Below are 72,089 nucleotides of genomic sequence, written 5' to 3' on the forward strand. Positions count from 1 at the left end.
GGAGGCAGCTCTGCCCCGTGAACTAATACAAGTGAATGGAGTGAACTTTACAAAGCTCCTTCTACAAAGTGCTATAAGCTAATGCCTCTCATTTACACACTCACACACGTACGAATATATTCAGGAAACAGACAGGAACCAGAAACAACGTCTGTACCGTCCTCTGGTGATTATAAACGTTAACTACTCCTGACATGTTCAGTAAACAGGTGGGCACCAAACCACCGGATGTGCTTTTATAATGTTTTTATGTGTTTACAGCTGCCAACGTGTGTAACGCTGCTACTGTGATGATACATGACGGTTAAATATTGAATCTGTGTCTATAATAACCAGATCCTGACATGTAAATGTGATGTCTGTCTACCATACTGTCAACTTAAATATGGACTACTGACTGCATAATATATTAATCAGAATCAGAAATACTTCATTAATCCCCGACGGGAAATTGCTTGCGTTACAGCTGCTCCCATTCAAAGTCAAGAATATGCAGAAAAATAGTAATAATACCAATAATAATGATGATGATGATGATAATAATAATAATAATAATAATAATAATAATAATAATAATAATAATACAAACTATATATATAGTGCTGCTACACACACACACCGCAGCAGGTACCAGACACACGTCACACACCCCTTCCTCCACACGCTGTCTGTGTGGTTGATACGGACTGTTGGGGCGGGTGTTAATCGAAACCAACCAATCGTCTTGTCCTCCTCACATGCTACTGGACTGAGCGGCCTCTGATTGGCCTGGCCTGCCTCTCTGACTTAGAAAAAAAAGTTAGATAGCCGCGACGCCGGCTGACCGGCAGCCTGTTAAAAAAAAAAGAGAGAGAGAGAGAGAGAGAGAGAGAGAGAGAGAGACACAGGCCAATCATAGGCTGGCGCTTCGGGAATACTCCCGGTTCTCCCTATGGCCAGTCCAGGCCTGGAAGAAATACAGGAACTAATCTAATCTCTGATATTTGTTGTCTTTGACCCTTCAACAGAAGAGGCTGATGAAGGTAAAGAGATCAAGAGTGAAAGCAGCAGCAACACGAGTGAGAGGTCCATGGAGGAGAGTGCAGCAGTGAAGGACACAAGTCAAACATCTCAGACAGTTTCAACAGCTACCAAAGAAAGTAAGAATCATTTCATTTCATACTATTGTTGTCTTGCATTTTTTAAATCTTTCTGTTATTAAAGCAACACGATTGAACTTTTTTACCTTATAATAACAGCTTCAAAATCATGTTGATGGTACAATGTCTTGTAATAAGGTGAATGGTGTCTCTGTCTCAGCCACTCTGTCCCCATCACTTGTTTCTGCACTATGTAACTTCAGTGAGAGGATCACAGTGTTACATACATGTTTACTGCAACATACAAGTTTTCAACACACAACATTGTTATGATGTAATGAGTTTTGTTCGTAGTTGTCACCTACTTTACATCTGACAGATTGTTACAGACCTGGGATTTGTGTCAACGACAGTGGTGTTGCACTCAGAAACTGTGGGGGTGCCAAATTGCACAAAATGCCAATTTCTACATAATGTTGCTTTAATATTAAAGCACCTCATCTCTATTTGGTATAGAGGAGATGCATCTTGTTGAACAGTGAACTTTTTGAACACACACATAATTTTTGCAAATAAACCCTCTTCAGCTGGAATAGTTCACTGACAACTTCAATCCTGTGATCTGCTTGTTGTTACATTACCCTGCAGGAGAGGAGCTGGAGGAGGAGGAGAGTGAACCTAAAACCAACGTAAAGGTGAGATCTTTTCAACCTCAGTACTCACAGCAGTATTTATGTTTAATGCCAACGATTTTTTCTAAAGTTAGAGCTTCAACTGAAGATTGGAGCTGTTTACGTTTTTAGCTTAGACTTGAACAGTTTGGATCTCCTGGTTACACATGGATGAGTTGAAAACACTTTCCCAGAAGAACTTACTTTCTTCTCACTAAATTACAAATCTGATTGCATTTAGTTTGTGCAAATTGCTTTCCTCTATTTTATTTCTGGTGGTACTACTGTGTGTTATAATAATAATTTTGTTTCTTAGTGTGACCCAGTGGATAAACCTGCTGATGTTGAACACTGCGAGAAGAATGACAACAACACACCAGTAGCAGGAGAGTCTGAAATCAAGTCTGTACCATCTGCAACCAAAGAGAATGGTAAGATTTTGTTGACTTATTTAATAGTACAATAACATGAAAGTGTCACAATCAAAACTGATTTAAATGATAAAAGTCCAGATGTTACAGGATAAAATGAAAAAATGGTCCAAAAGCACGTTGCTCTGACCCTTTGATGATGAAGTTAATTATTCTGCTGCAGGTACTTCAGATATGAATCTGTGTGGAAACAAGGATAAGGTAAGAGACTCTTAACTTTATTAACAAGATCTTTAGGACTATTTACTTCATATCCCACATATTACCTACAGTTCCATTTACTTATTTACAGCAGTCAGAGAAGATTTCTGAAGAGACCAACATGAAGAAACAATATCAAGCACAAACTGAAACACTGCTCGGCAGACTTCACCTTCAAGACAAACATCAACAGAAGTTTTCACCAGCAGATTTTCTTCAGATAGGTCCACCTGTGAAACAGGATCATGTCACATGTGAGAAAGATCTAGCTCACACTTTTCTTCACAGGCTGATGATGTTAGACTACAGAGCCAGATATATTCCTGTAAGACAAGACAGTTCTGAGGTCAGCCATTCAAATCCTGTTCCAGAGGTTGACAGTTCTGAGACAGACGATAGTGATTTAGAGGCTTTTTTCAGCACCACTGTAGACTCTGATCAATCAAAACAGTCTGATGTGCATCCAATGGACGTACAGATGGCAGTATTTCACTGCTCAGACAGCTTTTTTAAACAGTACATGATTACAAAGCTGTCACAATGTCAGTACGCTGTACCTTTGCTTGTTCCTGACCCAGTCACAATGGACATTGAATGTCCTCTGTGGACTTTCAGACAAATAAGAAAAACATGGAAGATAACTCAAACCAAAGATAATTCAAACACTGTCACCATGAAGAGTATGCCCATCTGCAATGCTGAGACACCCATGGTGTCATTTTTCCGTCTGGGTTCACTGTCTCAATCTAAATCTCAGCTGATGAACACTTTGATCAACGACCGTCACAACACCTTCTTCCACAGAAACTGTCGAGGTAGCACAAAGTCTCGCCATTTGATGGATGGAGTGGCAGAGATTGCCTGGTACTGCCCAGCTGGAAAACCTAGTGATGCCTTCACTGACTGCATTGCCTTCTGTAATATTCATGGTGATGCTCTGTTAAATGAAAAACAGCGTGACATACTGACTGAAAAATCTTCAGTCAATGTTGTTCTTGTACCAACTCTGGAAAAAGGTGACAAAAGTTCTGCAGTTATCTCAGGTCTTTTCAAGTCTCAGAAGCCTCTCATTTGTCTCATTGTTGATGGAAATTTGGATACTGTTGAGACGAAAAAGGGAAAATACAGAATGGGTCTGAAGGACAGAAGCCAGTCAGATGTTTCTGAAGAACTGAAAGGAATCATTAGAAACATTTTGTCTGGACCACATGCATCCTTCCAGCTTGAAACCATGGCTGAGGTCTCTGGAATCAGAGTGGATGAAAATGACCATCTCTGCCAAAAAGGGAAATCTGCTGCTGAGGGAATAGTGAAGTTGCTTCAGGGGATGGATGGTCTAGAGATTAAAGATACATTTCTCAAATGTCAAGGCCAACTGTGGAGCAAGTGGTGCGGAACAAACAAAGAACTGTATCGCCTCACAGGACACATTGAGAAGGAGAAATCTGAAAAGGAACAACAACTGAAGCGAATACGAGAAGATCAATGCAAAGCTTCCTGTAGTGAGCTGATGAAGTTGTTCATTGAAAGCCTCTCATCTTTGAAATCAACAGACAGAGAGTATTTCCTGAAATGGACTCAGATCTTAATGGATGCCCTCTGCACAGATGATCTCTCTTCAATTCTCCAAAGCTATGATGACAAATGGTCTGAGGTCTTGTCTTTGAAGAAGAAGCATGACAAATCTGATCAGCTAAAAATGAAGCGAAATGAGCTTGAAGAAATATCAACCAAACTACAGTCAGCATCTTTTGGCTTGGAGCACATATTTAGAGAAATGGGACAGATCTATGAAGCCCATAAATCTCTGAAGAAACAACCAACAAGTGGACAGACTGACTGGTCTAAATACCCTGAGCTGGCTGCAGAGCTGATGATATCAGGACACCCAATGGAGCTGATGGATGGTGATGCAGGTCACGTGCCTTTAACATGGATCTCTAGTCTTTTAGATGAAGTCATCAAGAAACTGGGCAACAAGAGAGTTTTTGTTTTGTCAGTTTTAGGCGTACAGAGCAGTGGAAAATCAACTATGCTGAATGCCATGTTTGGGCTACAGTTTGCAGTGAGTGCTGGCAGGTGCACCAAGGGTGCCTTCATGCAGCTGGTCAGAGTGTCAGAGGAGATCAAGAAAGACTTTCAGTTTGACTACGTTCTGGTGGTGGACACTGAAGGACTGCGTGCTCTTGAGTTGGCAGGTAACACCACTCTTCACCACGACAATGAACTGGCAACATTTGTTGTTGGTCTGGGAAACATGACATTGATCAACATCTTTGGAGAGAATCCAGCTGACATGCAAGATGTTCTGCAGATTGTTGTTCAGGCTGTCATGAGGATGAAGAAAATTAAACTTTCTCCAAGTTGTGTGTTTGTTCATCAGAATGTCACAGATATTTCAGCTAAAGAGATGAACATGGATGGAAAGAGACGCCTGCAAGACAAACTGGACCAGATGGCCCAACTTGCTGCAAAGGAGGAGGGTTGTGATGCTGAGTGCTTCAGTGACATCATTGCATTTGATGTTCAAAAAGATGTGAAGTACTTTGCCCAACTGTGGGAGGGAAGTCCACCGATGGCTCCTCCAAATCCAGGTTACAGTGAGAGCATCCAAGAGCTGAAGACCTTCATCCTCTCTAAAGCTTCACAGTCTGAAGGGATTACTCTCAAACAATTCAAAAGCAAAATTCATGACCTGTGGAATGCCCTGCTGAACGAAAACTTTGTGTTCAGTTTCAAAAACACACATGAAATCGCAGTGTACAGAAATCTTGAGGTCCAATATGGGAACTGGACCTGGACCCTGAGAGGCAAAATGTTGACCATTGAAAACCAGCTTTACAACAGAATAGAAAATAGAAACCTGGACAAGATTGAGCACAGTCATCTTTCTAAAGAAATGAGCAAAACTTATGAAGAAATCCAAAATGCAATGACAACATACTTTGATAATGACAGAGACAAAGAAATGTTGGTTCAGTGGCGAGGCACATTTGAAAGCAAAATCAAGGAGTTTCATGATGAACAAGTGAGAGGAGTCCAAAGAAAACTGGATGAAGTTATCCAGCAGAAGAAGGCCTGTAAAAAGCTTGATGATAAGAAGACAGAGTTTGAGGACAAACTGCTACAAAAGAGTAAAGAGCTCGCTCATCAGTTAAAAGACAAGGTAAATGATGAAGAGGAACTTAGAAAGCAGTTCAACTCAGTTTGGAGAGGCTGGGTGAGTGAGTTAACTGCTGGAACAACATCTATCAAGGACATCAACTATGAAGCAGATCAGTCAGAAATCCTTCATGAGCTTGGTTTTGAATGGGCTCTCATAGATGAATCCAGAAGCAGTGGCAACTACAAAAAAATATCTGGGGTTGGAGATTACAGTCATTATGTAGCTAGCCGTAAATTGTGGGACAAAGTCACATCTTTCCTTAAAGGGTCTGATGAACAGCAACAGATCAGATCCCTCATTGACGATTTTGAACAACAGTCCCTTGATGCAATCAAAAGCAAACCTGTAGCAACAAAAGGCTACAGTCCAGCTTACCTGGCAGAAGTGGCCAACAAAGTAAAAGAAAAGGTGACAGAATTTGAATCAAAGAGGAAATATACTCTGAAGAAGGAGTTTACAGTTGATCTTGTGCTGTATGTATTTCACAGAGCACAGAGTTGGCTGACAGAGTCGCACAAGAAATTCAAAATGAACAACGATGCACTTGTTTATTTAGAAAGCAAGAAAGAGCAATATTACAACATTTTCAAAAGCGTCTGCAAAGGAAGCTCATCTGCTGTTGTGCTTGGAGAACTGATCTGTGAAAAACTGAAGAGTTCCACTGTTGAGGCCGTCTGTAACAAGACTGCTAGTGGCATCGCTGATGAGATGAGGTGCAACGTCCCAGCATTCAATGGGAACAGGTTGAACTTAGAGAAACATGCGTTGAAGTCACTGGCAGAGGAAGAGAAATTTGATGGTTTTATCACCTACATCCAACATCCAAGGAAGCAAGTTGAGGCTTATATAAAAGAGGAAGTAGAGAAATACATCTCCTCAAAACAAAGAGATAAAGCACAGAATATACTCAAGAAAAATGTTGAAGACATCAAAACATCTGTGAGTCAGGCTTTATTTGAGGCAACGGTGAAAATCGAAACAGAGAAAGGGGACATCGACAAGTGGGTGAAGGAATTTTCCAGTTTGCTGCACAGTAAACTAATATTCACCATTTCCGCTCAAAACTTCAGAGACATAAATGAATTTGACTTTCTTAAAGAAGAAATCGAGAAAGGCCTTGAATGCATCATGGAGGAGATGAGCAGCCTCTCACTGGATAAGATGAAGGAATTCAAGGACCAGCCTGATCAAATCCTCATTGATCAGCTGTGTGACTGCTGCTGGGTGAAGTGTCCATTCTGTGCAGCTGTTTGTACCAACACACTGGCCGATCACAGTCCTGGTGACCACAGCGTGCCTTTTCATCGATCTGCTGCAGTCAATGGATTTCACTACAAAGACAGAGTGGAACTGAGTGTTGATTTCTGCACAACAAAAGTTGCAAGTGATCGAAAATTTTACCCTTGTCAAGATTCAGAAAAACTGATTCCCTATAAAGAGTACCGAACTGCTGGGCCAAGGTTTGCTGACTGGAGAATTACCCCTGATGAGTCAAAGGTGAAATTTTGGACATGGTTTGTGTGTCGCTTTCAGAAGGAACTGGAGAAACACTATAAATTAAAATTCGAGGGCCTTGGTGAAATTCCCAAAGAGTGGAAAAAACACACTAAAGAAGATGCCATTAAAAGTCTGGATGAAATGTTCAAGTAGTGAGTGAGCCAATAAAACTACAAGCCTGCTGAAAATCTCTCGTTATTCATGAATCACAGAATAACAAAATTGATTTTATCACTGACAGGTGAATTTGTCTGTGAGTGAGAAATGGATTCAGACAACAAAAGTCTGTTTGCTTGATTGAGGTGAAGGCAACAAGGAAAATAATGCAAAAGAACAATAGTTATAATTCACATGAACAAAGTCAGTTACATGTACGTATGTAGGATTCATGGCAACATTTTCTATGTAATCATGACTTAAAAGGAAATTAAGACAAGAATTCTTACATTGTGTCACTGTTTGATTGAAACTGAATCCTATTACATCATTGTTTTACAGGATGCACAATATTACGTACTTCTACTATATCAGCATGTAATCAAAGAGTATTTCAAGTTTTTTATTTCATATTCCTACTTTTTAATGTTTTTTGCAGATAAATATCTAAATCTTTATTTTGATGTAGTTTTTGTTTAATCATTTGTTGTTTTTTTACAATATGTTTGAAATGTTTCTGTTAAATTTGTTTCAAGGAGCGAAGAAATGTGCCAGAAGTTGAAACACGATGTTTGAGTTTTATGATTATACTTCTAATTATTTCAGTTTGAATGATGGAACGAGGCCACATTTTTTATTTCTCTTTTCATTTTATTTTATCATGTTAAACTCTCTTGAAAGACTTGACAACATGAACATGTTATCACCTTTATTTATTGCTTTTTAAGTTTTATATTTACATTTTAGTTCTGAAGTTTTATTAACATGGACAGAGTTGTCAGATATATATTGTCAGATAAAATATGTAATTCTTATACAATGAGGAATGGTTTAATGCGTTCAGTTTCTAAAAATCACACCTGAAAATCATGTCAAACAAATATTGCCTTTAGTATTTTTATGCTGTAACGATGAACTTCTTTGTATGTTCACGTTAAAGAACATACCATCTTCATGATAGTGGATGCTTTATGTTTTTTAAGTATATGAAGTGTAATCTCATTTTACCTAATCTTAATATGTCCACATTAACATGAGTTTTTTATTTTTGTCTGGTCAGATTTCTGCTCCATCAAAAGCAAACTACTCTAATATCCTGAATTAATGTAGACAGTGTTGTCTTTGTGAGAAGAATCATTGTTAGATGCTTTTATCATTCAATAAACTGACCTTTCAGTGATAATGTATGAAAAAAAAACTGAGTTTAACTTGTATGTTATTAGTGTGGTTATAGGTGATGGAAATAAATACTTTCTGTTCACTAAAAGACCGGGTTTCTTTCTGATTAATGGTTTTGAACTGACAAATGCGTATGTGGTATTAAACTTCGCTATGCCATGGCCACCCCACACTAGCTTTGTGTCCCATCTGGGCCACCCCAGTAAAAATGTCCTGGATACGACACTGCCGGGGCCACCCTGAAAACTCATTCAGGGGCCACCCTGAAAACTCATTCAGGGGTGGCCCCTGTGGCCACCCCAGATCTGATAGGTAGCTGGTCAAGTTCGTCAACACAAGAAACAAGAGAAATGCTGTCAATCAATGATGACAGCTGATCAGCTGATTTAGGGCCAGTTTTACATTTTTAACTAACACAGTAATGGTCGTACTGAGGCTGTGAGAGCTGATTTCTGCTCAGCGGACGTTTGGCCATGCAGGTCTGATAGGTGAGCCATGAGAGATGAGCGCTGCATCTGCTGCTGCTGCTGGTCCGGTCGGTAATGAAACAGGAGGACGGTCACAGTGACAACGTCAACTGCTGGATAAAAACGCTGAAATCTGTCGACTGAGAAGTATGGTAATTTAATGTTTAGTTATGTCGTAGTTCCCTCTGAATGTGTAGGAAAACTTTATTTAGCACTAAGTAGCAGCTAAAAGCTAAGCTAGCAGCTTAGCTACTGCACTGCACTAGCTAGCTAAGCTAGCAGCCTAGCTACTAAACTGCACTAGTCTTTTAGCTGCTAGCTAGCTAAGCTAGTCTACAGCTAGCTAGTTCATCTTTTAGCTGCTAGCTAAAAGACGAACTAGCTGCTTAGCTATCCTAGCTTAGCAGCCTGCAAACCAAGTTAGCATTTAATGTTAGCGTTTTTGGGTTTTTTTATTGTTATTTGGATGCCGCCATGAAATATGAAGCGCTGTTTTCTGGACTGAAGACTCAGGGTGTTTTTTGCAGATGTGTGTGTTCATTAGAGCTAATGTTATATTTTTGACCAACCAGTGTGTGAAATATAGTGTGACAGTCTAGATTTAAGTAGCTATAACACAAGAACAAGCTGTGATTTATTTATTTGCTCTGTGATTTAAGGGCTGTTTAAAGACTTTTCTCTTGGAGATAAAGGACTTTTTGTTTGTATCAATTAGCTCATCGTCACATTTCACATGTTTTAGAGGTTAAATAGGCAGAGGCAGAGCAAATTGCATTCAAATGCCACAAATGCTTGAGATGCAATATGTGTTAATTGTGTTATTAAAAGTGATCGAAGATGTCGGTAGTTATGTAAAAATAAACCTTTGTAGATACTATAAATAGACATAATGAGGCACATTGTTGACACCTCCTTTCTTTTTGACATGTTAATGGAGTCGAAGCTGTTATTTAAGGGCCTCCAGAGCCCCATCCTGTATTTTACACACCGATTCTAACCCAATTTGACAATGATCCTGCTTGACGTTTGTAGTTATATCTATTACTTCAAAGTGAATTGACTGACTGACTGATTGATTGATTGATTGATTGAATAACATTTCTTTGCTTTACTAATTTAGGCTCCATCTTGTGGTCAAATAAAAACACACCTGGCAAAGAACAAATCAAAAAAATCAAATTCCAGTATCTCCAACAAATTATATCTAAGCTAAATAATAACATAAACTAAGCATGTAAAGAACAACAAATATTTCTGTTTTTTCCTTACAAGCTTAGTTTGTCTTTTGCTGACAGATAAACTTTTCAATAAGGCCTATCTTTAAGTATTAAGCTTTGATTTGAAGTTTTTGGTTTGTTCTGTTGCCTGGATTGCTGTGTTTTTATGTAACCACAAGATGGCGCCTCAATTAGTAAAGCAAAAACAGGTAACAGTACAGGTGACACAGATGATGAGCTGATGACTGATTAATGTTATTCTATAGGATGAGTTACGAGCGTTGAATTTTGCTACCCTAATCTAACTTGTGAAGAGATGAGGACTTTAATCCACTCCAAGGAAATGGCTTTTAGAAAATTTGTACCCTATCCTGAACATAATTACTGATTAAAAATAGATATGTTAAAATAACCAGAGACTCCTGAGGCCTGTGATAGGTGGAAATGGAATTTAAAAAATTACTTTTTTTAAAAAGATTTTTTTACCAGCATAGACACCTTTATTTGACAGTTACCAGACAGGAAATTATGGGAGAGAGAGGGGATGTGACACGCAGCAAAGGACGTCCAGCCAGGATTCGAACCGCGGTCGGCTGCTTACGTGGTATTAAACTTCGCTATGCCATGGCCACCCCACACTAGCTTTGTGTCCCATCTGGGCCACCCCAGTAAAAATGTCCTGGATACGCCACTGGATCTACATCTCTTAATTAATAGTGTTTCTCACTAGGGCTGCCCCCAAATAGTCGACCAAGCACTGGTCAACCAAAAAATCATTAGCCGACCAAAATTTCATTGGTCCATTGGTCGCAGGAAAGAAAACAAAAACATTTGGAGCCGTGTCTTGTCAAAATTAAGTCAAAATCTATGTGACTGGTGGCTGGCCTGTGTATAAAAGGCTGGAGGGCTTTTAATTTGAAGGGCCAGATACAGGAAGTCGTGACACTCACTCACTGTCAGTGTTTTTTTTGTTAACACGGCAGGTTCCTTCGACATCGCGGTTAGACAGTTAACAATTAATAGCCAACCATGTCGGGAAAGACGTCTAAAATATGGGATCATTTTGAAAAGAGGAAGGATGACCCCAAGAAGGTGACATGCAAACTTTCGCCTATCACTCCTCCACGATGAACATGATGTACCACCTTAAACATGTAAGTAGCCTAGCTACCTGCTCATGGCGGCCCGAACGTTTGAAAGCAGAGATAAATAAATGTTATTATTGTTATACGCGCTAGTGTTAGACTATTCGTGTGTACTGGGGAAGCTAAATTATCTATGAAGGTAGATTTGTGTCTTTATTATTCAATCAAAAAAAAGGTTGCTTCAATCAAAAAATATATTTTCAATCAAAAAAACCCATTTCAATCAAAGAAAAAAAGTGTTTGAATGCAAAAATATAGTTGAGACTCAAAAAAATGCATTTGAACACTATTTTTCTTTGCTTGAAAATGTTTTCTTTGATAGAAGTGAAGGTTTTTTGTTTGAAGCAACTTTTTTGATTGAAGTATTGTTGTTTTGTGTTTGGGCCATATTATGGGTAGGACATTTGTGTCTTTATAATTCAATCAAAAAAGAAGTTGCTTCAAACAAACAAAAAATATTTTCAATCAAAAAATCACTTCAATCAAAAAATAAACCTTTTCAATCATAGAAAAAATGTTTTTGAATGCAAAAAAATATTTGAGACTCAAAAAATTGCACTTGAACACTTTTTTTTTGATTGAAAATGTTTTCTTTGATTGAAGTAATCTTTTTTGTGTTTGGACCATGTTATGGGTAGGACATTTGTGTCTTAATTATTCAATCCCAAAAAAGTTGCTTCAATCAAAAAAAATATATTTTCAATCAAAGAAAAAACTGTTTAAATGCAAAAAAAAAAAAAAATCATTTTAAGTGGTTTTTTTTAATTGAACTTTTTTTTCGATTTGAAGTGAAAAAAGTTTTGAAATTGTTTTTTTTGTTTGAATCATTTTGACACAAACGTACCGCAGTGGGCGGGTGCTTCCCCATTGGTCAGACATGTTTGAGTGACAAGTGTCTACACCAACGACGTCTTTCTGACAAGCAAGTCATGGTCGCCAGCAGCCAGGAAGCAGTGGTGGAGTTGTTGTATATATGTCTATGGCATGGATCTATAATAGATCCATGGTCTATGGTGGTTAGTAGATAAAACCATAGACAGAGATACAGAGACGCCTCATTGAGCGGGTTGTTCCGCTGCTGCGATACATCGACGTCGCCGACATATTGGAGGAGGCAGCTCTGCCCCGTGAACTAATACAAGTGAATGGAGTGAACTTTAGAAAGCTCCTTTTACAAAGTGCTATAAGTTAATGTCTCTCATTTACACATTCACACACGTACGAATATATTCAGGAAACAGACAGGAACCAGAAACAACATCTGTAACGTCCTCTGATGATTATAAACTTTAACTACTCCTGACATGTTCAGTAAACAGGTGGGCACCAAACCACCGGATGTATTTTTATAATGTTTTTATGTGTTTACAGCTGGCAACGTATGTAACTCTGCTACTGTGATGATACATGACGGTAACACAAGCAATTTCCCGTCAGGGCTTAATGAAGTATTTCTGATTCTGATTAATATATTATGCAGTCAGTTGTCTATATTTAAGTTGACAGTATGGTAGACAGACATCACATTTACATGTCAGGATCTGGTTATTATAGACACAGATTCAATATTTAACCGTCATGTATCATCACAGTAGCAGCGTTACATACGTTGGCAGCAGTAAATGACAGTAAAGGTTTTGACTATTTGAGACATAAAGCTGCAGCCATAGCCTACAGGCTGATGTCTGTACAGCCAAAACTCTTTGTATATAATTGTAATGACTGTAATCATTACCAGGCAGCAGAGCCACAGCTCACTTTTTTAGTATTTCATAAAATGTCTTATTGTTGTTAGTATTAATATTCATTGATCTTAAGATTCTATAGAAAATATCGTATTTGTTTATACCTCGTTCTCTTTTATATAAGTCTAGTTATTCTTATTCCGTCAGATGAAGCATGCTGAAATCTCTCTAAAAATAATATAGTGTAATAATAAGGGGAACAAGTTATCAGTTTTGAGCTTTATTGTCTGAACAAAGTGCATCATCATCAGTTCTGCTTTCACATTCAAATGGATTGAACAACATTTTTTAATCTTTCCATTAAAATGACTCACTCTTGGTTAAGACATAACTTCCTTGAGTCTCTTGAGTCTTGAGGTGTGTAAGTGCGTAAGGGCTGGTTGTCCAACAGAATGTGGTAAGAAGCAGCGGTGAATTATGGTACAATAATAATGCTGGTTTGTGACTGTCTGGTAGAAAGTGAAGTTCTTCTTCTTCATCTGTTTGACTGTCCAGCCAAACCAGAAGCACTCAAATTAAAACATTGGACATTTATAACATTGAAAACTTCAAGAATTCTGCTTCAGATAAACATGTTTAACACAAACACACACATTCTTCCCCTCTGCATAAAAATAAATGCAGAACTAACTATTTTAAACACAACAGTCCCAAAAAAAAACCCAACATTTTGGAAAACATGACAGTTGATATAATGATAAAGGTGGGACAACACTTCTTGTTTGTGATTGGACAGAACTCAAGTCCCTGGTGACAGTTCAATGTCATTTCCTGTTTCTGTTGCATACTACTCTCAGCCTCAGTTCTAATTCTTTCAAGCGTACTGTCAGAGTTTCATGGGACATTTAAAAGGCATCATTATTCAAGTGGGGTTGTATGAGGTACTTATCCAGTCGGTGTATTACCTACAGTAGATGGCGGTCAGCATGCACCCAGCTGTGTTGGAGAAACAGCAGTGGTACGGGTGTAGAAGCTAAGCAATGTACTGCTGTGGACAGGGGCTGCAGCAAAACATATTTAATACACCTAAAAAAGGCCCAACCAAAGACGTGTACACTATATTTAGAATATTTTCAGCATCTTGCCTTTAGTAGCCGTTTCTGACAGGAAACTGAAGCCTTTCTAAGCCACCAGACTCCTTTGACCAAACAGTAATTTACCTCGCAGAAGAAAGGAGTTGCTGGTCTGTTGCTCATCAGTTTGCCTGACTGGTTTTGTTTTTCTTTCAATTTTCCACTTAAAGATAAAATGAAAATATCGGTTTTCATTTTCTTCATTCTAAATGCACTGATGATACACAGGCATCATACCCACATCTCTGATGTTTCTCTGAACCATCAATATACTGTATACAGTATCTTAATTAACTAAATTATTCTGACCAGTTCTTCTGCTCCTCCTTTTGCTGGAGCAGTTTGTTCTCTAACTCGATCTACGTTGTCATACCATGTGTCACTTATGTCTCCAATCTTTTCTTTTTTCTGTGACATTTATCCGTCGTGCGCAAAACCATTATAGCCATCTTCTCTGACTGTGTGTGTATTTTTGAGTCCCAGATCACGATGAATGAAGGCAGCAGTAAAGTCTCAGACAGTCACTATTAGTTTAATAGATTCCACTCACAGATTACACAGGCAATCTCAGTAAGCTTTTTATATGCAGTTTGCTTTCTCAGACTGCTACTCTGTCATAAGTAGACTGATATTGTGTGTGAAGTCAGTGTTACTGTTTGTGGGAAACAGTTTTTCAAAGCCAGGATTAGGCTTCAACCCTTCAAACGCAACAAAACCAGATCAGTTGAATTTTAACATCATATATTCTTGTGCACAATATGACATTTTTTAAATAAAGATACATTCCCAATGCACTGAAGATCTACATCTCTTAATTGATAATGTTTCTCACAATACCTGACTAATTTTCAATGTCTTATCTTTTATCAAACTGATAAACAAATCATACATGTGTAAGAGCAGTTGTGTCTCTCAGCAGATCTTGAAGGAAGTCGGTTGAAGTCCCCGGCAATTTTGACGTAGCTGATGACATCCATGCTATCACGGTTGGGAAACTGGACTTCCTGTCCGTCAGGAAGCTCCACTTCAAACATGTCTCCAGCCAGCTTCAACACAATCTAAAATAGAGAAGATACTTTCTGAAAATGTTTTTATTTTTAGTAGAAAATATCTGACACAGATATCTTAAAACCTCTCCAAACAAAACCCAAACTCCCTTCATGGCTGAATAGTAAAAATTGGTAAGATAATAAATATGTATATAATATATGACTTACAAATCCAGTAGCATCAAGGCTAGGTCGCCATCAGTTCACGACGAATAAACGTGTGATGTATGCCGTAAAGCAGGTCGCACTAGATGCCTTTATGTCAGATAGGTTCCTACCTGCTCTGGGAAGTTACACAGTGCGGTTTCTTACACAGTGCGCGACCCCCCCTCAGGCTGCAGAGACGTCACCATTCATCCTATTAACTGTTTTTCTACCACTTAACTGAGTTTGGAAACATTATTTTAAGGTCAAAAAACTACCTAGTGTTGCTTTAACCAGAAATCACATCAGACTTTTGTCAACCAGACTTTTACTTGTTGAATCTGATTGGGAAGATCAGTGTCAATAACAGTGGGAAATGTCAAGGTTTGAGAGAAGGTCAGGACCCAAATGCAGAAACACACGGTCGGCCGGCAGGATTCAGAAACAAAAGCGAGCTTTTAATGAAAAGCTGAATAAAAAAAACGACAAAGAAACCAAAACCAAGAAGTGTCAATGTCGAATAATGCAAAGTTACAACACAAAATCTTAAACAAAGTACACGTAATTTCACCACAATAACTGTTTATAAACCAATAAATTTACATCTGATCTGGAATTGGGGGAAATGAGCAGCATCAGCAAACAAGATCAAATTTTTGTGTGAGATTTTGCTCAGGTAAATATTGCTAATGTTATTTATTTGTCCCTGTCGCACAATGTTGCTTGTACTTATACCTTTACTGTCTACACATACACTCTGTTTAACATTTGTCTTTTACAGGTTCACTTGTGACAAGTGACCAACAGACCACAGTGAAGTAACATTATAAAGTACTTGATGTGAGGAGCTACATACTTTAAGGAACCTTGTTAGCCTGCGCATTTAGCACAGCATGTAATGTAAACACACTACATTATTTATCAGTAAGTAATAAAACAACAGTGCTTGCCACTTGAGGATCATGATGGCCAACCAGTTGTTTTTTTTTGCTATTTGGAAACCTGAGCCTCTGATACCTGCTTTCTCTCTAAGCTTTTAAGCTCCTACTTTACTTTTTGACTCTTTCATCTGATCTCGCTGTTGATGCACGTCTCTAGATTGTTAACTCAACAGGGGCAAGTAAGACCATTGGTCAAACAAATTTCCCAGCATGCCTTCCTTCGTAACTTTTGGGAAGAAAACAACCTAATCAAATAAACAATGGATGGTGTAAGCCTATACATCATTTTTCGGACATTCCCATAGCCAAAGGCAAAACACAAATAGATAAAAAATAGGTTGTAACTCAAGACCAACAGTCAGGGGCGGTTCGTCATATGGGCAATATGGGCAGCCGACCAGGGCGGCAGTTGTGGAGGGGCAGCATGAGCGCCCGCAAAAAAAAAAAAGAGCGGACAGTCGCCCACAGTAACCGCCTCTGTAGCAGCTGCCTCTGGGCTTATCTCAGTGGATCGCCCCCGGTGCCGACCAGTACCGGCTGCCCTAAATTTGTTTGTATTCATTTCATCCAGTTTTTGTATTGCTCATTTACACGTCAAGTCAATTATGTCATGTTGCTGTGTGGGGAGCGGGCAACATGACCTAATTGACTTGACGTGTAATCAGCAATGATCTGTGTCATAGCAGGTACCTACCTTTTAAGTTAATGTCGTTGTGTTTTTCTTTTTGTCGTTGTGTTTTTGTTAAGTCGTGTTTTTGTTAATGTAGTTGTGTTTTTCTTTTTGTCGTCATGTTTTTCTTTTTGTCATAGTGTTTTTCTATTTGTTGTTGTGATTCCCCATTTGTTGTCGTTTGCCCTTCAGGGCCACCGTAGATTCATCTTATAGTGCACAACTAATGCAACTAGTAGGCTAAAGCGGGATTTATGGTTTTGCGTCAGGTCGACGGCGTACCTACGCCGTAGCTACGCCGTCGACGCAGACCCTTACGCCGAACATCTGCATCACTTGACGCGCGCCTCCCAAAAATCCTAACTACGCGTCGAAACGGCGCAGACAGCAGGGACATGCGACGCGGACCTCGAGGGCTGTGATTGGTCCGCGTTACATCATTTCCGGGTCGCAGCGTTCAAAGGACGTACAGACCACCTCCTCACACGTCTTCTCCTTCGTTTGGTATTTAACATTTGCACTAGAAGCATTTGTTCTTCAATATCGATCAGCTCCAGCTCCAAAAGTATCCTCTCTCGCTCAGTCGCCATTGTTCAATGTACTGTTTACCAGAGACCAGGCGTGTTCACTCCCCGCTTCTGGCGTAACCGGAAAGTAAACACTCCAGGTACGAATTCATGCGGTTTCGTTACTCAGCGCCCCCTAGCGTTGTGGCGGTGAATTACCACGCGATGCATAGACACCGCCGCACTACTATAAATGAAAAATCACGGCGATCATGTTCGCCGACGCCTAGGCGCACAATCGACGCAGAACCATAAATCCCGCTTAAAGTCAATCACATCACGAATTGCTTCCACATAAAGCACATTTTTAGTCATAGACAGACAGACAGACAAATAGAGAGAAATTAGGTTATCAGAGCAGCGGGTACATTCAAATACAATCAAAATACAAGGTCAAATATAGAAACAATAAAGTATTATATACAATATATAAAAAAACAATGAAATACTATACAATAAAATGCTTAAGTAGCTTTAAAATAAAATAGGGGGCTGAAGGTGAGGTTCGCCCAGGGCGTCTTGCAAGCTAGGACTGCCACTGCCAACAGTTACAGTGAAATACAACCAGGGAAAGTGGTACATGTAGCTGCTAGCTATACATTCACCATAAAGGCTGATACATTGGGAACTTTTAACCCGGTGAATTGATGATAACAGGCTGGTAAATGGGTAGACCAGTGTAAAAGAATGCGTCTGACCAGCCCAACAATGCGTCAGCACACTGGGATTTGTCCCGCCTGGCTGGCAGTAGATAGCATTTAGATTGATCATCTATTATTCCGTCATCATTGTGGATACGTTGTATTGAAAGGACGATCCAGACATGAGGAAAGATTTTAAGAACCTGGGAAATAATTAAACTTTTCCTATCTTCTCACTATTAGCACATTATTGCACCTAATGTGAACTTTATCTCCCTTTTACCAGCGAGCTTGATTAAAAATAACAGACCAGTGCCAAGCATTCAACTGACCAATCACTCAGCTGTCGAGCCCCAAGAGGATCATGGCAAGAATTTTTGCATTGCCCGAGCACAGACAAGGTGCTTTACCGGCGGGTCAGGGGGAGCGAAAAAGTCAGAGAACAGAGAATCCTGGAGCACATCGGACAACACCTGGGGGTTAGCAGTAAACAAAACAACTGTTGTTACAAACTGAGCCTTATTTATTACATTAAATAAATCAGAGCATTCACAATAATCCCTCAAAACCAGCAGGGAAAGATGTGCATAGTAACAGCTGATTGTCGTTACCGTTTGCACACTCTCTCCCTCCTTTTCCCTTTTCCTACTTAACTGTCCCTTCACCTCCCTGTCGACTCGTCTCCCCTCTGATTGTGTACTGCTACAATGGGGGGAAATGGAATTAGGGTGTAAAGCTATAAAAACAACTACAAAAGCAGTAGGCTAAGAAACTGGCGACATGTTCTGTCCGTCTGATCGATCGCCTCCAATCTATTTCAGTACTCTGGACAGTGTCATAGACTTGCACCTGTTATGTCTTGATTTTTGGTGTTATGTTTTGGTTTGTTTTAACATCTCTCTCTCTCTGTCATACAGAGTGTGCACCAAGGGGCGGGGCGATCTCCTGGAGCACAGAGCACCTGGCACACCTGCAGCTCGTTCTGCCCTAATTGGTTGGCTTCTTAAGCCACCCTCCCTTTGTCTCCTGTGCCGGATGATTCATTTGCTTCGCAGCGTCAAGCCTGTGCACCGTGTGACTCCAGCTGATCGCCTCGCCTCGTGTTATCCCTCCAGTGTTCTTTTGTATCCGTGAGTTTTTGTGCCTCGACACCATTTTCTGTTGTACTTTTGTTCTTGAGCCTTTTTCCCATTTCTATGGAGATTTTTAGTTGCCCTTTTTAGTTGCTACTTTTCCTAGAGAGCTTTGTGTTGTTACTTTGTTTTGAGTATTTTTCTGAGGAACTGTTCTCCCACCTTTTGTTAAATAAACTCTTCTTGTTGAACTCTGCAACTGGGTCCTGACTTCCGTGACTAGCCATAACAGAATCATCCGGCCAGGCATGGACCCAGCAGAGATGGACAACTACAAACGTGCACTCCAGAACGAGTCCTCTCTGGGGCGGGTGATGGAACACCTGCAGCAGCTCGGTGCCAGCGTCTCACAACTGGGCGGTCAGTTGGCAGCCCTGCAGGACCAGCTCGTCTCCTCTCCTGGAGCCGCCGCTCACCCCCCAGCCGACGATCCTCCTCCCAGCCCTGCCCCGCAAGCACGCGAGCCGTACATCCCCATACCAGTCAGGTATTCAGGAGATTTAGGTACTTGTTCGCAATTTCTACACCAGTGTCAGCTAGTATTTAGCCAACAACCCCACACCTATGCTACGCCTCAAGCTAAGATAGCCTTCATAATGAGTTTGCTCACTGGACAGGCGGCAGCCTGGTCCTTAGCGGTATCTTCACAACAACACGAGTTGGTTAATGATTTTCACCGATTCACTGACGAAATGAGACGAGTATTTGACCACCCGGTAAAGGGCAGACAGGCCACAAGCCAGTTACTCGATCTCAAACAGGGTAGCTCTTCGGTGTCAGAGTACGCCGTGAATTTTCGCATTTTAGCGGCAGAGAGTGGGTGGAATGACTCGGCTCTTCAAGCCATATTTTTTAAGGGGTTGGCAGGGGAGTTAAAGGATGAGTTGGCGGTTCGGGAGGAATGTAACTCGTTCAACTCCCTCGTTGATTTAGCTATCCGCCTCGACAACAGGATAAGGGAAAGAGCTAGGGAACGACAGAGGACGAGGAGCAGGCGGCTCACCTCTGGCACTCAACCCAGCTCTCCAGACTCCATTCCGGGATCGCCCGACACCACCCACTACGCTCGAGAGCTACGACCGCCACCTGTTGACGAGCCTATGCAATTGGGTCGGGCCCGCCTCACCCCAGCCGAGAGACAACGCAGGATGCACGACAAGCTGTGCCTCTACTGTGGACAAGGTGGCCACTTCGTTTCCTGCTGCCCAGAGTTGCCAAAAGACCGGGCTCACCAGTACTAGAGAGGACTCTGGTGAGCCACATTTCTTCCTCTCACACATCAAGAATTCAGGTTTCAGGTATGATTCACGGACCTGAACACTCGGTTCCAGTCCAGGTGCTGGTGGACTCCGGTGCAGATGACAACTTCATTGACAGGAATTTTGTGAAGAGTAACAACATTCCTATTTATGAACTGTCCTCTCCCAAGAAGGTACACGCCGTAGACGGCAAGCTCATAGAACTGGTAACTCATAAAACTGAACCATTGAAATTAGTACTCTCCAGTAACCATCATGAACATCTAGAACTGTATGTAATCTCCTCACCTCTGAACTCTGTCATTCTGGGAATCCCTTGGTTAAAGCTTCACAATCCCCACGTCGATTGGTCCACCGCCACCATTCGCAACTGGAGTCTCCACTGCCACGCCCACTGCCTCCGTTCCGCTCTGCCCGCCAGGCCCGCAGATCCAGCTCCAGCAGTCGAGGTAATCGTGTTAACTAATGTACCCCCTGACTACCATGACCTCAGCCAAGTTTTTAGCAAAACTTCTGCCACCTCACTGCCCCCACATAGACCCTACGACTGTGCTATTGACTTGTTGCCAGGGGCCCCTCTTCCCACTAAGAGGCTGTTCAATTTGTCCAAACCCGAGCGAGAGGCCATGGAAAAATACATCACAGAGTCCGTGGCAGCCGGCCTCATTCGCCCCTCCTCCTCTCCGGTGGGAGCGGGTTTTTTCTTCGTAGAGAAAAAAGATAAAACCCTGCGGCCTTGCATTGACTACACCGGGTTGAATGACATAACTGTTAAAAACAAGTACCCACTCCCCCCCTTCTCCAAACTAGACCTCAGGAACGCCTACCACCTCATCAGGATTAAGGAGGGGGATGAGTGGAAGACAGCATTCAACACCCACTTAGGTCACTTCGAGTACCTGGTTATGCCTTTTGGACTCACTAATGCGCCCGCTGTTTTCCAAAGCCTGGTGAACGATGTGTTAAGAGATCTGCTTAACAAAACTGTGTTTGTCTACCTTGACGATATTTTGATTTTCTCTAGCTCCATGGAAGAACACGTGACTTGAGATGTGTTAAAAAGGCTAATGGAAAACAAGTTGTATGTTAAAGCTGAAAAATGTGAATTTCATGTGTCTACTGTGAGTTTCCTGGGTTATGTGGTTGAGAAGGGGCAGTTGCGGGCGGATCCCTCCAAGGTGGAAGCCGTAAAAGAATGGCCCACTCCCACCACCCGCAAGCAGCTGCAGCGCTTCCTGGGGTTTGCCAACTTTTATCGTAGGTTCATAAAGAACTACAGCCGCCTGGCGGCCCCTCTTACTCGCCTCACTTCTTCAAAACTCAGTTTTACCTGGTCTCCTGTAGAACAATCTGCCTTTGTGAAATTAAAAGACATGTTTGTTAACGCCCCTGTTCTTGTGCACCCAGATCCTGAACGGCAGTTCGTGGTCGAGGTTGACGCCTCGGATTCCGGGGTCGGGGCCGTCCTCTCCCAGAGCCAACTCACAGACAATAAGCTCCACCCCTGCGCCTTCTTCTCACGTCGACTCACCCCCGCTGAAAGCAATTACGATGTGGGGAACCGAGAGCTCTTGGCGGTGGTCCTGGCTTTGCAGGAGTGGAGACACTGGCTGGAGGGGGCAGCTCAGCCATTCATCGTTTGGACAGATCACAAGAACCTCGCCTACCTCCGCACAGCTCGCCGCCTGAACACCCGCCAGGCCCGCTGGGCCCTGTTCCTGGGCCGTTTCCAGTTCACCATCACCTACCGCCCCGGGTCTCGGAACATCAAGCCGGACGCACTCTCCCGTCAGTTCACCCTGGAGGGAGGGGAGCCCATTAAGGAGACCATCCTGGATCCCGAGTGTGTGCTGGGGGCGGTTCGCTGGCAGGTTGAACAGGAGGTTCAGGAAGCTCTGCAGGGCCAGACGGTTCCAGACGGTTGCCCGCCGGGTCGGTTGTTCGTGCCACCGTCTGCCAGGTCATCAGTGCTCACCTGGGGGCATACGTCAAGGATAGCCTGCCACCCAGGGGTCCACCGCACGCTGGCTCTAGTCCAGCAGCATTTCTGGTGGCCGTCCATGGCTTCGGACATTCGGGTCTTCATCGCTGCATGCACAGAGTGCGCCCGCAACAAATCTTCCCACCGACCCCCGGCAGGGCTCCTACAACCTCTGCCCATTCCTCCACGTCCCTGGTCACACATAGCAGTGGATTTTGTTACCGGACTGCCCCCCTCCGAAGGTAACGACACCATACTCACGGTGGTTGACCGTTTCTCCAAGGCGGTTCATTTTGTCCCCCTCCCTAAACTCCCCACCGCCTTGGAGACTGCTAATCTACTAGTGACACATGTCTTCAGGTTGCACGGGATTCCACAGGACATTGTGTCGGACCGCGGACCTCAGTTCACCTCGCGAGTATGGAAGGCTTTCTGCCGGGCCCTGGGAACCACCTCCAGCCTCACCTCCGGCTACCATCCCCAGTCTAACGGGCAAACTGAACGGGCCAACCAGAGCCTGGAGTCCTCTCTACTCTGCGTCGCCTCCCGCCTCCCATCCTCCTGGGCTACACACCTGCCCTGGGTGGAATATGCCCACAACTCCCTCATCAGCTCAGCCCCCCTTATTCCCTAACCAAGAGTCCGACGCAGCAGTCCCCTCTGTCCATGCTCAGTTCCGCCGGGTCAGACGCGTGTGGCGGGAGACCCGTGCAGCATTAGGGAGAACGGCTGAGCGCAACCGACGTCTGGCGGACCGACTTCGGGTTCCCTCACCCGACTACCAAATCAAATCAAATCAAATCAACTTTATTTATATGGCACTTTTCATACAGTTTTGTAGCACAAAGTGCCTCACAGAGGGTAAAAACAAACAAACAGAACAAGACAAAACATCATGAAAACCCCAAGCCTCCCACCCCCATAAACATACACACAGATACACAGTTACATACACACTCACGTACATACATAGACATACTGACAGACATACACACCCACACACACAAACATACACACACCCACACACATACACTAGTTATTGCTAAGGAGACATGGCTCGGCACAGAGATCAGAGGTGAGGAACAGCTACCTTTGGGGGCCGTGCACACCGAGAGGAATCAAGGTCCACGACTGCAGGGGCGCCACCAAAAGGACCGTCCCAGCCCAGGTGGACAGGAGGCTCCACACCGAGGTGTAAAGCTCTCCCGCCACTCCGGCCAGGGCCGTCCTCGGGACAGCACCCCCAACGGTGGACCAGAAGCAACTCCCGGTGTGGTAGGCCCCCAGGAGGAAACACTGGAGAATCGAGGGGCTAAAACAGTAAAATAAGATAAAAGGTATAGAAGCTAAAACTGAGGGAATAGAACAATATAATGTATAAAATAGACCATAAATAACGACTAAAACATTGAAATAAAACATTGAGATAAAACAAGTAAGTAATAAAACAGGATAGGCTTAACTAAGAATTAATATAAAATAGAATAATAATAATAAAAAATAAATAAATAAATAATAAAAAATGTCGGTAATTAGAAAGAGTTAAATGAGCTCAATTAAATGCCTGATTAAAAAGATGGGTCTTGAGCCTCTTTTTAAAAACATCAACATTCTCTGCGGCCCTGAGGTTCTCCGGGAGGCTGTTCCACAATCGGGGGCCATAATAACTGAATGCCGCCTCCCCGTGTGTTCTAGTTCTAACTTGTGGTATCGTTAAAAGGCCAGCACCGGAGGACCTCAGGGTCCACGAGGGTTGATAGGGTAAAAGTAATGCAGATAGATAAGAAGACCCAAGACCGTTAAGACACTTAAAAACAAGTAAAAGAACCTTAAAATTAATCCTGAAGCGCACAGGGAGCCAATGCAGCGATTTTAAAACAGGCGTAATATGCTCCCGCCCTCTGGTCCTCGTCAGCACTCGTGCAGCTGAGTTTTGTAATAATTGTAAGTTATGCAAACTCTTTTTGGGAAGACCAGAGAGCAGGGCATTACAATAATCTAAACGAGAAGAGATAAAAGCATGCATCAGCACCTCCGTGCTGGCCTGGGAGAGAAACGGGCGGACTCTGGCTATATTTTTAAGATGGTAAAAACCTATCTTTGTTATGTTTTTGATGTGTGGAATAAAAGTGAGCTCAGAGTCAAAAATCACGCCCAGATTTTTTACTGATTTTGAGGGTTTAAAATCCTGTAGCTTTGGTAAAAGTTTCTCTCTCTGGCCTTCAGGACCAATAACTAAAACCTCTGTTTTGTCCTGGTTGAGCTGTAGGAAGTTTGCTGCCATCCATGACCTAATGTCTAAAATACAGTTAAAAAGGGCATCAATTGGCCCTGTGTCATCAGGAGACGCGGCAATGTACAGTTGTGTATCATCAGCATAACTATGGAAGTTGATGCCTTGCCTCCTGATGACGTCCCCAATGGGCAGCATGTAAAGATTAAAAAGAGTTGGACCTAAAATTGACCCTTGGGGAACCCCACACTTTATCTTATGGGTTCTTGAGGAACATGTATCCATACTAACAAAGAAACTTCGATCAGTGAGGTAGGATGTGAACCAGTTAAAAACAGTACCAGAGAGGCCAACCAGGTTCCTCAGTCTATTTAATAAAATGTGATGGTCTACTGTATCGAAGGCGGCTGTTAGATCCAGTAGTACCAAGACTGTGAGTTTGTTGTTATCTAAATTACACCTGATGTCATTTAAAATCTTTAAAAGTGCTGTCTCTGTACTGTGGTTCATCCTAAAACCAGACTGATGAGACTCTAAAATATGTTTTGAGTTTAAAAATTCATTTACTTGATTAGAAACAAGTTTTTCTAAAATTTTACTTAAAAATGGTAAGTTGGATACAGGCCGGTAGTTGTTTAAAACATTGGGGTCTAAGTCCCTCTTCTTCAGAAGGGGCTTCACCACCGCCGTTTTAAAAGAGGTGGGGAAGACACCCGTCTGAAGAGAGCAATTCACCAAATACAGCAGATGTTCCTCAAAGAATCCATAGAGTGTTTTAAAAAACGGTGTGGGAATGGGATCTAAAAGGCAGGTTGTGGGCTTTACCTGGGAGAAAACCTGGGACCAAGTGTCCTCGCATCAACCAGGGCAAAACTCTCAAGTGTTTCCTCAGGTAAAAGCAATGATCCAGATGTTAAAAGCTGTTGGGATAAAAGACTGGATCTGATGTCATTGATTTTTCTTCTGAAGTGGTCTGCAAAATCCTCGCAGAGGGCGTCATCTGGTATCCTGGAGGATCTTTTAAAAGTTTTGTTTGTTAAAAGATCGATTGTGGAGAATAAAAATTTGGGGTTATTTTTATGGTCATGGATTAGGTTTTGGAAGTGGGAGATTCTTGCTTGTTTGACTGTGTTATTGTAAATTTTGAGGCGTTGACGTAGTATGTCATAGTGAACTGTCAACTTGGATTTCCTCCATCTCCTTTCAGCACTCCTGCATTCCCTTTTGAGTTTTTTGATATCCTCAGTTCTCCACGGGGGTGTAGATCTTGTTTTAGCTGTTTTGATAAAAAGTGGAGCCACTGAGTCCAGTGTTGTCTTTATTTTGTTGTTGAAGTTGTCAGTAATAAAATCGCAGGGTGCTGGTAGAATTTCGGCAGGAGTGCTCTGTAAGATCTGGATAAAATTTGCAGCCACTTCAGAAGTTAGGTAGCGTTTCCTCACTGTTCCCACAGGGGCCTCTCGCTGGTTAAGACTGGTGATTGTAAAAAAACACACAAAAATGGTCAGACACAGCCAGGTCCACAACAGAGGGCGCACCAATGGACAGACCATAAGATATAACCAGGTCCAAGGTGTGCCCCCTGCTGTGGGTCGGCTGCGTGACATGTTGCTTAAAATCGAGGCAGTGTAAAAGGTTTAAAAATTCTCTAGACAGTAAGTCTGAGGAGATGTCGACGTGTAAATTAAAATCACCGGTTATTAAAATTCTGTTAAAAGAGGTATGAATAATTGATAAAAGCTCTGAAAATTCATTAATAAAAGAAGTGGAATACTGGGGTGGTCGGTAGATAGTTATACAGAGGATAGGCGGGCTGCTACAAACGAAGGCATGATATTCAAATGATGTGTAGCTGTTAAAATTGACTTTGTTTGTGTGCATGTTGGTCTTTGCAATCGAAGCAGTACCGCCCCCTCTTCTGCACCCCCTAGTAGAAAATAAAAAGTTAAAATTTGGTGGGGAAGCCTCAGTGAGAACAACAGGTGCGTCAGTGCCCAGCCATGTCTCTGTAAGGAGAATGATGTCCAGGTTTTTATCTAAAATTATATCATTTATAATAAAAGATTTGTTTAAAAGAGAGCGCACGTTCAGCACAGCCATTTTAACATCTGTGCTGAACGTGCGTTCATCACTTTTTTCAAATGGAATGTTAAGAACACAGTTTGGTCTAAAAACAGTCCTGGGTTTCGTTTGTCTGTGTGATATTATGGTTTCTATTGTGTAGATATTGTCCTGTGCCACTGGGGTCACTGAGGGAGGGGCATGTATGATGTAGGTAGGGGGGGGTGGAGGTGAGTGTGAGTGAGGTGCAGAGGGCCTGTGTATGGGTGCAGTGAGTCAGGAGGTGGTTGTTACCAGGTGGGTCAGCAAGTGTGGCTCTCCTCCCGAGACCTCCCCCTCCAGACCGACTCCCGAAAACTCTCCCCCAGGTACATTGGGCCTTATCCTGTGGAGAAGATAATAAACCCCAGCGCTGTCCGCCTCCGCCTCCCAGCCTCCTTAAACGTCCACCCTGTGTTCCACGTCTCCCTCCTCAAGCCAGTCACCGAAAGCCCTCTCCAGCCTCCTGCACCTCCACCGCCTCCCCCACTTCTCGTCGACGGCCACCCAGCCTACACGGTCAACCAGATTCTGAACGTGCGCAGACGGGGTAGGGGCTACCAGTATCTGGTCGACTGGGAGGGATACTGCCCCGAGGAGCGCTCCTGGGTCAGCCGCTCCCTCATCCTCGACCCGCACCTGCTGCGGGATTTTTACATCAGGTTTCCAGGTAAACCAGGTAGGACGCCAGGTGGCGCCCCTTGAGGGGAGCACCTATACACATTAGCTTGAATTAACCACACTAATTTCATCATTTCATAGTACAAACGCTCACTAATATGCCAGCTGAGCTTTTTTGTGCACACACTTCTGGCATCACTACATGACATGACCGCTCCCTCTATCTCTTTTTAAAATCTGATTTAAAATGCCTGGCATCTCTGCGTAACATGACCGCTCCCTCTATCTCTTTTTAAAATCTGATTTAAAATGCCTGGCATCTCTGCGTGACATGACCACTCCTCTGTCTCTTTTTAAAATCTGATTTAAAATGCCTGGCATCTCTGCGTGACATGACCGCTCCTCTGTCTCTTTTTAAAATCTGATTTAAAATGCCTGGCATCTCTGCGTGACATGACCGCTCCCTCTATCTCTTTTTAAAATCTGATTTAAAATGCCTGGCATCTCTGCGTAACATGACCGCTCCTCTGTCTCTTTTTAAAATCTGATTTAAAATGCCTGGCATCTCTGCGTGACATGACCACTCCTCTGTCTCTTTTCAAAATCTGCCTGCACAATAGGCAAACTAGTGATTTTTGAGAAACTTGAGTGGGAAATAAAAGAAGCACAGGATAGATAACATTAAATATTTCACCAAATGTATTTGATAGTGACAAAGGAGATGCCGGATCTAGGATGTCCCAGAATTGTTACGGCAGGATCAGGCACAACTTAAGCCCTGCTCACAGTGCTTTTGCATTACCTTGCAATATGTTTTGCGTTACACACCGACCTTCTTCACCCTCTTCCTTGGTCTTCTGCTGCTCTTGTTGGGGTCACTTATTCCGCAGAGCCGCTCTTCACCATCAGAGTTTATCTGGGGTCTTTGGGTAGAGCAGACAGACCAGAAATTCAGTTCTTCAATTTAAACTTTATTAACAGTAGGGCTCCAACTAACAATTATTTTCATTGTTGATTAATCAGTTGATTGTTTTCCATTAATTTATTATTAGTTGTTTGGTCTATGTGTCAGAAAACGGTTGAAAATGTGGATCAGTTTCCCAAAGCACAAGATGATGTCCTCAAATGTTTTGTTCACAACTTAAAGATTTTCAGTTAGTGCCATAGAGGAGGAAAGAAACCAGAAAATAGTCATTTAAGAAGCTGGAATTTGAGAAATGTGCCTTTTTTCCCCCTTTAAAATATGACTCAAAACGATTAATCTATTATCAAAATAGTTGGGGATTAACAACAGCTTAATACAACATCGTTGCAGCTCTAATTAACAGTATTTATACCTCCCTCTACTCCTTCCCTCTCTCCTTATACTCCCTCCCTCTGCTCTTTCATTCCCACACAGGAAAACATTTGTTTTAAACACGACCACGGGTGTTCTTCTTCCTCCGAGCTAGCCTTGCTAGCGGATGCCGTTGTGGCAGCATTGTTTCATTTCCCCCAACAGTGTCAGTGGACGAGGCGGCTGCCATGATTACGTTCGCGATTTACAGCGAAACTAACGTCAGTTTTTCGCAAGTGTTGTGAATACATTCAGCCCGGATACAATATCATGAGACAATTGGGCTATTATTCAAATATATTGTTTTATAACGAGTAGCCACAGTGTCCTATGATAATGTAGCAGAGCAAAAGTATGTATTTTTTCTTTATAATGTACTTAAGTAAAAGTAAAAGTTGAAACAAATATTTAAAACTCAAGTATACATACTCCTAAAATCTACTTAAGTACTGTAACGAAGTACTTGTACTTCGTTACTTCACACCACTGGATTTGAGCCCACTTCCCCAATCTATATGCAAATATATACCTATATCACTAGAACAAAGGGATACAACCTTTTTTAGACAAATAAAAGAAATATCTTCATGTGTAACATTTGCCAAACTAACAAGTAGGCCCAAATAGTAAAGAATGTGTTGTAGACCGTTTTTCACAAGAGGCGTGGTCATTGTCATTGCCATTTACAAGAGAATATGGTGCGTAGTTCCTCTGAAAAACATGTTTCTTTGAACTTATTTATATCAATGTTAAAAAAATAGTCATTACATGAAAAATGCACTATTTGTGATTAAAATAACAGTTGATGGTAATGTATTAGTGACCCCCACAGATGTGTGAGTTCACTGCTTTCATGGGAGATCAGACCCCACCTTATAGGAGTTCAGCTCCCATAAGACTCCCATATTGGCTCCCAAGTAACAAGTAAGTTTAGCATCGCAAAAAACATCACTGTAGGACTACAATGTCTTGTTAACACAAAAAAACAATACTGTGTAGGAGAATATTAATGCAATGTATCAGACATTTACAATAGCTATTTCTGTCTTTCTTTTTCTTTCTTTTTCTTTTTTTTTAGATCAGATTAGGGTACAGATTTGAAAGAGCACTGAACATTGTGTGTTTTGTTAATGGTTAATTCAATGGCATCAGTTGTAGGGTTTCGGGGAAATCACGAGTTGGAGCTGAACTACTTTCACTTTCACTCTTTGTCATCACTGGTTTATATAAATGCAGATGGTTATTTTGCAGTGCAGACAGGAACGTTTGGGAGGGGCAGACCAACAGCTCATATTGTGATCTCTGGTTATTTTGAAGGATTTGTAACAAGGCAGCACATCTACTCAGACGAGGCAGAACTATGGAAACACAAAGGAGAGTTTATTCAGCATTGTTACAGATGTATATCCATACAGTTTTTATTATCAATTAAATTTCATATTTGAAATGGATTACTTTTCTTTACCATACTTTACTTTATGTAGAAACTTTAAGAACTGTTGGATGTATCTATTTCCCAAATGTAAGATCAAAACTCAAGAGTTGTCAAGGCCAATTCTAAATTGATGAACACAGATTCAAGTTATGGTTTGTCTGGCTGCTCTACCAAGTCATGAAATAGCAAAGTAATGAGTCAGAGTATTTGTTGGACATTTTTCAGGAGTCAGAGTTTTTGTGACATTTTTTAACAGGCTTACATGTAAAAATAGATTATTCTTAAATAACACAAAGAGAGCCCTTCACCATTTTACCTTTAAGACATATTTTCTAGTTTGTCTTAATCATAACTACAGTAACCAATACATAAACCCGTAACTGCAAGTTTCCGCTTTTGTATTTTGTTTACATGCTTTTAACCACATATGTCTGACAGTCTTCAAAGCTACACAACAAACAATGTCAGTGGAGCTGTCCCTCACCTGCAGTGCTTTTCATTTTTGGTAATGTGTTCATGAGGTATTTCAGTTCAACAGGACACTCACTTTGCAGAAAATACTGATGCTGGCTGTGTCCAAATGATTTCATTTCTCTTTTGAGTTAGTAGCTCTTAAAGGGCCTTTGGGTTAGCAACATGTTTTGAGGCATGAGGGGTTCATACAGTCTGCCACCCATACTGCATCATGTGAGATGTGAGATACAGTATAAAGGGAAATACAGGAAACATTGTGTCCTGGTCTGCTCACTTGTCTGTGAGAAGTAAAGCCAAACTCTCTAGAGTAGTCTCTAAATAACTTCCCCTAAATAACATGAGGGTGGAGATAGATAGATAAATACTAGGAGAAGAGTCTGTTCACATTTGGTTTTACCATCCGTCTTAAGTGATCTGATCACAAGTGGACAGTTAAAAGCCCTTCAGTTCACACCTGGCATTAACATGTGACTCGACATGCATCTTCAGAGGCCTTTTGTGATTTGAGTTCACTTCCCCACTCTATCTTTTTTACACAAATAAAGAAATACCTTCATGTGTAACATTTGCCAAAATAACAAACAGGCCCAAATAGTAAAGAATGTGTTGTAGACAGTTTTTCACAAGAGATGTGATCATTGTCACTGTCATTTACAAGAGAATATGGTGCGTAGTTCCTCTGCAAAACATGTTTCTTTAACTTATTTTTATCATTAATGTTAAAAAATACCCATTACATGAAAAATGGTTGATGGTAATGTATAAGTGACCCCCTTAGATGTATGAGTTTACTGCTTTTATAGGAGTTCAGCTCCCATTGGCTCCCATGTAACTCAAACCCTGCATTAACAGACTGGCATATAAAATCCTTGATGACACATCCCACCTCCTTCACTTTTTTGAGCTGATTCCCTGTGGGGGCGAAAGCTCAGAGTCACCTATGTACAGAAGAAAAACAACAGAGGTGTCAAAAGTATTCACATTCATTACTCAGGTAGAAGTATAGATACTAGGGTTTAAAAATACTTCTGTAGAAGTTGAAGTATCAACTCAAGCTTTTTACTCAAGTAAAAGTGTAAAAGTACTGGTTTCAAAACTACTTAAAGTATAAAAGTAAAAGTAATGTAAGGGGAAAAAATGCCATTAAGGACAAAAGCTTAGGCTACGCCACAGGGGCCTATAGTGCACTACCCCACCTCCCCAAAAAAACATTTTTCTAAAGGCTATAATGACTATAATGTTATGGGGCGATGGATCGCGTACAAACCAATAGGGTGTCGGACAGGGTTGGAATTTCGTCATTTTAGGGGCACCAAGGCCACATGACAGGGCACAAAGGCCATTGAGTAAAATTCCATGGTTTTACCTTTCAGATTGATACCATGACAACCTAATTTATAATAAGACATGGATTATGTATTAAAACATTTTTTAATGTCAATATCAAGTTAATGTTACATTAGAAAACAGTTTTTTTAAAGTACATACAAAAAAGAGTGTAAAAGAGTGTAATTCACACAGAAAGTCGGCGCCGCAGCTCCAAAAGAGGCGTGACGGTACACGTCATGATGATGACGTGTGTGTTTTTTTCAATGTGTTTTCCCCGGTGTCCTCCTGTTAATCTAAACATGTATCCGCTGACTGTTTATAATCATATGGATGCTGTTATAATGTGCTGTGATTGGGATCCTGACCCACCAAACATCCTGGAAAATGACAAAGTTACGTTTTTCTCTTAATTACATAATCGCCATCAGTAAACGGGATGCTGTCTGACTCTATCACTTGCGGGGAGGGAGGCTGTTTATGGGGGAAAGTTCACTGAAGTCTTCACCGCAACAAACATTTGGCGAGTTAAAGTTTTTTGCCGGGGACACTGTTTTTCGGGCAGAAATGTGACGAAGAGTCGGTCGGACTTCTCCACGAATAACTGCGGTATTTTTTTCCTCATATAAGTTGCCAAAGACACAACCAGTTACTACGTTACTGTTGTATGGTCATGTAACGTTGCTTTGTATCTATATTTTGTTGAGTGAAGGATCTGTACAGTTATCAGACAGTGAACACCAGACCGACACGCCCCCGCTCCGCGCCGCCGGCTTATCCGTTCACACTGATTCGGTTCGCCAATACTGTGCCTCTCCGGAGGCGCATCAGAGGTGCAGCAAAATTTCACGAGTAACTAGGCTATTTTTAAAATGTAAGGAGTAGAAAGTACAGATAATTTTGTGAAAATGTAAGGAGTAGAAGTAAAAAGTTGGCTGAAAAATAATTACTCCAGTAAAGTATAGATACCCAAAATTTCTACTTAAGTAAGGTAACAAAGTATTTGTACTTCGTTACTTGACACCTCTGAAAAACAATTTATTCACTCTGCCATTGCACAGCTCAACAGCAAATTAAAAAAAACCTCAGGACTCACTGAGCTAAACCAGCGTATAGCATTTTAATGTTTACAGTAAATTTAATATTTATTTCATCATATAGTCACTGGTCAATCTTTTTTAACTGATCTTCTTACTGTTTGTAAACAAGATTCTACTTTTTTACCGTAGAAAAGATGTATAGCAATACATTTCTTTTTTTTTTTTTTTTAGATCAGATTAGAGGACAGACTTGAAAAAGCACTGAACCATTGTGTGTTTTGTTAATGGTTAATTCAATGGTATCAGTTGTAGGGTTTCGGGGAAATCACGAGTTTGAGCTGAACTGCTTTCACTTTCACTCTTTGTCATCACTGGTTTATATAAATGCAGAAGTTTATTTTGCAGTACAGACAGGAAAATGTGTGAGGGGCAGACAAACAGCTCATATTGTGAACTCTGGTTATTTTGAAGGATTTGTAACAAGGCAGCACATCTACTGAGACCAGGCAGAACTATTAAAACACAAAGGTGAGTTTACAGTTTTTATTATCAGATTAAATTTCATATTTGAAATGGATTACCTTTACCATACTTTACTTTATGTAGAAACGTTAAGAACTGTGAACATAATTTCCCAAATGTAAGACCAAAATTCAAATTTTAATTAAGTTTAATATTCATTTAATTTTATCTTTTCTACCTAATCTCCTAACTGGTGGTCCGAACAACATTCAACTTTTTACTGCATTAAAAAACAGACAGATGTAATGTTTTATCTTTTATGTACTATTGATGTTCTTAAATGTACTGTGTGTATTTTTTATTAAGGTTGTCAAGCGTTTAATTAATTAGAACTTTCAAGATTAATTATTAAAATTAATTGCACATACCAATATTTGCCCTAATGTTACAATGCCTAGTTTTGGTAGGACCCAGAAGCGGACAACAAGGCAGGGAGTAGAGTGCAAGGAGATTTATTGACACTTCACAAGGGTTATGCAACTGCGGTCAAACCCGCCTCCACTCCGATAACCCCGGTCAAACTAGCCCCCAGTTATTTTGTGGTGCCTATATATAGTAGATATTATGGTAATGCAGCGCAAGAATAGAATTCAAAATAAAGCAATGAACACAATTTCTCATCGGTCAGTCTGTTAATTGATGAATTAATTAATCGATTAGTTAATCGATTAATTAATTGAGCTTTTAAGGAATTCATTGAATATTTACTTAATTCATTTTACCATCGTAATTCTGATCACATCGAAGCCTTAGAAGATGGAGGCCATGGCATTTCAATTGTGTGAATAATTAGTAAAACGTAAAAATATCCTCAACATCAGGAGCTTCTGATGACGGATTTCAAAAATTGAAGCCCACTTCATTGTCAAATACTTGAAATATTTCCATATGAATATACGTTAAAAGAAAACTACCGTTTCCACAGACTGATTTCAGTCAGAATGATAGTACTCCACCTCAGAGTGTCACTCCGATAATACCAGGAAGTTCCGATGTGGAATTTCAAAATTTTAAGAAGGCTTCAATGTGATCAGAATTACGATGGTAAAATGAATTAAGTAAATAATCTATGAATTCCTTAAATGCTCAATTAATTATCTAATCGATCAATTAATTAAATTAATTAACAGACCGAGTGAATAAATGAGAAATTACGTTCATAGGTCGTTGCTTTCATTTTGAACTCTGTTCTTGCGCTGCATTACCGTAATATCTACTATATACAGGCACCACAAAGTAACTGGGGGCTAGTTTGACCGGGGTTTACGGAGTGGAGGTGGGCTTGACCGCCGTGTTATGCGGATGAGAGGAGAGAGAGGCTCTGGCTAGAGACTCAAACTTGAAGCTCCAATGGCATGATAATTCCTTGCTGCATAAATAAATGGTGCTCCAACATCTGGGTGCTTTTTGAAGCCCCACTCCAGTGTGTTTGTATTTTTAGGATCTTTCCTGACAATGTTTTAATTTTTTATTTAAAAAATAAAAACTGATGCCAAGATAGAACTACAGAATCTGGGACTTTTATGTCATCCACTGAGCTTGGCTTGGTGTTAAAAGAGTGGTGTGGCTCAGGTCTTTAGTGAGTGGAGCGCTCAGAGCAGACAGCTGTTAGCCTCCACAGTAGACACAAAGTTTAGTGAAGTTGTCTAGTGGCAGTAAATGTACAGTACAGGTAACAGTTTAACAACCTACACCTACATTGCTTTATCAAGATAAAATGTACAGATATTTCCAGGGCCGGACTGGGAGACTTTTTCAGGCCAGGAGTCAGTCATGTAACCAGGCCACCCTGGCCTTGCCCACACACGCACGTTCACACCCACACCTACATGCATGGGCACGCATGCACACATGCACGCACGCAGGTACGCACGCATGCACACACGCACACACACACACCAAATAGAAGTCCACATATGGGACCTATTGTACAATCTAAGGTTGGTACAGTAACTTTTATGTTTGCTGGTAAATACAGTAACACAACAATCCTCAGCAAAATCCACTAACACACTTAATAGAAGAGAATAAAGGTTTTACATAATAAGTAGTGCCAAGGTTACAGCTATACATAAAAAGTCATGTCATGTAGAATATCAACTGCCTCATTGGCACATATTTTTTATGTGTAGCCTACAATATAACCTAATAAACAAAGACAACTAAGTCCAAATCAAACAATTAATCAGCTATGAGGGGACAGCCTTCGAACACATGTTCACAGAACACGTGCACGCACGCACGCACTGACAGACACATATATGCAATGTATAATACAGTCCGAGAGCATAGTTCCTAATAAGCAATCACATAATATTGACTAATATTTTATATAGGCTCTAATTATCATACCGGGGAATACTAATGAACCCCAACCTAAATCTAAGGTTGGAATACATAGCTTTCATGTTTGGGCTGGGATACATAACAGCAAGTCAGCAACAGACAGCAAAATTCAACAACACTAGCGCTTAATAGAATAATGCTGTAATGCCAAGACAGCTATTATTACAAATGAGAGCCATTTATGTCAAATGGCAGTGCCTGGTGGTGTTCATATGTCTGCAACTTGTTGCATGTTGTTGCTCTACTGTAGAAATGATTCTGTACCTTCTGCCAGCTGCTCTGCACCGGCTGCTCCTGAAGCACCAGCAGGACTGATGTCATCAGCATCACCACCTTTGAATAGCAAACATATGCTTACAGTGTTTTTCCATACACTATAGTCCATACAGTAAGATAGTGTAGCCTATGTCTCACTTGATTTGCCCTTGTATTCATATACATAATAATGGAATGATTATATCCCATTTGGTCTGAATAAATTAGTCAACTTTAGGCATTTGGCCGCGTCATCCTCCAGCGCCTTTCTTTTTTTCTCTCTTTCCCTCTCGGCACCATAGACATATATACATAGACGCCTCATTGAGCGCTGGACTGTACGTCGACGTCGCCGCCATATTGGAGGAGGCAGATCTGCCCCGTGAACTAATACAAGTGAATGGAGTGAACTTTACAAAGCTCCTTCTACAAAGTGCTATAAGCTAATGCCTCTCATTTACACACTCACACACGTACGAATATATTCAGGAAACAGACAGGAACCAGAAACAACGTCTGTACCGTCCTCTGGTGATTATAAACGTTAACTACTCCTGACATGTTCAGTAAACAGGTGGGCACCAAACCACCAGATGTGCTTTTATAATGTTTTTATGTGTTTACAGCTGCCAACGTGTGTAACGCTGCTACTGTGATGATACATGACGGTTAAATATTGAATCTGTGTCTATAATAACCAGATCCTGACATGTAAATGTGATGTCTGTCTACCATACTGTCAACTTAAATATGGACTACTGACTGCATAATATATTAATCAGAATCAGAAATACTTCATTAATCCCCGACGGGAAATTGCTTGCGTTACAGCTGCTCCCATTCAAAGTCAAGAATATGCAGAAAAATAGTAATAATACCAATAATAATGATGATGATGATGATAATAATAATAATAATAATAATAATAATAATAATAATAATAATAATAATACAAACTATATATATAGTGCTGCTACACACACACACCGCAGCAGGTACCAGACACACGTCACACACCCCTTCCTCCACACGCTGTCTGTGTGGTTGATACGGACTGTTGGGGCGGGTGTTAATCGAAACCAACCAATCGTCTTGTCCTCCTCACATGCTACTGGACTGAGCGGCCTCTGATTGGCCTGGCCTGCCTCTCTGACTTAGAAAAAAAAGTTAGATAGCCGCGACGCCGGCTGACCGGCAGCCTGTTAAAAAAAAAAAGAGAGAGAGAGAGAGAGAGAGAGAGAGAGAGAGACACAGGCCAATCATAGGCTGGCGCTTCGGGAATACTCCCGGTTCTCCCTATGGCCAGTCCAGGCCTGGAAGAAATACAGGAACTAATCTAATCTCTGATATTTGTTGTCTTTGACCCTTCAACAGAAGAGGCTGATGAAGGTAAAGAGATCAAGAGTGAAAGCAGCAGCAACACGAGTGAGAGGTCCATGGAGGAGAGTGCAGCAGTGAAGGACACAAGTCAAACATCTCAGACAGTTTCAACAGCTACCAAAGAAAGTAAGAATCATTTCATTTCATACTATTGTTGTCTTGCATTTTTTAAATCTTTCTGTTATTAAAGCAACACGATTGAACTTTTTTACCTTATAATAACAGCTTCAAAATCATGTTGATGGTACAATGTCTTGTAATAAGGTGAATGGTGTCTCTGTCTCAGCCACTCTGTCCCCATCACTTGTTTCTGCACTATGTAACTTCAGTGAGAGGATCACAGTGTTACATACATGTTTACTGCAACATACAAGTTTTCAACACACAACATTGTTATGATGTAATGAGTTTTGTTTGTAGTTGTCACCTACTTTACATCTGACAGATTGTTACAGACCTGGGATTTGTGTCAACGACAGTGGTGTTGCACTCAGAAACTGTGGGGGTGCCAAATTGCACAAAATGCCAATTTCTACATAATGTTGCTTTAATATTAAAGCACCTCATCTCTATTTGGTATAGAGGAGATGCATCTTGTTGAACAGTGAACTTTTTGAACACACACATAATTTTTGCAAATAAACCCTCTTCAGCTGGAATAGTTCACTGACAACTTCAATCCTGTGATCTGCTTGTTGTTACATTACCCTGCAGGAGAGGAGCTGGAGGAGGAGAGTGCAGCTAAAACCAACGTAAAGGTGAGATCTTTTCAACCTCAGTACTCACAGCAGTATTTATGTTTAATGCCAACGATTTTTTCTAAAGTTAGAGCTTCAACTGAAGATTGGAGCTGTTTACATTTTTAGTTAAGACTTGAACAGTTTGGATCCATGGATCTCCTGGTTAGACACATGGATGAGTTGAAAACACTTTCCCAGAAGAACTTACTTTCTTCTCACTAAATTACAAATCTGATTGCATTTAGTTTGTGCAAATTGCTTTCCTCTATTTTATTTCTGGTGGTACTACTGTGTGTTATAATAATAATTTGGTTTCTTAGTGTGACCCAGTGGATAAACCTGCTGATGTTGAACACTGCGAGAAGAATGACAACAACACACCAGTAGCAGGAGAGTCTGAAATCAAGTCTGTACCATCTGCAACCAAAGAGAATGGTAAGATTTTGTTGACTTATTTAATAGTACAATAACATGAAAGTGTCACAATCAAAACTGATTTAAATGATAAAAGTCCAGATGTTACAGGATAAAATGAAAAAATGGTCCAAAAGCACGTTGCTCTGACCCTTTGATGATGAAGTTAATTATTCTGCTGCAGGTACTTCAGATATGAATCTGTGTGGAAACAAGGATAAGGTAAGAGACTCTTAACTTTATTAACAAGATCTTTAGGACTATTTACTTCATATCCCACATATTACCTACAGTTCCATTTACTTATTTACAGCAGTCAGAGAAGATTTCTGAAGAGACCAACATGAAGAAACAATATCAAGCACAAACTGAAACACTGCTCGGCAGACTTCACCTTCAAGACAAACATCAACAGAAGTTTTCACCAGCAGATTTTCTTCAGATAGGTCCACCTGTGAAACAGGATCATGTCACATGTGAGAAAGATCTAGCTCACACTTTTCTTCACAGGCTGATGATGTTAGACTACAGAGCCAGATATATTCCTGTAAGACAAGACAGTTCTGAGGTCAGCCATTCAAATCCTGTTCCAGAGGTTGACAGTTCTGAGACAGACGATAGTGATTCAGATGATTTTTTGAGCACCAGTGTAGACTCTGATCAATCAAAACAGTCTGATGTGCATCCAATGGACGTACAGATGGCAGTATTTCACTGCTCAGACAGCTTTTTTAAACAGTACATGATTACAAAGCTGTCACAATGTCAGTACGCTGTACCTTTGCTTGTTCCTGACCCAGTCACAATGGACATTGAATGTCCTCTGTGGACTTTCAGACAAATAAGAAAAACATGGAAGATAACTCAAACCAAAGATAATTCAAACATTGTCACCATGAAGAGTATGCCCATCTGCAAAGCTGAGACACCCATGGTGTCATTTTTCCGTCTGGGTTCACTGCCTCAATCTAAATCTCAGCTGATGAACACTTTGATCAACGACCGTCACAACACCTTCTTCCACAGAAACTGTCGAGGTAGCACAAAGTCTCGCTATTTGATGGATGGAGTGGCAGAGATTGCCTGGTACTGCCCAGCTGGAAAACCTAGTGATGCCTTCACTGACTGCATTGCCTTCTGTAATATTCATGGTGATGCTCTGTTAAATGAAAAACAGCGTGACATACTGACTGAAAAATCTTCAGTCAATGTTGTTCTTGTACCAACTCTGGATAAAGGTGACAAAAGTACTGCAGTTATCTCAGCCCTTTACAAGTCTCAGAAGCCTCTCATTTGTCTCATTGTTGATGGAAATTTGGATACTGTTGAGACGAAAAAGGGAAAATACAGAATGGGTCTGAAGGACAGAAGCCAGTCAGATGTTTCTGAAGAACTGAAAGGAATCATTAGAAACATTTTGTCTGGACCACATGCATCCTTCCAGCTTGAAACCATGGCTGAGGTCTCTGGAATCAGAGTGGATGAAAATGACCATCTCTGCCAAAAAGGGAAATCTGCTGCTGAGGGAATAGTGAAGTTGCTTCAGGGGATGGATGGTCTAGAGATTAAAGATACATTTCTCAAATGTCAAGGCCAACTGTGGAGCAAGTGGTGCGGAACAAACAAAGAACTGTATCGCCTCACAGGACACATTGAGAAGGAGAAATCTGAAAAGGAACAACAACTGAAGCGAATACGAGAAGATCAATGCAAAGCTTCCTGTAGTGAGCTGATGAAGTTGTTCATTGAAAGCCTCTCATCTTTGAAATCAACAGACAGAGAGTATTTCCTGAAATGGACTCAGATCTTAATGGATGCCCTCTGCACAGATGATCTCTCTTCAATTCTCCAAAGCTATGATGACAAATGGTCTGAGGTCTTGTCTTTGAAGAAGAAGCATGACAAATCTGATCAGCTAAAAATGAAGCGAAATGAGCTTGAACAAATATCAACCAAACTACAGTCAGCAACTTTTGGCTTGGAGCACATATTTAGAGAAATGGAACAGATCTATGAAGCCCATAAATCTCTGAAGAAACAACCAACGAGTGGACAGACTGACTGGTCTAAATACCCTGAGCTGGCTGCAGAGCTGATGATATCAGGACACCCAATGGAGCTGATGGATGGTGATGCAGGTCACGTGCCTTTAACATGGATCTCTAGTCTTTTAGATGAAGTCATCAAGAAACTGGGCAACAAGAGAGTTTTTGTTTTGTCAGTTTTAGGCGTACAGAGCAGTGGAAAATCAACTATGCTGAATGCCATGTTTGGGCTACAGTTTGCAGTGAGTGCTGGCAGGTGCACCAAGGGTGCCTTCATGCAGCTGGTCAGAGTGTCAGAGGAGATCAAGAAAGACTTTCAGTTTGACTACGTTCTGGTGGTGGACACTGAAGGACTGCGTGCTCTTGAGTTGGCAGGTAACACCACTCTTCACCACGACAATGAACTGGCAACATTTGTTGTTGGTCTGGGAAACATGACATTGATCAACATCTTTGGAGAGAATCCAGCTGACATGCAAGATGTTCTGCAGATTGTTGTTCAGGCTGTCATGAGGATGAAGAAAATTAAACTTTCTCCAAGTTGTGTGTTTGTTCATCAGAATGTCACAGATATTTCAGCTAAAGAGATGAACATGGATGGAAAGAGACGCCTGCAAGACAAACTGGACCAGATGGCCCAACTTGCTGCAAAGGAGGAGGGTTGTGATGCTGAGTGCTTCAGTGACATCATTGCATTTGATGTTCAAAAAGATGTGAAGTACTTTGCCCAACTGTGGGAGGGAAGTCCACCGATGGCTCCTCCAAATCCAGGTTACAGTGAGAGCATCCAAGAGCTGAAGACCTTCATCCTCTCTAAAGCTTCACAGTCTGAAGGGATTACTCTCAAACAATTCAAAAGCAAAATTCATGACCTGTGGAATGCCCTGCTGAACGAAAACTTTGTGTTCAGTTTCAAAAACACACATGAAATCGCAGTGTACAGAAATCTTGAGGTCCAATATGGGAACTGGACCTGGACCCTGAGGAGCAACATGTTGACCATTGAAAACCAGCTTTACAACAGAATAGAAAATAGAAACCTGGACAAGATTGAGCACAGTCATCTTTCTAAAGAAATGAGCAAAACTTATGAAGAAATCCAAAATGCAATGACAACATACTTTGATAATGACAGCGATAAAGAAATGTTGGTTCAGTGGCGAGGCACATTTGAAAGCAAAATCAAGGAGTTTCATGATGAACAAGTGAGAGGAGTCCAAAGAAAACTGGATGAAGTTATCCAGCAGAAGAAGGCCTGTAAAAAGCTTGATGATAAGAAGACAGAGTTTGAGGACAAACTGCTACAAAAGAGTAAAGAGCTCGCTCATCAGTTAAAAGACAAGGTAAATGATGAAGAGGAACTTAGAAAGCAGTTCAACTCAGTTTGGAGAGGCTGGGTTACTGAGTTAACTGCTGGAACAAAACCTATTAAGGACATCAACTATGAAGCAGATCAGTCAGAAATCCTTCATGAGCTTGGTTTTGAATGGGCTCTCATAGATGAATCCAGAAGCAGTGGCAACTACAAAAAAATATCTGGGGTTGGAGATTACAGTCATTATGTAGCTAGCCGTAAATTGTGGGACAAAGTCACATCTTTCCTTAAAGGGTCTGATGAACAGCAACAGATCAGATCCCTCATTGACGATGTTGAACAACAGTCCCTTGATGCAATCAAAAGCAAACCTGTAGCAACAAAAGGCTACAGTCCAGCTTACCTGGCAGAAGTGGCCAACAAAGTAAAAGAAAAGGTGACAGAATTTAAATCAAAGAGGAGATATACTCTGAAGAAGGAGTTTACAGTTGATCTTGTGCTGTATGTATTTCACAGAGCAGAGAGTTGGCTGACAGAGTCGCACAAGAAATTCAAAATGAACAACGATGCACTTGTTTATTTAGAAAGCAAGAAAGAGCGATATTACAACATTTTCAAAAGCGTCTGCAAAGGAAGCTCATCTGCTGTTGTGTTTTGAGAACTGATCTGTGAAAAACTGAAGAGTTCCACTGTTGAGGCCGTCTGTAACAAGACTGCTATTGACATCGCTGATGAGATGAGGTGCAACGTCCCAGCATTCAATGGGAACAGGTTGAACTTAGAGAAACATGCGTTGAAGTCACTGGCAGAGAAAGAGAAATTTGATGGTTTTATCACCTACATCCAACATCCAAGGAAGCAAGTTGAGTCTTATATAAAAGAGGAAGTAGAGAAATACATCTCCTCAAAACAAAGAGATAAAGCACAGAATATACTCAAGAAAAATGTTGAAGACATCAAAACATCTGTGAGTCAGGCTTTATTTGAGGCAACGGTGAAAATCGAAACAGAGAAAGGGGACATCGACAAGTGGGTGAAGGAATTTTCCAGTTTGCTGCACAGTAAACTAATATTCACCATTTCCGCTCAAAACTTCAGAGACATAAATGAATTTGACTTTCTTAAAGAAGAAATCGAGAAAGGCCTTGAATGCATCATGGAGGAGATGAGCAGCCTCTCACTGGATAAGATGAAGGAATTCAAGGACCAGCCTGATCAAATCCTCATCGATCAGCTGTGTAACTGCTGCTGGGTGAAGTGTCCATTCTGTGCAGCTGTTTGTACCAACACACTGGCCGATCACAGTCCTGGTGACCACAGCGTGCCTTTTCATCGATCTGCTGCAGTCAATGGAGTTCACTACAGAGACACAGTGGAACTGAGTGTTGATTTCTGCACAACAAATGTTGCAAGTGATCGAAAATTTTACCCTTGTCAAGATTCAGAAAAACTGATTCCCTATAAAGAGTACCGAACTGCTGGGCCAAGGTTTGCTGACTGGAGAATTACCCCTGATGAGTCAAAGGTGAAATTTTGGACATGGTTTGTGTGTCGCTTTCAGAAGGAACTGGAGAAACACTATAAATTAAAATTCGAGGGCCTTGGTGAAATTCCCAAAGAGTGGAAAAAACACACTAAAGAAGATGCCATTAAAAGTCTGGATGAAATGTTCAAGTAGTGAGTGAGCCAATAAAACTACAAGCCTGCTGAAAATCTCTTGTTATTCATGAATCACAGAATAACAAAATTGATTTTATCACTGACAGGTGAATTTGTCTGTGAGTGAGAAATGGATTCAGAAAACAAAATCTGTTTGCTTGATTGAGGTGAAGGCAACAAGGAAAATAATGCAAAAGAACAATAGTTATAATTCACATGTACAAAGTCAGTTACATGTACGTATGTAGGATTCATGGCAACATTTTCTATGTAATCATGACTTAAAAGGAAATTAAGACAAGAATTCTTACAATGTGTCACTGTTTGATTGAAACTGAATCCTATTACATCATTGTTTTACAGGATGCACAATATTATGTACTTCTACTATATCAGCATGTAATCAAAGAGTATTTCAAGTTTTTTTATTTCATATTTCTGCTTTTTAAAGTTTTTAGCAGATAAATGTCTAAATCTTTATTTTGATGTAGTTTTTGTTTAATCATTTGTTGTTTTTTACTATATGTTTGAAGCTTTGTGTTGAATTTTTTTCAAGGAGCGAAGAAATGTGCCAGAAGTTGAAACACGATGTTTGAGTTTTATGAACATACTTTTAATTCTTTTAGTTTGAATGATGGAACGATGACACATTTTTTATTTCTCTTTTCATTTTATTTTATCATGTTAAACTCTCTTGAAAGATTTGACAACATACACGTGTTATCACCTTTGTATATTGCTTTTTAAGTTGTATATTTACATTTTCATAGAAAAAATTGATGAAGGTGACATGTGAAATCACAATATATCAAATTTGAAGTTCTGAGGTTTTATTAACATGGAAAGAGTTGTCAGATATATATTGTCAGATAAAATATGTAATTCTTATACAATGAGGAATGTTTTAATGCGTTCAGTTTCTAAAAATCACACCTGAAAATCATGTCAAACAAATATTGCCTTTAGTATTTTTATGCTGTAACGATGAACTTCTTTGAATGTTCACGTTAAAGAACATACCATCTTCATGATAGTGGATGCTTTATGTTCTAACATATATGAAGTGTAATCTCATTTTACCTAATCTTAATATGTCCACATTAACATGAGTTTTTTCTTTTTGTCTGGTCAGATTTCTGCTCCATCAAAAGCAAACTACTCTAATATCCTGAATTAATGTAGACAGTGTTGTCTTTGTGAGAAGAATCATTGTGAGATGCTTTTATCATTCAATAAACTGACCTTTCAGTGATAATGTATGAAAAAAAACTGAGTTTAACTTGTATGTTATTAGTGTGGTTATAGGTGATGGAAATAAATACTTTCTGTTCACTAAAAGACCGGGTTTCTTTCTGATTAATGGTTTTGAACTGACAAATGTGTATGTGGTATTAAACTTCGCTATACCATGGCCACCCCACACTAGCTTTGAGTCCCATCTGGGCCACCCCAGTAAAAATGTCCTGGATACGCCACTGCCGGGGCCACCCTGAAAACTCATTCAGGGGCCACCCTGAAAACTCATTCAGGGGTGGCCCCTGAAAACTCATTCAGGGGTGGCCCCTGTGGCCACCCCAGATCTGATAGGTAGCTGGTCAAGTTCGTCAACACAAGAAACAAGAGAAATGCTGTCAATCAATGATGGCAGCTGATCAGCTGATTTAGGGCCAGTTTTACATTTTTAACTAACACAGTAATGGTCGTACTGAGGCTGTGAGAGCTGATTTCTGCTCAGCGGACGTTTGGCCATGCAGGTCTGATAGGTGAGCCATGAGAGATGAGCCCGGCACCTGCTGCTGCTGCTGGTCCGGTCGGTAATGAAACAGGAGGACGTCACAGTGACAACGTCAACTGCTGGACAAAAACGCTGAATTCTGTCGACTGAGAGGTATGGTAATTTAATGTTTAGTTGTGTCGTAGTTCCCTCTGAATGTGTAGGAAAACTTTATCTAGCACTAAGTAGCAGCTAAAAGCTAAGCTAGCAGCTTAGCTACTACACTGCACTAGCTAGCTAAGCTAGCAGCCTAGCTACTAAACTGCACTAGTCTTTTAGCTGCTAGCTAAAAGACGAACTAGCTGCTAAGCTAGCCTAGCTTAGCAGCCTGCAAACCAAGTTAAGCATTTAATGTTAGCGTTTTTGTTTTTTTTATTGTTATTTGGATGCCGCCATGAAATATGAAGCGCTGTTTTCTGGACTGAAGACTCGGGGTGTTTTTTTGCAGATGTGTGTGTTCATTAGAGCTAATGTTATATTTTTGACCAACCAGTGTGTGAAATATAGCGTGACAGTCTAGATTTAAGTAGCTATAACACAAGAGCAAGCTGTGATTTATTTATTTGCTCTGTGATTTAAGGGCTGTTTAAAGACTTTTCTCTTGGAGATAAAGGACTTTTTGTTTGTATCAATTAGCTCATCTTCACAGTTCACATGTTTTAGAGGTTAAATAGGCAGAGGCAGAGCAAATTGCATTCAAATGCCACAAATGCTTGAGATGCAATATGTGTTAATTGTGTTATTAAAAGTGATCGAAGATGTCGGTAGTTATGTAAAAATAAACCTTTGTAGATACTATAATTAGACATAATGAGGCACATTGTTGACACCTCCTTTCTTTTTGACATGTTAATGGAGTCGAAGCTGTTATTTAAGGGCCTCCAGAGCCCCATCCTGTATTTTGCACACTGATTCTAACCCAATTTGACAATGATCCTGCTTGACGTTTGTAGTTAAAGCTATTACTTCAAAGTGAATTGACTGACTGACTGATTGATTGATTGATTGATTGAATAACATTTCTTGGCTTTACTAATTTAGGCTCCATCTTGTGGTTAAATAAAAACACGCCTGGCAAAGAACAAACCAAAAAAATCAAATTCCACTATCTCCAACAAATTATATCTAAGCTAAATAATAACATAAACTAAGCATGTAAAGAACAACAAATATTTCTGTTTTTTCCTTACAAGCTTAGTTTGTCTTTTGCTGACTGATACACTTTTTAATAAGGCCTATCTTTAAGTATTAAGCTTTGATTTGAAGTTTTTGGTTTGTTCTGTTGCCTGGATTGCTGTGTTTTTATGTAACCACAAGATGGCGCCTCAATTAGTAAAGCAAACACAGGTAACAGTACAGGTGACACAGATGATGAGCTGATGACTGATTAATGTTATTCTATAGGATGAGTTAAGAGCGTTGAATTTTGCTACCCTAATCTAACTTGTGAAGAGATGAGGACTTTAATCCACTCCAAGGAAATGGCTCTTAGAAAATGTGTACCCTATCCTGAACATAATTATTGATTAAAAATAGATATGTTAAAATAACCAGAGACTCCTGAGGCCTGTGATAGGTGGAAATGGAATTTAAAAAATTACTTTTTTTAAAAAGATTTTTTTACCAGCATAGACACCTTTATTTGACAGTTACCAGACAGGAAATTATGGGAGAGAGAGAGGATGTGACACGCAGCAAAGGACGTCCAGCCAGGATTCGAACCGCGGTCGGCTGCTTACGTGGTATTAAACTTCGCTATGCCATGGCCACCCCACACTAGCTTTGTGTCCCATCTGGGCCACCCCAGTAAAAATGTCCTGGATACGCCACTGGATCTACATCTCTTAATTAATAGTATTTCTCACTAGGGCTGCCCCCGAATGGTCGACCAAGCACTGGTCAACCAAAAAATCATTAGCCGACCAAAATTTTGACGTAGGTGATGACATCCATGCTATCACGGTTGGGAAACTGGACTTCCTGTCTGTCAGGAAGCTCCACTTCAAACATGTCTCCAGCCAGCTTCAACACAATCGAAAATAGAGAAGATACTTTGATAAGATGTTTTTATTTTTAGTAGAAAATATCTGACACAGATATCTTAAAACCTCTCCAAACAAAACCCAAACTCCCTTCATGGCTGAATATCACTGATGGTAAGTGGGCCAATATGCTCCTTAGCTCATTACACCGACCCTTTTAACATGAATTATATTTTGTCAGCTGCCTTTAAATTATACAGAGCAATAAAAGATACAAAACAACCAGAGAAGAGCTAATTTCTAGTTAATATAACTTCCCATTTCTCATTTTTTCTTGATAAAATAACCTGAAATTCAAACATTTATCTATTGAGCATCACTCACTCTTTACTGGACTGTGGAAGCAGAGTAGGGATTTCTGGAAGAGCTTTACCAACTTCAAATTGCTCCGTCTGATTGGTGGGTGGTTTCCGGTGCCGCTCCGATCAGGATCTCTCTAGAGGCCGGCCAAGAAGTGGAAGGAGCACCCGAGTCCTGACGTCACACCCCCTGCTTGACAGAAATAGGTTACACCAACCCCAAGAGAGGCTGGAATTCGGCGACGGCCGTAACACCATCTAGGAGACAGAAACCTGTCTGTCCCTGTAGTGAAGTTTCAGCAGTGTGTTGTTGGGTTGTTACATACTGCCACCCTGTGATGAAAGAACTGAATTGCTAGACATACAGTGACTCTATAGCTTGTAACAGTCGGAGTTATTCAATGTAGCGCCACTAGGTGGCGCCTCCTTTTGTTTAATGGGTAATGTGACCTGTACGATGAAGAAGAGCAGCCTCTGCGTGTTCAGGGTTCCCCAGGAGGTCCTGGCTGCAGACCTCCACTGTGAGGTCGCTACCGCCGCAGGCTCCACTCTCAGGCCGCCTCCACCATAGACATATAAATATGTCTTCTTTATATGTCTATGGCCTCCACTGTCAGGACAGGAAATGCACGGGATACATTTCAAAATAAAATCGCGAATGCACTTCCGGTTGAATCGTTTTCCTCACAAATGCATTAATTAGTAAACAATATGACGTAAAATCTATTAATTCCTTGCCTATAGTATAAATCGTTATATCGTATTTATATAGTAAACTTTTTTGTTTGTCGTTTTTGGTCCGTGTTTTCCTTTTATGTTGCGCATGAGCCCCAACGTGGGCATTTTGATTTATTCTGTCCAAATCTAGGACAAAAAGCCACACTACACTGCACTGCGTGGTTTTACAACTTAGTCATTACGAAAAACAAACGGTGGTGATATGACTCGGGGCTCAATAGTCTATTTGCAGCCGACTACAAAGCTGAGGATCTTGAAAGGAGAAGGTCAAATAGTTGATAAATGAAAACAATGGAGGGCAGGAATAACATTGCTTAGTGCACAAATTGTCTTTTAAGTTATTACTCATATTCATAAGCCAACATCTCATAAGATGTCATTGGCCTATACATTTTATTGTGCACTACACAGTACTTAACTGACTTTTTATCATTTAACTTTATTGCACTGCTCTTTTTCTATATATTTTTTCAATTTTTCTTCCTGTTGTATTATTCTGTATTTTTATTCTTTACCACCATAAATTTCATGTTTGGTTCTATGTCTATGCTAATTATGTTCTTGTTCTGCTGGAACACCCAAGTAGCACTGAATACTACACTTACTCTTGATATCTACAGTATAATCCAAGTGAATTATTAAGGGATCAATGAGACAAACAAAAAACACACCAAGTCACAACATGAATAAATGTTCTGTAGCCCTTTATTCTTTATTCTAATACAAACTCACTCATCTGTGTGACATTCACAATAGGCCAAATAATTTCTTCTGTCCATTATTTCTTTGCAGAATTTCCACATGTCCTCAGTATTGTAAAACGTGAACTTGAAGGGCTCCAGGATTGCTTCCTTTTCATGCTCATCCTCTTCTTTCCACACCCTCCCATATTGCAGAGCAGCCTCAGCCTGTTTCTCCTCCCCATGCACAGAACATCAGGCAGGTCCACTTTGGCAGACAACAGTTGTCTGTTGGCCTCAACCCACTCTGCTGCATGTCTGCAATCGTGAAGAATGAGATCTTCAACCGAGTCCTATGGAAAAGACAGAAAGAAAGATGTCTGTACCATAGCTGCTGCACCAACAGTATCTCACCAACAGATACTGTGAAAAATCTTACCCCTTCCACTGGTGTGTCCACATCGGCAGGTCTGACTGAGACCTCAGCCTGCTGCTCTTCTTCCTGAAAATATATAGATAAGCAAAATGATCAGTTGTAATATTCAAAACACAAGCTCCAAAAAGAAAAAGAAAAGATCCCATCAGTCAGTCTGGAGGTCAGAGGGCCCTTCTCTTCTCAGACGTCACTCTAAATGTGTATTTCCTTCCTCAGTATCAAAAATAAAAGTACTGATGGTGCAGAAGCATGCTACTTCTCAGTAATTTCAGTTACTATTTGTTTTGTTTATATACTGTAGTATACAACAGAGGTGGAAAAATAAAAAAGTAAAAATGTGCCATGTAGTCCTGCCACATTTTGATTCCACTTGTGCACTTACACAGGTGATCTCACTAATTAGCTAGTCGACCTCTGGCAAAACATCGTGGTGTGTTGCATCGTGTTGGCAGCTTGGCTGTCTCACATATCACGTCTGTGAGTTCAGAAAGACACGTTTTCAGCATTGTGACGATGCCCAGCTGATGCAAGGAGAGTTTACAAAAATGTTTTATAACGTTACATACAAACAAATGCGAACAGTTACTTTAGGTTATGCACTATACAGTTAATAATCCCTGATAACTGACGCTGTTGATGCTAACCTCCACTGGTGAAAGTTAACTTTGACGTTATCTAACTAATTTGCATCATTAATGACTTCTATAACGTTATTATTTTACGGCACCTATATTGACGAAGAACACAAGAAACCATGCATTTACTTTGTGTGGATAAAAAAAATCAGCAACTCACCGCTACTCGGAACACATGCTCACTCGCTGGTCTCTCTCGAATGAAAATGCAGGTGAAATCCAGATTTAAATGTCGTCACTTCCCGTCCTGACAGTGGAGGTGTCCTGACAGTGGAGCCTGCACCGGAAGCGACTTCACAGTGGAGGCCTGCAGCCAGGTGCCTCTCGGGTTCACTGTAGTGCTAGCTTGTCCACTTGTGTTCATCATGGGAAAAAAAGGTTTAAAAACATTGCTAAAAAGTAGGGTTTCCTTAACCCATAAAGGATGAAAAATTGTAATCTAAAAAGGAGACTAGTATTTTGTCAAACAAATGTGCTGGAGTAAATGGTACAATATGTGCAGTGGAGCAAAAAAAGGCTCTAAAGTTGGATGAAATGGAAAAAAAAAGTACATGTTCCTCCAATTTCTACTTAAGTATGGTGCTTGATGCAAATGTTGTTGGTTACAACTCTGGAATACTTCAGTAAATGACAGTAAAGGTTTTGACTATTTGAGACATAAAGCTGCAGCCATAGCCTACAGGCTGATGTCTGTACAGCCAAAACTCTTTGTATATAATTGTAATGACTGTAATCATTACCAGGCAGCAGAGCCACAGCTCACTTTTTTAGTATTTCATAAAATGTCTTATTGTTGTTAGTATTAATATTCATTGATCTTAAGATTCTATAGAAAATATCGTATTTGTTTATACCTCGTTCTCTTTTATATAAGTCTAGTTATTCTTATTCCGTCAGATGAAGCATGCTGAAATCTCTCTAAAAATAATACAGTGTAATAATAAGGGGAACAAGTTATCAGTTTTGAGCTTTATTGTCTGAACAAAATGCATCATTATCAGTTCTGCTTTCACATTCAAATGGATTGAACAACATTTTTTAATCTTTCCAGTAAAAGACTCACTCTTGGTTAAGACATAACTTCCTTGAGTCTCTTGAGTCTTGAGGTGTGTAAGTGCTGGTTGTCCAACAGAATGTGGTAAGAAGCAGCGGTGAATTATGGTAAAATAATAATGCTGGTTTGTGACTGTCTGGTAGAAAGTGAAGTTCTTCTTCTTCATCTGTTTGACTGTCCAGCCAAACCAGAAGCACTCAAATTAAAACATTTGGACATTTATAACATTGAAAACTTCAAGAATTCTGCTTCAGATAAACATGTTTAACACAAACACACACATTCTTCCCCTCTGCATACAAATAAATGCAGAACTAACTATTTTAAACACAACAGTCCCAAAAAATAAAAAACATTTTGGAAAACACAACAGTTGATATAATGATAAAGGTGGGACAACACTTCTTGTTTGTGATTGGACAGAACTCAAGTCCCTGGTGAAAGTTCAATGTCATTTCCTGTTTCTATTGCGTACTACTCTCAGCCTCAGTTCTAATTCTTTCAAGCGTACTGTCAGAGTTTCATGGGACATTTTAAAGGCATCATTATTCAAGTGGGGTTGTATGAGGTACTTATCCAGTCGGTGTATTACCTACGGTAGATGGCGGTCAGCATGCACCCAGCAGTGTTGGAGAAACAGCAGTGGTACAGGTGTAGAAGCTAAGCAATGTACTGCTGTGGACAGGGGCTGCAGCAAAACATATTTAATACACCTAAAAAAGGCCCAACCAAAGACGTGTACACTATATTTAGAATATTTTCAGAATCTTGCCTTTAGTAGCCGTTTCTGACAGGAAACTGAAGCATTTCTAAGCCACCAGACTCCTTTGACAAAACAGTAATTTACCTCGCAGAAGAAAGGAGTTGCTGGTCTGTTGCTCATCAGTTTGCCCGACTGGTTTTGTTTTTCTTTCAATTTTCCACTTAAAGATAAAATGAGAATATCGGTTTTCATTTTCTTCATTCTAAATGCACTGATGATACACAGGCATCATACCCACATCTCTGATGTTTCTCTGAACCAGCAATATACTGTATACAGTATCTAAATTAACTAAATTATTCTGACCAGTTCTTCTGCTCCTCCTTTTGCTGGAGCAGTTTGTTCTCTAAATCGATCTACGTTGTCATACCATGTGTCACTTATGTCTCCAATCTTTTTTTTCTGTGACATTTATCCGCCGTGCGCAAAACCATTATAGCCATCTTCTCTGACTGTGTGTGTATTTTTGAGTCCCAGATCACGATGAATGAAGGCAGCAGTAAAGTCTCAGACAGTCACTATTAGTTTAATAGATTCCAATCACAGATTACACAGGCAATCTCAGTAAGCTTTTTATATGCAGTTTGCTTTCTCAGACTGCTACTCTGTCATAAGTAGACTGATATTGTGTGTGAAGTCAGTGTTACTGTTTGTGGGAAACAGTTTTTCAAAGCCAGGATTAGGCTTCAACCCTTCAAACGCAACAAAACCAGATCAGTTGAATTTTAACATCATATATTCTTGTGCACAATATGACATTTTTTAAATAAAGATATATTTCCAATGCACTGAAGATCTACATCTCTTAATGAATAATGTTTCTCACAATACCTGACTGATTCTCAATGTCTTATCTTTAATCAAACTGATAAACAAATGATACATGTGTAAGAGCAGTTGTGTCTCTCAGCAGATCTTGAAGGAAGTCAGTTTCAAGTTCCCGGCAATTTTAACGTAGCTGATGACATCCATGCTATCACGGTTGGGAAACTGGACTTCCTGTCCGTCAGGAAGCTCCACTTCAAACATGTCTCCAGCCAGCTTCAACACAATCTAAAATAGAGAAGATACTTTGAGAAGATGTTTTTATTTTTAGTAGAAAATATCTGACACAGATATCTTAAAACCTCTCCAAACAAAACACAAACTCCCTTCATGGCTGAATATCACTGAGGGTAAGTGGGCCAATATGCTCCTTAGCTCATTACACCGACCCTTTTAACATGAATTATATTTTGTCAGCTGCCTTTGAATTATACAGAGCAATAAAAGAGTAATTAATTTCAAGTATATATAACTTTCCATTTCTCATTTTTGTCTTGATAAAATAACCTGAAATTCAAACATTTATCTGCTGAGCATCACTCACTCTTTACTGGACTGTGGAAGCAGAGTAGGGATTTCTGGAAGAGCTTTACCAACTTCAAGGTAGATGGAGAAGGAAAAAAGTCTGAAGAGGAAATAAACTTCACTGGTACACAGAACAGCTTCATTATTGGACCAACATGTTTCAGCTTGTGGCCTTCATCAGGGTTTGTAATGTTAAGTCCATCTAGGAGACAGAAACCTGTCTGTCCCTGCAGTGAAGTTTCAGCAGTGTGTTGTTGGGTTGTTACATACTGCCACCCTGTGATGAAAGAACTGAATTGCTAGACATACAGTAACTCCAGAGTTCATAGTTTGTATTTGAAAAGGAAGTTTAAAAAGTATGAGCTATAGTTTCCAGCCAGGTGAAATTTGTTAGTGCTAAAAAAAAAACATTTTAATATATTATAAAGTGATATCAATTTTACTGTTCAAATCACTAAAATAGGATAATTTCTGATATTTCTGTTTTAGGTAGGATTTCCTTTCATATATTCACACTTTGAAAAGTGACTTCAATTTGAAAATTTTAAATCATGACATAAAACTTTCAATTCAAATACAAAATCCAACTCCTACACATACCCAATAAACATTCCTTGTAACATCCTACATTGATTTCATCTGGAAGGGGTCTCTACCAGACAGCAGTGGTATCACACTGACATGCTCTGACTCCCTCACCTCGTTCACTGTAGACCTTGGCCCTTCTCTCATGACTGAGGTACTGAGCTTGGTTGACAACCCCAGCTGCCTTCACATGTCCAATCACAGCCAGGCAGCAAGTGAGAGAGAGGAAGGAGAGGAAGAGGAAGAAGATGACGACGGCTCTCTAACAGAGATGCCTGTGCAGAGCCCTGTGGTGACTTCACCCAACTCTTCCATGGGTAGTGGGTCATGTAGCAGGAACATGAACAACAGGGGCCACTCATGTAGCTCTGACAGGACAGAGCAGGAGGAGGAGAGGTCACTGAGTACACCTGATGTAAGCAGCAGACGTTCTGTGTTGTCATTATGGTGGAGGGTCCTTCACAAAGAGAATGAGGATCGACAACAACACCACCTCTCCTGCTCTTTCCCACAGCTGCAAAACACCATATGCCTTTTCTGAAGAGATGTTGAAACTCCATCTGACAGAGGGCAGAAACTTCATTGATCCAATGAAACTATAAAAAATTTGCACTGACCTGAGATCTGGGCTGTTTCTGGTCAAAAAGGCTGAACATTGTGTGATATTTTGTTGTTCCTCTATAAAACACCACATGCACCTACATGGCTGCATCACTGATTAACCACCAGATCCTTGTCTCTATTCAGTCTCTGCAGGATGGATGCAGAGCTGACCCTGGACCTCCCCCTTTCACTGCATTATTTGCTGCCATGACTTTATACAGATTATTTAAACTACTCCAAAGACATGAAATAGTTTGACACCACAACATGGATTCTTGTCAAGACAAACTATTAATAAAAAGTTGTAATTTTATCAGTATAGCTGATAAGTGTATCAAGTTTGTTCCACCTGCATTAATATTACTCATAACAGTTAACTGAATAAATTGGGAAACAGTGAAGTTTGAATGGACTTTAATAGATTTTTCTATTTCTCCACTCTGTAACTACATCATCACAATGTTCTACAGCTAAATGTATTTTACATTATTATAGATATTATGTCAAAAAGTCTGAGTTTAAGGTGAAACTGAAATCTGAGCATTACTGTTTTGTAACAATTGTGATAAAACTTATACGTATATTGTTAGGGTGACCAGACGTCCCGGATTTTCAGAAATCTGGTCACCTTACTCTAGAAACATAGGGAAAAACAGCTTGACAGTAAAATAACACATGATATCTCTAACGCACTTTGCCCATGACAAGAGAAACATACAGAAACAAAAAAAAAAAAGCCTGACATACTTTTCCCCCACAGCAGCTGTGTGTGGTTAACTAGCAGCTGTAACTTGTGAGAGGTGTGTATGCAGAGTTGGACGACACACAGGATGCTCATTGTTTACTTCACTTCGTCAGTCATCTTGCAAGAATACACCGTGCACAAACGAATACCGCTGCAAAACCTACTCACCGGACCAGCTGTTTACTCCCTCGGGTCTTCTTCGGTTTCGCGAGACTAGCAGCGGCGTCTCCAGCAGCTTAGCGATTAGCAGCAGGGCACAGGGCATGTGTGGGCACGTTGTGGATCATGTGACCGACCAAGGTAGATCTAAATTATTATTATTTTGTTTGATTTATTATTATTTTGGGCCAGACAGAAGGACTTTCACACACACACACACACACTTACAAAAAAATTTAAAAAAATAAAAAATCACTTTGACAAAAGGGCACTTTGGGCATCAAGGGGCAAAGGGGCAGGTGCTCCAGCACCCTCCGCCCCCCCCCCCCCTCTGCACGTGCCTGTTGAGCCTGTACAGTTGTTATGGCTAACCTGTGAGCAAACAGCTGCCTAAGCCTGATGTGAACACCCAAATGCTAAAACACTAACTGGGTCCTGATGAACAACCCAATGAGTCTTTGTTTAGTTTGTTTCGATAAACAAAAAGTTTGAGTCATTTTATTTGACATCAATAGGAAAATGATTTCTTAATTTCTTCCATTATGATGAGAAATGTCTGTTTGTTGATTACAAATGAGGTCAACTATGACAACTAAAAAAGGAAGCTAAATATTCAAGGGAGAACTTGTTGATGGTGGTCTGATCTTTTTTTCATTGCAATCCTGAAAGAAAGAATGGTGAAGTAGATCATCTATTACACTTTAAATAAAAGATGTATTTTGCTTGCTAATATCAACTTGACTTACTTTAATCGAAACTTAAAGCACGACACTACACTTTACAATCAAACATTAAACTCTTACACAATTACCCTGATGTCCTCAAAAAATATTTACCACTCTCTATAAAACTAGAACTTCTACCTCCATTTATCTTGTTTGTTATCCTTCTTATCTTGCTCTGCAAAACCAAAACTCCTCATAAGATAAAGTACGATGAGATAAACCTTTATTGATCCCCAGTGGGGATTTTGCATGTTGATTGTTGCAGCAGCACGCTGACCAAAATTAGTACAGATAAGTACACAGAGTAAAATAAACAAATAATAGAGGTATATACAAATAAAAGGAGAAGATAATACAAAATAGAAAACATGCAGCAGCATTTGGAGAAAAAATGACATGGCAAAGGGCCATATCACCTCTGGTTGCAAGCCAGAAAACACAGATGTAAATGCAGTGTTGTAAAAAATACACAAATGTCATAGTTGAGTCAAAGTAAAGACATAGTGTTAAAATATTACTTTGGTAAATTTCTGGATATTTTCTGGCAACAAATGTACTTCAGCATCAAAAGTTTATGTAAGATGCAACATGCAATATGCAAAGAAAAGAAACACTACTAACTAAGTCAAATACATGTTGTGGAGTCAAAGTACCATTTTTGACTGCAAAGTGAAGTAAAGTGGGCTCGAAATTGTACTTATGTACAGTACCTGAGTAAATGTACTTAGTTACATTCCATCACTGTGTAAATGTACTGTAAATGTATTACTTTTACCAGGACAGTAAGAACCTCTGCCATCCCCAAAACCCTGTCTGCATGCATACCGTTGTCACGTATGACCTTTGAAGTCATAGACACCCTGAGCTTCTTCATTTCCTCAACAGACTCCATACTGTTTAGTCAATTAAAATGTGTATTCCAATAAGTAATGCTAATACAAACTTGTGGAATAAAGTACAACTTTGTCAGATCATCCACTTCCAGCTTAAGACCCTCATCAGGGATTTTACTGGAGTCCCATGAAACACCATGGCAATTTGTGGAGTCCAGTCACTTCATATTCAAATGCTCTCTTTTGTTCATTTCCCTTTCTGCCTCCTGTCTGGACTCACATCGCTCTGAAATCTCAAACTGTTTCTACTGTCTGACAGTTTGTAACACAAAGCCTGCAATGGAGGCAGAGAGGTCTAAAAAGCAGCTGACGTTCTGTTTCGTCATCATGGTGGAGGGTCCTTCACAAAGAGAACAATGATGAGCAAGAACACCACCTCTCCTGCTCTTTCCCACAGCCACAGAACACCATATGCCTTTTCTGAAGAGGAAGAAGAGATCAAAGTCTAGATGTTGAAACTCCATCTGACAGAGGGAAACTTCATTGAGCCAATAACACAATAAAACTTTCCACTGGCCTGAGATGAATAAAAGAGTTATTTTGCTTACCTAATCAATTTGATTTAATCGAAGCTCAAAGCATGACCCTTCACTTCACATTGAACTATTACACATTACACCGATGTCCTCAAAAGTTTTTACAATCTCATCAAAAAAAATGTACCTAGCTATAAAACTAGACCTTCTACCTCCATTTATCTTATTTGTTACCCTTCTTATCTTGCTCTGCAAAACCGAAGCTCCTCATAAGATACAGTATGATGTGATAAACCTTTACTGATCCCCAGTTGGGATGTTGCATGTTGGTTGTTGCAGCAGCACAATGGCCAAAATAAGTACAGATAAGTACGCAAAGTAAAATAAATAAATACTAGAGGTATATACAAGTAAAATTAGAAAAGAAAACAAAATAGAAAACATGCAGCAGCATTTGGAGAAAAAATGACAAGGCAAAGGGCCACATCACCTCTGATTGCAGTGAAGACATAGTGTCAAAATATTACTTTGGTAAATTTCTGGAAATTTTCTGGCCATCTGTACTTCAGCATCAAACGTTCAAGTAAGAGTAATTAATACATATATTTACATGTAAGGGTTAAGGTTATATATACTGTATACTATAGGTGGACCTATTATTGGCCTGTACAACATGTTGTTGTCATGTAAGACCTTTGAAGTCATAGACACTTAAAATTAAATTCTAGTGAGTAATACCAGTACAATATGTATAAAAAAGAAAGTATAACATACAGACAATAATTGTGAATGAATTCTTGTTAAAATAGTACCCTCTAAATATTTTATGATTCTGGAAATCCAAATATGACTATAAACAGCAGTTTAGACTTTATAAGCGTATCCTAAATATTGAATGTAAATGGATCATGCAACATGCAGCATCATGATTTCAACAATTCAGCTACTAACTACAAATATCAGACAAACATGGTGCAGTAAAATACAACATTTCCTATTATTAAGTCTCATCATGTAAAAGAACCAGTGCAGCACATCTTCATTAGAATATTTACATAATACTACCATTTAAATTTTGTCTTATATTATATCAGGACAGTGGAACACAACAGTCGCATACAGTATTATCATGTCATGAAGTTGTAATGGCAAACATGTTGGCAAACAGTTGCATGGAGAAACATTAGCAACAATTTTTTTTTTGTCGTGTTTCTGGCCATTCAATTAATTTAAGTCCAATATTTGCTCTACATTCAGGTTTGGTTTGGTTTCCACCAACTCCTGAGGGAAATATCTGTCTATTTAGCTGCTAAATGTTCCATTATGTCTACGAGCTAGTCGCTTACTGTATCTGTTTGGTGTTGGTCAGGGGGTGTACAGTGCATTTAGAGCTTCTTACGGTGAAAATACTCCTTCTACTGCTATAAACAGAGTATTTTTACTTTAAAAACAAAACAAGCTAAAAGACCAAAGGATCATTCTCTGTGGGTTTGTCTCAATCAGTGACACATGATAAGTTGTTAAACTGTCAATATATAACAATATTTATTAGTGCAGCTCCAACACTGCAGAAAAGATAAATCCTTATAGAGGCTACAACTTTGCAAATTGCAAGTGTTCACTGTTGAAAGAGCACTGAGCATTGTGTGTTTGGTTAATGGTTAATTTGATGGTATCAGTATTGTGTCATTGGACTTTTGGGAAATGATGGAGTTGGAGCTGACCCACTTTCACTTTTTGTTATCACTGGTTTAAAAGACAGATTAAAAGTGCAGACAGGACAGTTTGTGAGAGGCAGACCAACAGCTCATATTGTGGTCTCTGGTTATCGGAAGGATTCATAACAAGGCAGCACATCTACTCAGACCAGGCAGAACTATTAAAACACAAAGGTGAGTTTATTCAGTATTGTTACAGATGTATATCTATACAGTTTTTTTAAAAAATCAGATTAAATTTCAATTTGAAATGGCTATCTTTACTTTATGTAGAAACTTTAAGAACTGTTGGATGCATCTATTTTCCAAATGTAAGATCAAAATTCAAGAGTCGTCAAAGCCGATTCTAAATTGATGAGTACAGATTCGAATTATGGTTTGTGTGGCTGCTCTACTAGGTCTTAAAACAGCAAAGTTATGAGTCACAGTATTTGTTACATTTTCCAAAAGTAGATTATTCTTGAATAATACATAGAGTGCCCTTCACCATCTTAACTTTAGGAAATATGTTTTTCTTACCTTAAAATACCATCCAATACATAAACCCTCAACTGCGCTTGTATTTTGTTAACATGCATGAAATAAAGGAAACACTGTATCCTGGATGAGTCATTTGTCTGTGAGAAGTAAAGCCAAACTCTCCAGAGTAGTCAACCAGGGAACTAAAATCACATTCGCACATAAACCCAGCTCTCAGAACATCATGTGAAAGCAGTAAACAGACCGGCATATAAAATCCTGGATGACCACCTTCATACTTTTTATTGAGCTGATTCCTTCAGGGCAGAGGTTCAGAGTCTCCTATGCACTGAAGTTCTGTTTTAAAAAATCATTGATTTACTTATTAACTTATTTCCAAACAACATAGTCAGTTTTTACTGCATGAAATTTTGCCATACATAATTTTTATCTTTTATGTTCAATTGATGTTCTTATATGTTCTGTATGTATATGAGCCATGCCCCAGCGAAAGACAAATTTCCATTATTGCCTGTATTATTGGACAAAAAAGTTTTTGTATCTTGAATGTTGAATCTGGAATGCGATTTGGTATTTTTTCACATTGCAATATTTACATTTCACCTGCGACATTCATCAAAATGAGATATGTGTAAGATGTAATAACTTTGACAAAAAGGATATTAGATTGGTTAAATACTTTTCATTCCATTCAGCTTGAATGGTGATTCAATCTTGCAGTCATAGTTTATCACAGTATTTGTCTAACTGACTTTGTCCTGTGACTTTATAAAGCATGAAGAACAGATAAGATGCAGGAGGAGAACCAGGACAAGACACCAGCTGGAAGGGTTGAAGAGTCGGATGTCAACTCTGTAACACCGCCTGTGACAAATATGAAGGGTCATTTAAAAGTTTAAAAACAAACTAAAATTAACTTAGGGCAAGGAGTTTACCAATTATGATGCGTTTATGCTCATCATGTTGTAATTGGGAGTTACAGGAGAGTGAAGAAGAAATCAAGGTAAATGTAAGATTTCAAAACACATCTTCATCTCAGTGGGTCTGATGTGATGAGTTGGTCAGTAAAATTATCCATTTTCTCAGTATTATCCAGTAAATGAATCGGATAAAGACCAGCAGTCAGAGAACAAAAATGACACAGATGGAGGGTCTGAAATCAAATCAGGATCATCTGCATCCAATGAGAAAGGTAATAAACTTATTTGTAACTTATTCAACTAATTTTGAGAATGTGAGATTTGTTTATTACCTTTGATTGTGTCATTGTTTTTCTGCAAACTCTGTTTAACTGTGATACTGTTGTTTTTAAATGATTTCTGCAGTTTAACATTTTGATGTTTTATTTTTGTTCAGTGCAATTTTTGTTCGGTTGCGTCCGCGACACAAACGCGCCCCGTAACATGTAATCTGTTGTTTATGACAGATCAAACTACACAAATACACACAACATAACATATATATGATAATCCATCGATCCACCGATTGACTTCACTGAAAACAAATGCATACGACCGGGAGGAGGGCTAGGAAAACAGCGGAGAACAACGTTTTATCCTTACTTAAAAAAAATAAAACAACACAAATTAACCACGTTTAGTCTATAACCATGACTTTGAGAACATCATTGGTTGATGTGCCCTATAAATCCATCATTTGATTGTGTAGATCTGTCATTGCCGGTCAAACTCATCCACAAGCACTCATGAGCGCGCAGCGCTTGTCCAGAACGCGATTTGCTCATTCTCATTGCCCCAGGGCATGATGGGAGGCCCCAGAGCATCATGGAGGGTGACTCAACTGCGCATGCTCTATGGGCCCCATAACGCGGAAGTAAACCCAGAAGTCAGAAACTTTTTTGGCGTATGCGGCAGGCGAGCAACTCCGTTGAAATCAATGGCCGCCATTTTCCGGTCCGGTATCCAGTTATATAATACATCCATGTGTCGGAGTTGTCGGACATGTTGTTGTTGTTGTTCTTGTGGTTTTTCCCTCGGATACGCTGACGTTACTCTCGCGAGAATCTCGCGTTGACCTTTAACCTTTTACGAGAGTTGAGAGACGCTCTGCAGAATTAGCAGCATAGCTTCAGATAAATACCGATACATAACTTTAGAATTGGCCATCGACCGGTTAATGGTAAATTTAAATGGTTACAGGGGTCCACGTATCGATGTAGTCGCATCTTTAACGTTAAAACCGGATACCGATTCATATCGGTGAATCTTTACACCCCTATTAATTTCCTTTTGTTGTTGTCTTGCATTTCTGAAATCTTTGTATAATTCAATTCAATTCAGTTCAGTTCAGTTCAGTTCAGTTCAAAAAACTTTATTTGGGCAATTCAAAGCAACATTATGTTACTTTTTATACCTTATAATAACAGCTTCAACATCATGTAGATGGTACAGTGTCTTGTAATAATGTGAATGGTGTCTCTGTCTCAGCCATTCTGCCCCCCATCACTTGTTTCTGCACTATGTAACTTCAGTGAGAGGGTAGGATCACAGGGTTAGGGTTAGGGAAACTTAGAATATCTAAATGCAGTGTCCACAACTTTGCTGCCCCCATGAGGCCAAAAATCAGTTATTGTACCTTTAAATAACTGAAATGTCAAAGGGGAGGGGAGCTCATTGGAGAGCATCTGGTGGCCTGAGATTGCCAAGATGGCGGTGGCGTAGGAAGCTGGGTGCAAAGTTTTCCGTCAAACAATTTGAGGTTTTGTGAATAGGCAGACAGAATATGTGGTAATTTTAACGTGGTGACTTTAACACATTAATACTTTGGTACCAAGACTAATGTTCCGTGGAAAAAAGATAAAGTTTGGAAAAACCGAGACGGTAAAAGTTTGAACGCAAGCTACCTAACGCACCAACGGATGTTAACGTCAGAGAAAGAAAGAAGATGACTTCCAATGCTAACGTGAGTGACTCTGAAAAGTCAGTAGAAATGAATACACCATGGGAAGAATGCAAAGAAACTACGCCTGAAGCAAGGGCGTAGGTTTGGTCTCAGCTTTGGTAGTGACATTACCAGGGGTGGACTGGGACAAAAATTCAGCTCTGGCATTTTCTGTCCAGACCAGCCCACTATATTATCAGCGGACACCACGAAGAAGTCCACAAATCTCGTGGCGTCCTTTCTCACACATACTACAAAGGAGAGTCATATTCCTTGATAGCAGTTAACAAATAAAGCACGTAGCTATGAACTCAAGGACTAAAACTGACAGCTATAGCAATCAACCAATCAATCTTTGTTCATTATAGTGTCAAATCACAACAGAAGTTATGTTATGACCAGGGGTGGGACGAGACTAACGGGAAGAACCCAAAACCAGAGACGGGGTGGAGTTTTTCTCACATCATTACTTACATTTGCACAACAGTTGGTGCATTTCTCAAAACAATTAGTACAAACTGCAAAACCTTGTTGATAACCTGCAAAAGCATGTCACATGCTCAAAATAGAGGTCATTCCTCAAAACCAAGTATTCCTATCAATGAAAGTGTGTGTGTCATAAAAAAAAGTCCTGACACCATCATTTATGAACAAGGTAGTCAAATGGCTTTGTCGTGTTTTCATTAGGACACTTTACTAGTGTTTCCCAATGCAAAAAAGCCAGATCTTTGTGACCTGAAAATGCTCAAGACTATACACTAACACTATACACAGCCATTTGAAAACTACAGTAAAAGTAACACATTTACACACAAATTATACCTATTAGATAGTTATCACCTCAGTAAACAATAAATGAATTGAAAGATTACAATAAATTCAATGGTAAATATTGCAAATTAAATTTATTATTTGCTATAGGTTTACTTGTGTTTTGTATCTCTGTTTACAGCTCATCAGGCCACGTGAATGTTTACTGTTGCTATGGCAACAAGAGACCGCTGACGTTAGCATCTGTTAGCTAGCTTAGCTAAATCATCTGAACAATAATAACCCATAATATCACAATTCGGCGTATTTGAACAAAATCAACCACAACTACCAACAGTCACAGCCCTTTAACTCTGGGCTGATGTGCTGCCACATGTTAGATTGTCAAAGTTAGAAAATAACGACTTCAGTCCCTGAGGAGCTACGTTAGCATTAGCGGCAGCTGCATTCATCAGTATGTTAGTGAGGTCGCATCACATTCAATGTAAAAACGTTTTTTTACTTTGTTTTGGACATGTCTCAAACATTTAGCCGAGCCAGCCCCAGGCTGACGGTACTGACCCTGTCTGCCTCCACTCGCTCATCATTGTCAGGTCCTCCTCCCTCGTCTCCCGGCGCAGCAGCACCTGTGGCTGCTGGCGGGTCGGTGTCACTGGTCCCGGCACCAAAAAGCTCCGTCAACTTCGCACATTTAGCAGCCTCCACCTCCAGAGACTTCAACTTTTTAATCGCTGTTTCTCAGCTGTTTCTTCCTCTTATCCATTTCAAGTAGCGGACACAGTTTGGAAGATGCTCACTACCACCACTCACTAACGTTACTACTGGCTCAGCAGCAGACAAATATTGGTAGTGACTATTTTGCAATCCTCGAACATTGGTTGTGACATGTCACGACCATCTATATAGAAACCTACGCCCATGGCCTGAAGATAATATGGACACACTTTCGGCCCAGTCCTGTGACGCTCAACATGTCAACAAACGGAAGAAACGGGACTCTAACGGTAACGGTGACAGTGCAAATGTCAGCGCTGACATTTTGGCGGCTATCCAAGAGCTCTCAAACAAACATGACGAGACGTTCCGTAAGATTTCAGTGATTGAATTCACGACAGAAACAACGTCTCAACGTAATGAAAAACTCTCTTCTACACTTGAGCAACTTCTGGTGGATATTAATCATCACAAAAACATTTTGAAACAGACAGAGTTAGAAATTGAACAACTGAAATAAGAGAACCGGATTCTGAGGGCAGGCGTTGCTGAAAACTAGCGCTACAGTTTACAGATGGACACTGAAACTACACGGAGTAAGAGAGGAGAGGAACAAAGACGCGAGAGCAGTGGTGATTGACATCCTTGGAAAAGTTGCCCCGGGACTTCATGAATATCTACAGGAAGGTGTCGACATTGCGCATCGCCTTGGTCCGAAGAGAAAGGATGGATCCCACCGGTCACTCATCATCCTATTTGTGCTGCGCCGTATCCGTGATGCTGTTTGGAAAAGTGCCAAGGGCTTCAAGTTTCTGCGGAACAACAAGCTGCGTCTCACCGAGGCACTTTCCCCGGAGGATCGAGAGGCCAGAGAGAAACTCTGGCCCATCGTGGAAAAAGCAAGGAAGGAAGGTAAAAAGGCATCCTTCCTAGGTCCTTATGCTCTGATAGAGGGGAAGAAGATTGACCATTTAGACATAGATTAAAGCCTTTTCCTCAGACTAATGAAGAGAAGAATCATACAGTTGGATAAGTTGGCAAGCGTCCTACATACTGCACGTCTCCAGGGTGGTTATAAAAAATAAAAAAAATTTAAAAAATAGACTTACTGGCTATGAACTATTAATTTTCGTGGATGACTGATGGAGAATGCTGTTTCCAAACATTTCACGTCTCCAGGGAGGTTATAACTATGCATAGAACTCAAGAACTGTTAACTTTTGGAGGTGACAGATGAAGATTGCTATCTTTCCAAACTGTCTATATTAAGAGGCACAAAACACCAGCAGTTACATTTTTTGAGTTAATCTCACACCTTTATACAATTTTATACAAATATTATTTATTCCAAGAGGTATGGGAGATAAATGGTTCTAAAAAATATAATCAAACTTTTTTCTTTTTTCCTCATATTAATTCACGGTTTACTAATAATTTGCATTGCAGTGTTGCTTAACTGTTATAGAGCAATATTATTTTTGAGCAGCAAAATATATTCATCATATTTAGTTTATATAATTTACAATTAAAAACAGACAGAAGGAAAATGTGTTCTGTTTGAACAGCAATATTCTGGGTTTAACCCAACATGTTTGATAGTTATTGATTAATTCAATTTAAACTAACCTGTTTATGGTACCAACACTATATTTTCCTATAGTCACAACTTTTTTTTTGGCTGTCTATCACTTCCTCGTTTAAGGAATCTAAAACACACCTCAAAGTTCTTGTTATCTATTTGTGAGAGCTACTTCATTATTATTATTATTATTATTATTATTATTTCTTTTTCTTTTATTCTTGATGGATTTTAAGTTTGATTTGCTAACGGTTATGTCATTGAATGTCAGAGGTATACGTGATTTATTGAAAAGAAAAGCCACTTTTGTGTTCTGTAAAAATAGTGAGGCTGATTTAATATTTTTACAAGAAACACATTCAAGTGAGTCAGATGTAAAGTTTTGGAAAGGGCAGTGGGGAAATAAGATTTATTGTAGTCATGGTACTAATCGTTCTGCCGGAGTCTCAATTTTTTTGCACAAATTTAAAGGGGAAATCTTAGAGGTGGTGTCTTCACATGCGTGGTCAGCATGAAGCTCGACCCTCTGGTGACGGTGGCAGAGAGGAGGACACTAGAAAAACTGCTGGATATTATGGACAATACCAGCGACCCTCTGCACACCGTCATCAGCGACCAGAGGAGCCTGTTCAGTGAAAGACTGCTCCTTCCCAAGTGTAGGACCAACAGACTTAAGAACTCCTTTGTCCCTCATGCCATCAGGCTGTACAACTCCTCACTTGGGGGGGGGGGGGAATAGATAGCTGGCAATACTGCAATACTGTGTCACTGTGCAATAACTTATTTATCTATTTATCTATTTATTCACATACATACCTGGACACTCTTACTTTAGTGCAATAATTTCTGTACAATAACACATATACAGTCCTCTACATTTATATTTATTTTATTTTATTTTATTTTATTTTATTTTTATTGTATTCTATTGTATTTTGTTTTATTCCTATCTTTATTTTCTATTTTTAGCTAAGAGTTTATTGTGAATTGTATGCTGCTGGAAATTCAATTTCCCTGAGGGAGTCATCCCAACGGGATCAATAAAGTGAAGTCTAAGTCTAAGTCTAAGTCTAAGTCTGATAGTAGATGGATTTTCATAATTTTCAAGCATGATAATTCAAATTTTATAGTATGTAATATTTATGGGCATAATTCTCACTCATCCAACAAGGTACTTTTTAGTCAGATTACCTCAAAAAAAAATTAGCTATTACACAAATATCCTAACTCTTACGTAATTTTAGTTGGCGAATTTAATGAGTGTCCTGATAATGCAATGGATAGATTCCCCCCAACACTGTGTCAATCTCTTTTGAAAAACAATATTATTTCGAAACTTTGCTCAGATCTCTCCCTGACCCAGACATACAGGATTTTACATGGTCTAAGAATAACCTTACATCTAGATCCAGGATTGATTTGTTTTTAATTTCTTCCTCTGCACTTCAGTATGTGAAAGAGGTCTCTCATTCTTTTGCTCCATTGTCAGATCATAAGAAAATCACTCTGAAATTAGGGGGCTCACAGAATACGACTAAATTACGAGGATACTGGAAATTTAATAATACTCTACTTAAAGACAATTCCTTTAATGATAGTATAAAAAAATCTAGCCAGTGAAATTTTTAATGAAATTGCGGACAATGAATATACACAGAAATGGGAGTACTTCAAGTTTATGACGAGAAGTATTGCTGTAAAGAGAGGTAAAGAGTTAAAAGCTCTAAAAAATAAAACAGAAGCTGAATTACTGAGCAGAATTGGTTTCCTCGTATCTAAACCCAACTTATCTTCTGAAGAGGAGCTAGAAGTAAAGGAGATACAATTAAAAATAGATCAGATTTATATTAAGTTAGCCAAAGGTGCATTTGTGAGATCTAGAGCCAAGTGGCTGGAAGAGGGGGAAACAAACTCCAGCTTTTTTTTTTTGCTTTGGAGAAAAGAAATGGTCAAAGAAAGTCACTAAGTATGCTTAATATTAATGGTAGTAAATGTACTGATCAAAAATTAATATCAAATTCTGTTTTTTCCTTTTATAGCAACTTGTACAAATCAGAATTCAACAACCCCTCTTGTGAAATGTTTATTGGTAAGATTAAAAAACACATAGCCACAATTGACGAGGACTTGAAAAAAACTTGTGATTCTAACCTGACCAGAGAGGAAATCAAAACTGCACTTTTCTCAATGAAAAAGGGTAAATCCCCAGGTATAGATGGGCTTTCAGTTGAATTTTATATTCATTTTTGGGATATCATTCAGGAATCCTTATTTTGTATGTATTGTGAATGTGTTGGTCAGGGTGAGATGATTACAACTATGAAACAAGGCGTTATATCGCTAATTCCGAAACCAGATAAAGACAACCTATTGATAGAAAACTGGCGACCTATCACTCTCCTTACTATTGATTACAAGATTCTGGCATCAGTTTATGCAACTATATTAAAAATGGGTCTACCTCATATTGTTGCTGAAACACAATCAGGTTTCATTAAAGATAGACACATAAGTAATAACATTAGACTTATTTTGGATTTATTAGACTATGCAGATTCGGTATCCTCAGAAGCATTCATTCTCTTTTTAGACTTTAATAAAGCTTTTGACACAATTGAACATAAGTTTCTTACAGAGGCTTTGGAAATCAATTTATAGATACTATTGAAATGTTTTATAAAGGAATTAATAGCTCAGTGATTATTAACCACAACACCTCTAATAGATTTGATATAAATCGTGGTGTTAGGCAAGGATGCCCGATTTCACCTTTTTTATTTATTTTAGTTGTTGAATTATTGTCATTAAATATAGTACATGATACAGATTTCAAAGGCATCTCTATATTCAATAGAGAAATTAAAATTTCTCAACTGGCGGATGATACAACCCTTTTCCTGAAAGACAAAGAACAGTTGGTCAAAGCTATTGATCTAGTTAAACAGTTTTCATTAGCATCAGTCCTGAAACTTAATGTATCCAAATGTGAACTATTGCCCATACACAACTGTGACGATACTTTCATAGATAATATCCCAGTAAAAACCTCGGTCAAGTATTTGGGCATTCATATAACAAAAAATTTAAAAGCAAGGCAACACCTGAACTTTTCTGGAAGAATTAAAAAAACTAGAGATATCTTTAACCTTTGGCTTCAGAGAGACTTGACATTATACGGCAGGGTCCTTTTGTCAAAAGCTGAAGGCATCTCTGATTTTGTTTATCCATCTCTTTCTCTGTTTGTGAATGATGCCACTGCTAATGAAATTAACAACCTTTTTCTGGACTTTGTCTGGAGAAATAAAACACACAAGCTTAAAAATGCAGTTCTATCTAACAGCAGAGCGGAAGGTGGCCTTGAAGTGCTTAATTTCATTGATATTATAAATACTTTTAAAATTAATTGGTTAAAAAGATGTTTGACACATCAAAATTCATTGTGGTTCTTCATCCCCAATTATGTTTTTGAAAAAATTGGTGGGCTTGCTTTCGTTTTAACCTGCAACTACTCACCTGACAAGCTTCCGGTCACGCTGTCCAAATTTCATCAGCAATCACTTCTTTCTGGGAAACTATGCTTCAATCACAATTTTTCTCCTCACAAAACTTTGTTATGGAATACCGAGTGTATAACTATTAGGAATAAGTCTCTTTTTTATTCCAAATGGTTTGAGAGAAGTATAAATAATATTTTGTTTGTTTTGGATGAACATGGTCTTGTCCTCTCCTATGAGAGTTTTTTATCGCGTCATAATTTTCCTATACCTTTCAAAGAATACAACTCTGTGATAAGAGCAATCCCCTCTGGCTTACTTAGTTTAATGAAAAGTCACTTATCTTTCTGTGAAGAAATTAGACCAGAGGGCAAATCTGTTTTACTTATGAATGGTATCAACATACAAGACAAGAAATGTAACAATAAACATATAAGAAAAATTGTTCAAGATAAAAAGAGGTTTTCTCCACGAGGAACATTTTATTGGCGCTCTCATTTAGAGGACATAGACTGGGAAAAAGCATGGCTTTTAACTCACAAACACTGTATTCATAACAAAGTAAAAGAAACTCATTTCAAAATTCTTCACAAAATATATCCTGTTAACTCCTTCATTTCAAAATTCATGGATGTGGACAGCTCTTGTGTTTTTTGTGGGCATACTGATGAAACTTTAAACCATCTGTTTTTTGAATGTAATGTCACAATGCAATTTTGGTCGGACTTGTGTTCTTATATCTTCCCCTATGTCAACATGTCATACTGCTTTTCCCTAAAGATGTTATATGTTATTATGAAAATAAGAAGAACACGTGTCTTCAGTATTAAGTTATTTTTTTCATTTTATTTGGTAAATATTTTATTCAGAAGCAAAAATGTTCAGCCTCCAAACCAACCTTTCCTCATTTTTTAATTGAATTCAATTCACTTTATAAATCCCTAGCCTTTTAGACAACTATGAAAAGATATTTGATGTACTCGCTGGCATTTAATGAAATTTATGATAACAGAGATTAGTACATACATATATGTGTTGACATGACAATATATTTATTTATTTATTATTGTTTAATTTTTATTTTATATGAGATCCTTGCTGTATTTATTTATTCTATTCATTGACTTTTTGAATGTGAAACAGCTCTCATGTGTGTATGTGTCAGTGTTTGACACTTTGTATAAATTGAATACTTAAATAAAGAGGGGGAAAAAAAGCATCTGGTGGCCTTACATTGACCCATGGGTATCAGCCAGGCACAGCCTGAACAAAGTACATGGAGCCACTGCCCTGTGGGCCCACCACCTTCAGGGACAGAGAAATACAGAAACTGTGGGGGTGCCAAATCACACAAAATGCCAATTTCTACATAATGTTGCTTTAATATTATAACACCTCATCTCTATCTGGTATAGAGGAGATATATGAACAGTGAAATTTTGGAATACACACATAATTTTTGCAAATAATTCTTCTTCAGCTTGAATAGTTCACTGACAAAAACATTTCTTTATGTTCAATCCTACAATCTGCTTGTTTTTACATTACCCTGCAGGAGACAAGCTGGAAGAGAGAGCAGCTACAACAGAGGTGAAGGTGAGATGTTTTCAACCTCAGTAGTCATTGTCATAGAATTTATTTTTTAAACAATACTTATTTGTTCTATTTTACCTCATTACCTATTGCACATTACACACATTATTTCAATCACAACTGTAGACTAAACTGAAGATAGTGACTCTGTTCAGTTTTAGTCTAAATGAGGACAGATTGTGACTCGCTGAACCTCCTGGTGCAGTTGGAAACACTTTCCCAGAAGAACCTGCTTGTATTTAGTTTGTGCATATCATATTTCCTTGCTTTTATTCTTTTGTTAAAATCTCAATGGTTCAATCAGGGGGAGCTCAAAGTCATATATAATGATCTGTTTTCTTAGCGTCATCCAGCTAATGGTGCTAAACACTCAGACAAGAACAATGACAGCACCAGAGAGGGAGGAGATTCTGAAAACAAGTCTGTGATCCCATCTGTAACCTGTGATAGAGGTGAGATTTTAATGATTTTGGGGGTTGTATATTAATATACATGTTAAAAGTAACATTATTTTTCATTTACAATCTATTCAGCTCAAGCTTCATACAAGTTTGAAGAAATACAGGAACTAATCTAATCTCTGATATTTGTTGTCTTTGACCCTTCAACAGAAGAGGCTGATGAAGGTAAAGAGATCAACAGTGAAAGCAGCAGTAACACAAGTGAGAGGTCCATGGAGGAGAGTGCAGCAGTGAAGGACACAAGTCAAACATCTCAGACAGTTTCAACAGCTAACAAACAAAGTAAGAATTACTTCATTTCTTTTCGTTGTTGTCTTGCATTTCTCCAAACTTTTTTATAATTTAAACAACATGATGTTGTTTTACCTTATAATAACAGCTTCAACATCATGTTGATGGTACAGTGTCTTGTAATAAGGTGAATGGTGTCTCTGTCTCAGCCACTCTGCCCCCATCACTTGTTTCTGCACTATGTAACTTCAGTGAGAGGGTAGGATCACAGTGTTGCATACATGTTTATTTCAACATACAAGTTTCTAACACACAACATTGTGATGACGTAAAGAGTTTTGTTTGTAGTTGTCACCTACATTACATCTGACAGATTGTTACAGACCTGGGATTTGTGTTAACGATAGTGGTACACTCAGAAACTGTGGGGGCGCCAAATCACACAAAATGTCAATTTCTACATAATGTTGCTTTAATATTAAAACACATGATCTCTATTTGGTATAGAGGAGATGAATCTTGTTAAACTATGAACTTT

The 72,089-nt window shown here is 39.6% G+C and overlaps 1 protein-coding gene and 1 pseudogene across 2 annotated transcripts in view; both read left to right on the plus strand.

Annotated features, from left to right (window-relative positions):
- Positions 1-8,468, plus strand: part of LOC141020074 (interferon-induced very large GTPase 1-like) — an 11,460-nt gene extending 2,992 nt beyond the window's left edge. Inside the window, exons 2-6 of one of the 2 annotated variants that reach the window (XM_073495122.1) lie at positions 1,008-1,139; positions 1,728-1,774; positions 2,067-2,181; positions 2,345-2,382; positions 2,474-8,468. In XM_073495122.1, the coding sequence (XP_073351223.1) occupies positions 1,070-1,139; positions 1,728-1,774; positions 2,067-2,181; positions 2,345-2,382; positions 2,474-7,198 (4,995 nt within the window). In that variant the 5' untranslated portion in view covers positions 1,008-1,069 and the 3' untranslated portion in view covers positions 7,199-8,468. The remainder of the gene's footprint in view (positions 1-1,007; positions 1,140-1,727; positions 1,775-2,066; positions 2,182-2,344; positions 2,383-2,473) is intronic. The other variant, XM_073495123.1, reaches the window with a different exon arrangement.
- An 18,919-nt stretch (positions 8,469-27,387) lies between these two features.
- LOC141018985 (interferon-induced very large GTPase 1-like) lies at positions 27,388-44,990 on the plus strand (annotated as a pseudogene).
- Positions 44,991-72,089: the final 27,099 nt, after the last annotated feature.

This window comes from Pagrus major, chromosome 23, assembly GCF_040436345.1.
Source record: "Pagrus major chromosome 23, Pma_NU_1.0".
Classification (NCBI taxonomy): Eukaryota; Metazoa; Chordata; class Actinopteri; order Spariformes; family Sparidae; genus Pagrus; species Pagrus major.